General features: G+C 38.0%; 3 protein-coding genes across 3 annotated transcripts in view; 1 reads left to right on the top strand and 2 right to left on the bottom strand.

Annotated features, from left to right (window-relative positions):
- Positions 1–39,129: 39,129 nt before the first annotated feature.
- Positions 39,130–44,373, bottom strand: LOC310868341 (large ribosomal subunit protein uL30-like). The gene is made up of 7 exons (XM_083778740.1): positions 44,336–44,373; positions 43,720–43,819; positions 43,053–43,219; positions 41,892–42,029; positions 40,726–40,835; positions 40,001–40,219; positions 39,130–39,187 (listed from the first exon to the last, which is right to left on the bottom strand). The coding sequence occupies exons 1-6, from the start codon at positions 44,347–44,349 to the stop codon at positions 40,011–40,013; spliced, it is 738 nt and encodes a 245-aa protein (XP_083634866.1). The 5' UTR covers positions 44,350–44,373; the 3' UTR covers positions 39,130–39,187; positions 40,001–40,010.
- A 2,030-nt stretch (positions 44,374–46,403) lies between these two features.
- On the top strand, positions 46,404–59,130 carry rdh10a (retinol dehydrogenase 10a). The gene is made up of 6 exons (XM_083777999.1): positions 46,404–47,117; positions 47,637–47,872; positions 54,508–54,606; positions 55,737–55,882; positions 56,874–57,005; positions 57,521–59,130. The coding sequence occupies exons 1-6, from the start codon at positions 46,799–46,801 to the stop codon at positions 57,642–57,644; spliced, it is 1,056 nt and encodes a 351-aa protein (XP_083634125.1). The 5' UTR covers positions 46,404–46,798; the 3' UTR covers positions 57,645–59,130.
- Positions 59,131–67,292: 8,162 nt separating this feature from the next.
- stau2 (staufen double-stranded RNA binding protein 2) overlaps positions 67,293–72,089 on the bottom strand; it is a 109,998-nt gene continuing 105,201 nt past the window's right edge. The window contains 1 exon segment of the mRNA XM_083778567.1: positions 67,293–69,061. Within this exon segment, the coding sequence (XP_083634693.1) occupies positions 68,977–69,061 (85 nt within the window). The 3' untranslated portion in view covers positions 67,293–68,976.

The following is a 72,089-nucleotide window of genomic DNA, read 5'->3' on the forward strand; positions in this document are numbered from 1 at the left end:
GGGCTATAGCCCCTACCGTACGGCATACTATAACACACCGTTTTTCATCATTTTTGAGGATTTAAAAAAAAATCTAAATTTCAAAAACATGGGTTATAGCCCATCGTTTTTTTTAAATTTTGATTTTTTTGTTAAACCTCGTTTTTCATCATTTTTAAACATGGGCTATAGCCCCTACCGTACGGCATACTATAACACGCAGTTTTTCATCATTTTTGAGGATTTGAAAAAAATTCAAAATTTCAAAAAACATGGGTTATAGCCCATCGTTTTTTTGAAATTTTGAAAAAAAAATTAACCTCGTTTTTCATCATTTTTAAACATGGGCTATAGCCCCTACTGTACGGCATACTATAACACGCAGTTTTTCATCATTTTTGAGGATTTGAAAAAAATTCAAAATTTCAAAAAACATGGGTTATAGCCCATCGTTTTTTTTGAAATTTTGACATTTTTTTAAACCTCGTTTTTCATCATTTTTAAACATGGGCTATAGCCCCTACCGTACGGCATACTATAACACGCAGTTTTTCATCATTTTTGAGGATTTGAAAAAAATTCAAAATTTCAAAAAACATAGCCCATCGTTTTTTTTTTTTAAACCTCGTTTTTCATTATTTTTAAACATGGGATATAGCCCCTACCGTACGGCATACTATAACACGCAGTTTTTCATCATTTTTGAGGATTTGAAAAAAATTCAAAATTTCAAAAAACATGGGTTATAGCCCATCGTTTTTTTGAAATTTTGATAAAAAATTAAACCTCGTTTTTCATCATTTTTAAACATGGGCTATAGCCCCTACTGTACGGCATACTATAACACGCAGTTTTTCATAATTTTTGAGGATTTGAAAAAAAATCAAAATTTCAAAAAACATGGGTTATAGCCCATCGTTTTTTTGAAGTTTTGAAAAAAAATTAAACCTCGTTTTTCATCATTTTTAAACATGGGCTATAGCCCCTACCGTACGGCATACTATAACACACAGTTTTTCATCATTTTTGAGGATTTGAAAAAAATTCAAAATTTCAAAAAACATGGGTTATAGCCCATCGTTTTTTTGAAATTTTGAAAAAAAATTAAACCTCGTTTTTCATCATTTTTAAACATGGGCTATAGCCCCTACTGTACGGCATACTATAACACGCAGTTTTTCATCATTTTTGAGGATTTGAAAAAAATTCAAAATTTCAAAAAACATGGGTTATAGCCCATCGGTTTTTTGAAATTTTGATAAAAAATTAAACCTCGTTTTTCATCATTTTTAAACATGGGCTATAGCCCCTACTGTACGGCATACTATAACACGCAGTTTTTCATCATTTTTGAGGATTTGAAAAAATTTCAAAATTTCAAAAAACATGGGTTATAGCCCATCGTTTTTTTGAATTTTTGAATTTTTTTGAAACCTCGTTTTTCATCATTTTAAACATGGGCTATAGCCCCTACCGTACGGCATACTATAACACGCAGTTTTTCATAATTTTTGAGGATTTGAAAAAAATTCAAAATTAAAAAAAACATGGGTTATAGCCCATCGTTTTTTTGAAATTTTGAATTTTTTTTAAACCTCGTTTTTCATTATTTTTTAAACATGGGCTATAGCCCCTACCGTACGGCATACTATAACACGCAGTTTTTCATCATTTTTGAGGATTTGAAAAAAATTCAAAATTTCAAAAAACATGGGTTATAGCCCATCGTTTTTTTTTTATTTTTAATTTTTTTTTAACCTCGTTTTTCATTATTTTTAAACATGGGCTATAGCCCCTACCGTACGGCATACTATAACACGCAGTTTTTCATCATTTTTGAGGATTTGAAAAAAATTCAAATTTTCAAAAAACATGGGTTATAGCCCATCGTTTTTTTGAAATTTTGAAAAAAAATTTAACCTTGTTTTTCATCATTTTTAAACATGGGCTATAGCCCCTACCGTACGGCATACTATAACACGCCGTTTTTCATAATTTTTGAGGATTTGAAAAAAAATCAAAATTTCAAAAAACATGGGTTATAGCCCATCGTTTTTTTGAAGTTTTGAAAAAAATTTAAACCTCGTTTTTCATCATTTTTAAACATGGGCTATAGCCCCTACCGTACGGCATACTATAACACACCGTTTTTCATCATTTTTGAGGATTTAAAAAAAAATCTAAATTTCAAAAACATGGGTTATAGCCCATCGTTTTTTTTAAATTTTGATTTTTTTGTTAAACCTCGTTTTTCATCATTTTTAAACATGGGCTATAGCCCCTACCGTACGGCATACTATAACACGCAGTTTTTCATCATTTTTGAGGATTTGAAAAAAATTCAAAATTTCAAAAAACATGGGTTATAGCCCATCGTTTTTTTGAAATTTTGAAAAAAAATTAAACCTCGTTTTTCATCATTTTTAAACATGGGCTATAGCCCCTACCGTACGGCATACTATAACACGCAGTTTTTCATCATTTTTGAGGATTTGAAAAAAATTCAAAATTTCAAAAAACATAGCCCATCGTTTTTTTTTTTTTTTTTTTTTTTTTTAAACCTCGTTTTTCATTATTTTTAAACATGGGCTATAGCCCCTACCGTACGGCATACTATAACACGCAGTTTTTCATCATTTTTGAGGATTTGAAAAAAATTCAAAATTTCAAAAAACATGGGTTATAGCCCATCGTTTTTTTGAAATTTTGATAAAAAATTAAACCTCGTTTTTCATCATTTTTAAACATGGGCTATAGCCCCTACTGTACGGCATACTATAACACGCAGTTTTTCATCATTTTTGAGGATTTGAAAAAAAATCAAAAATTCAAAAAACATGGGTTATAGCCCATCGTTTTTTTTAATTTTTTAATTTTTTTGAAACCTCGTTTTTCATCATTTTAAACATGGGCTATAGCCCCTACCGTACGGCATACTATAACACGCAGTTTTTCATAATTTTTGAGGATTTGAAAAAAATTAAAAATTAAAAAAACATGGGTTATAGCCCATCGTTTTTTTGAAATTTTGAATTTTTCTTAAACCTCGTTTTTCATTATTTTTAAACATGGGCTATAGCCCCTACCGTACGGCATACTATAACACGCAGTTTTTCATCATTTTTGAGGATTTGAAAAAAATTCAAAATTTCAAAAAACATGGGTTATAGCCCATCGTTTTTTTGAAATTTTGATAAAAAATTAAACCTCGTTTTTCATCATTTTTAAACATGGGCTATAGCCCCTACTGTACGGCATACTATAACACGCAGTTTTTCATCATTTTTGAGGATTTGAAAAAAAATCAAAAATTCAAAAAACATGGGTTATAGCCCATCGTTTTTTTGAAATTTTGAATTTTTTTTAAACCTCGTTTTTCATTATTTTTAAACATGGGCTATAGCCCCTACCGTACGGCATACTATAACACGCAGTTTTTCATCATTTTTGAGGATTTGAAAAAAATTCAAAATTTCAAAAAACATGGGTTATAGCCCATCGTTTTTTTTTCATTTTGAATTTTTTTTTAACCTCGTTTTTCATTATTTTTAAACATGGGCTATAGCCCCTACCGTACGGCATACTATAACACGCAGTTTTTCATCATTTTTGAGGATTTGAAAAAAATTCAAATTTTCAAAAAACATGGGTTATAGCCCATCGTTTTTTTGAAATTTTGATAAAAAATTAAACCTCGTTTTTCATCATTTTTAAACATGGGCTATAGCCCCTACTGTACGGCATACTATAACACGCAGTTTTTCATCATTTTTGAGGATTTGAAAAAAAATCAAAAATTCAAAAAACATGGGTTATAGCCCATCGTTTTTTTTTATTTTTTAATTTTTTTGAAACCTCGTTTTTCATCATTTTAAACATGGGCTATAGCCCCTACCGTACGGCATACTATAACACGCAGTTTTTCATAATTTTTGAGGATTTGAAAAAAATTAAAAATTAAAAAAACATGGGTTATAGCCCATCGTTTTTTTGAAATTTTGAATTTTTTTTAAACCTCGTTTTTCATTATTTTTAAACATGGGCTATAGCCCCTACCGTACGGCATACTATAACACGCAGTTTTTCATCATTTTTGAGGATTTGAAAAAAATTCAAAATTTCAAAAAACATGGGTTATAGCCCATCTTTTTTTTTTTCATTTTGAATTTTTTTTTAACCTCGTTTTTCATTATTTTTAAACATGGGCTATAGCCCCTACCGTACGGCATACTATAACACGCAGTTTTTCATCATTTTTGAGGATTTGGAAAAAATTCAAATTTTCAAAAAACATGGGTTATAGCCCATCGTTTTTTTGAAATTTTGAAAGAAAATTAAACCTTGTTTTTCATCATTTTTAAACATGGGCTATAGCCCCTACCGTACGGCATACTATAACACGCCGTTTTTCATAATTTTTGAGGATTTGAAAAAAAATCAAAATTTCAAAAAACATGGGTTATAGCCCATCGTTTTTTTGAAGTTTTGAAAAAAATTTAAACCTCGTTTTTCATCATTTTTAAACATGGGCTATAGCCCCTACCGTACGGCATACTATAACACACCGTTTTTCATCATTTTTGAGGATTTAAAAAAAAATCTAAATTTCAAAAACATGGGTTATAGCCCATCGTTTTTTTGAATTTTTGAATTTTTTTGAAACCTCGTTTTTCATCATTTTAAACATGGGCTATAGCCCCTACCGTACGGCATACTATAACACGCAGTTTTTCATAATTTTTGAGGATTTGAAAAAAATTCAAAATTTAAAAAAACATGGGTTATAGCCCATCGTTTTTTTGAAATTTTGAATTTTTTTTAAACCTCGTTTTTCATTATTTTTAAACATGGGCTATAGCCCCTACCGTACGGCATACTATAACACGCAGTTTTTCATCATTTTTGAGGATTTGAAAAAATTTCAAAATTTCAAAAAACATGGGTTATAGCCCATCGTTTTTTTGAAATTTTGAAAAAAAATTAAACCTTGTTTTTCATCATTTTTAAACATGGGCTATAGCCCCTACCGTACGGCATACTATAACACGCCGTTTTTCATATTTTTTGAGGATTTGAAAAAAAATCAAAATTTCAAAAAACATGGGTTATAGCCCATCGTTTTTTTGAAGTTTTGAAAAAAAATTAAACCTCGTTTTTCATCATTTTTAAATATGGGCTATAGCCCCTACCGTACGGCATACTATAACACACCGTTTTTCATCATTTTTGAGGATTTAAAAAAAAATCTAAATTTCAAAAACATGGGTTGTAGCCCATCGTTTTTTTTAAATTTTGATTTTTTTGTTAAACCTCGTTTTTCATCATTTTTAAACATGGGCTATAGCCCCTACCGTACGGCATACTATAACACGCAGTTTTTCATCATTTTTGAGGATTTGAAAAAAATTCAAAATTTCAAAAAACATGGGTTATAGCCCATCGTTTTTTTGAAGTTTTGAAAAAAAATTAAACCTCGTTTTTCATCATTTTTAAACATGGGCTATAGCCCCTACCGTACGGCATACTATAACACACCGTTTTTCATCATTTTTGAGGATTTAAAAAAAAATCTAAATTTCAAAAACATGGGTTGTAGCCCATCGTTTTTTTTAAATTTTGATTTTTTTGTTAAACCTCGTTTTTCATCATTTTTAAACATGGGCTATAGCCCCTACCGTACGGCATACTATAACACGCAGTTTTTCATCATTTTTGAGGATTTGAAAAAAATTCAAAATTTAAAAAAACATGGGTTATAGCCCATCGTTTTTTTGAAATTTTGAAAAAAAAATTAACCTCGTTTTTCATCATTTTTAAACATGGGCTATAGCCCCTACTGTACGGCATACTATAACACGCAGTTTTTCATCATTTTTGAGGATTTGAAAAAAATTTCAAAAAACATGGGTTATAGCCCATCGTTTTTTTTGAAATTTTGACATTTTTTTAAACCTCGTTTTTCATCATTTTTAAACATGGGCTATAGCCCCTACCGTACGGCATACTATAACACGCAGTTTTTCATCATTTTTGAGGATTTGAAAAAAATTCAAAATTTCAAAAAACATAGCCCATCTTTTTTTTTTTTTTAACCTCGTTTTTCATTATTTTTAAACATGGGCTATAGCCCCTACCGTACGGCATACTATAACACGCAGTTTTTCATCATTTTTGAGGATTTGAAAAAAATTCAAAATTTCAAAAAACATGGGTTAGGCCTATAGCCCATCGTTTTTTTGAAATTTTGATAAAAAATTAAACCTCGTTTTTCATCATTTTTAAACATGGGCTATAGCCCCTACTGTACGGCATACTATAACACGCAGTTTTTCATAATTTTTGAGGATTTGAAAAAAAATCAAAATTTCAAAAAACATGGGTTATAGCCCATCGTTTTTTTGAAGTTTTGAAAAAAATTTAAACCTCGTTTTTCATCATTTTTAAACATGGGCTATAGCCCCTACCGTACGGCATACTATAACACACCGTTTTTCATCATTTTTGAGGATTTAAAAAAAAATCTAAATTTCAAAAACATGGGTTATAGCCCATCGTTTTTTTTAAATTTAGATTTTTTTGTTAAACCTCGTTTTTCATCATTTTTAAACATGGGCTATAGCCCCTACCGTACGGCATACTATAACACGCAGTTTTTCATCATTTTTGAGGATTTGAAAAAAATTCAAAATTTCAAAAAACATGGGTTATAGCCCATCGTTTTTTTGAAATTTTGAAAAAAAATTAAACCTCGTTTTTCATCATTTTTAAACATGGGCTATAGCCCCTACTGTACGGCATACTATAACACGCAGTTTTTCATCATTTTTGAGGATTTGAAAAAAAATCAAAATTTCAAAAAACATGGGTTATAGCCCATCGTTTTTTTGAAATTTTGATAAAAAATTTAACCTCGTTTTTCATCATTTTTAAACATGGGCTATAGCCCCTACTGTACGGCATACTATAACACGCAGTTTTTCATCATTTTTGAGGATTTGAAAAAAATTCAAAATTTCAAAAAACATGGGTTATAGCCCATCGTTTTTTTGAATTTTTGAATTTTTTTGAAACCTCGTTTTTCATCATTTTAAACATGGGCTATAGCCCCTACCGTACGGCATACTATAACACGCAGTTTTTCATAATTTTTGAGGATTTGAAAAAATTTCAAAAAAAAAAAAAAACATGGGTTATAGCCCATCGTTTTTTTTTAAATTTTGAATTTTTTTTAAACCTCGTTTTTCATTATTTTTAAACATGGGCTATAGCCCCTACCGTACGGCATACTATAACACGCAGTTTTTCATCATTTTTGAGGATTTGAAAAAAATTCAAATTTTCAAAAAACATGGGTTATAGCCCATCGTTTTTTTTTAATTTTTAATTTTTTTTTAACCTCGTTTTTCATTATTTTTAAACATGGGCTATAGCCCCTACCGTACGGCATACTATAACACGCAGTTTTTCATCATTTTTGAGGATTTGAAAAAAATTCAAAATTTCAAAAAACATGGGTTATAGCCCATCGTTTTTTTTTAATTTTAATTTTTTTTTAACCTCGTTTTTCATTATTTTTAAACATGGGCTATAGCCCCTACCGTACGGCATACTATAACACGCAGTTTTTCATCATTTTTGAGGATTTGAAAAAAATTCAAATTTTCAAAAAACATGGGTTATAGCCCATCGTTTTTTTGAAATTTTGAAAAAAAATTAAACCTTGTTTTTCATCATTTTTAAACATGGGCTATAGCCCCTACCGTACGGCATACTATAACACGCCGTTTTTCATAATTTTTGAGGATTTGAAAAAAAATCAAAATTTCAAAAAACATGGGTTATAGCCCATCGTTTTTTTGAAGTTTTGAAAAAAAATTTAACCTCGTTTTTCATCATTTTTAAACATGGGCTATAGCCCCTACCGTACGGCATACTATAACACACCGTTTTTCATCATTTTTGAGGATTTAAAAAAAAATCTAAATTTCAAAAACATGGGTTATAGCCCATCGTTTTTTTTTAATTTTGATTTTTTTGTTAAACCTCGTTTTTCATCATTTTTAAACATGGGCTATAGCCCCTACCGTACGGCATACTATAACACGCAGTTTTTCATCATTTTTGAGGATTTGAAAAAAATTCAAAATTTCAAAAAACATGGGTTATAGCCCATCGTTTTTTTTAAATTTTGAAAAAAAAATTTACCTCGTTTTTCATCATTTTTAAACATGGGCTATAGCCCCTACTGTACGGCATACTATAACACGCAGTTTTTCATCATTTTTGAGGATTTGAAAAAAATTCAAAATTTCAAAAAACATGGGTTATAGCCCATCGTTTTTTTTTTAATTTTGAAAAAATTTTAAACCTCGTTTTTCATCATTTTTAAACATGGGCTATAGTCCCTACCGTACGGCATACTATAACACGCAGTTTTTCATCATTTTTGAGGATTTGAAAAAAATTCAAAATTTCAAAAAACATAGCCCATCGTCTTTTTTTTTTAAACCTCGTTTTTCATTATTTTTAAACATGGGCTATAGCCCCTACCGTACGGCATACTATAACACGCAGTTTTTCATCATTTTTGAGGATTTGAAAAAAATTCAAAATTTCAAAAAACATGGGTTATAGCCCATCGTTTTTTTGAAATTTTGATAAAAAATTAAACCTCGTTTTTCATCATTTTTAAACATGGGCTATAGCCCCTACTGTACGGCATACTATAACACGCAGTTTTTCATAATTTTTGAGGATTTGAAAAAAAATCAAAATTTCAAAAAACATGGGTTATAGCCCATCGTTTTTTTTAAGTTTTGAAAAAAAATTAAACCTCGTTTTTCATCATTTTTAAACATGGGCTATAGCCCCTACCGTACGGCATACTATAACACACAGTTTTTCATCATTTTTGAGGATTTAAAAAAAAATCTAAATTTCAAAAACATGGGTTATAGCCCATCGTTTTTTTTTAATTTTGATTTTTTTGTTAAACCTCGTTTTTCATCATTTTTAAACATGGGCTATAGCCCCTACCGTACGGCATACTATAACACGCAGTTTTTCATCATTTTTGAGGATTTGAAAAAAATTCAAAATTTCAAAAAACATGGGTTATAGCCCATCGTTTTTTTGAAATTTTGAAAAAAAATTAAACCTCGTTTTTCATCATTTTTAAACATGGGCTATAGCCCCTACTGTACGGCATACTATAACACGCAGTTTTTCATCATTTTTGAGGATTTGAAAAAAATTCAAAATTTCAAAAAACATGGGTTATAGCCCATCGTTTTTTTGAAATTTTGATAAAAAATTAAACCTCGTTTTTCATCATTTTTAAACATGGGCTATAGCCCCTACTGTACGGCATACTATAACACGCAGTTTTTCATCATTTTTGAGGATTTGAAAAAAAATCAAAATTTCAAAAAACATGGGTTATAGCCCATCGTTTTTTTTAATTTTTGAATTTTTTTGAAACCTCGTTTTTCATCATTTTAAACATGGGCTATAGCCCCTACCGTACGGCATACTATAACACGCAGTTTTTCATAATTTTTGAGGATTTGAAAAAAATTCAAAATTAAAAAAAACATGGGTTATAGCCCATCGTTTTTTTGAAATTTTGAATTTTTTTTAAACCTCGTTTTTCATTATTTTTAAACATGGGCTATAGCCCCTACCGTACGGCATACTATAACACGCAGTTTTTCATCATTTTTGAGGATTTGAAAAAAATTCAAATTTTCAAAAAACATGGGTTATAGCCCATCGTTTTTTTGAAATTTTGAAAAAAAATTAAACCTTGTTTTTCATCATTTTTAAACATGGGCTATAGCCCCTACCGTACGGCATACTATAACACGCCGTTTTTCATAATTTATGAGGATTTGAAAAAAAATCAAAATTTCAAAAAACATGGGTTATAGCCCATCGTTTTTTTGAAGTTTTGAAAAAAATTTAAACCTCGTTTTTCATCATTTTTAAACATGGGCTATAGCCCCTACCGTACGGCATACTATAACACACCGTTTTTCATCATTTTTGAGGATTTAAAAAAAAATCTAAATTTCAAAAACATGGGTTATAGCCCATCGTTTTTTTTAAATTTAGATTTTTTTGTTAAACCTCGTTTTTCATCATTTTTAAACATGGGCTATAGCCCCTACCGTACGGCATACTATAACACGCAGTTTTTCATCATTTTTGAGGATTTGAAAAAAATTCAAAATTTCAAAAAACATGGGTTATAGCCCATCGTTTTTTTGAAATTTTGAAAAAAAATTAAACCTCGTTTTTCATCATTTTTAAACATGGGCTATAGCCCCTACCGTACGGCATACTATAACACGCAGTTTTTCATCATTTTTGAGGATTTGAAAAAAATTCAAAATTTCAAAAAACATAGCCCATCGTTTTTTTTTTTTCTTTTTTTTTTTTTTAAACCTCGTTTTTCATTATTTTTAAACATGGGCTATAGCCCCTACCGTACGGCATACTATAACACGCAGTTTTTCATCATTTTTGAGGATTTGAAAAAAATTCAAAATTTCAAAAAACATGGGTTATAGCCCATCGTTTTTTTGAAATTTTGATAAAAAATTAAACCTCGTTTTTCATCATTTTTAAACATGGGCTATAGCCCCTACTGTACGGCATACTATAACACGCAGTTTTTCATCATTTTTGAGGATTTGAAAAAAAATCAAAAATTCAAAAAACATGGGTTATAGCCCATCGTTTTTTTTAATTTTTTAATTTTTTTGAAACCTCGTTTTTCATTATTTTTAAACATGGGCTATAGCCCCTACCGTACGGCATACTATAACACGCAGTTTTTCATCATTTTTGAGGATTTGAAAAAAATTCAAAATTTCAAAAAACATGGGTTATAGCCCATCGTTTTTTTTTCATTTTGAATTTTTTTTTAACCTCGTTTTTCATTATTTTTAAACATGGGCTATAGCCCCTACCGTACGGCATACTATAACACGCAGTTTTTCATCATTTTTGAGGATTTGAAAAAAATTCAAATTTTCAAAAAACATGGGTTATAGCCCATCGTTTTTTTGAAATTTTGAAAAAAATTTAAACCTCGTTTTTCATCATTTTTAAACATGGGCTATAGCCCCTACTGTACGGCATACTATAACACGCAGTTTTTCATCATTTTTGAGGATTTGAAAAAAATTCAAAATTTCAAAAAACATGGGTTATAGCCCATCGTTTTTTTTTTAATTTTGACATTTTTTTAAACCTCGTTTTTCATCATTTTTAAACATGGGCTATAGCCCCTACCGTACGGCATACTATAACACGCAGTTTTTCATCATTTTTGAGGATTTGAAAAAAATTCAAAATTTCAAAAAACATAGCCCATCGTTTTTTTTTTTTAAACCTCGTTTTTCATTATTTTTAAACATGGGCTATAGCCCCTACTGTACGGCATACTATAACACGCAGTTTTTCATAATTTTTGAGGATTTGAAAAAAAATCAAAATTTCAAAAAACATGGGTTATAGCCCATCGTTTTTTTGAAGTTTTGAAAAAAATTTAAACCTCGTTTTTCATCATTTTTAAACATGGGCTATAGCCCCTACTGTACGGCATACTATAACACGCAGTTTTTCATAATTTTTGAGGATTTGAAAAAAAATCAAAATTTCAAAAAACATGGGTTATAGCCCATCGTTTTTTTGAAGTTTTGAAAAAAATTTAAACCTCGTTTTTCATCATTTTTAAACATGGGCTATAGCCCCTACCGTACGGCATACTATAACACACCGTTTTTCATCATTTTTGAGGATTTAAAAAAAAATCTAAATTTCAAAAACATGGGTTATAGCCCATCGTTTTTTTTAAATTTTGATTTTTTTGTTAAACCTCGTTTTTCATCATTTTTAAACATGGGCTATAGCCCCTACCGTACGGCATACTATAACACGCAGTTTTTCATCATTTTTGAGGATTTGAAAAAAATTCAAAATTTCAAAAAACATGGGTTATAGCCCATCGTTTTTTTGAAATTTTGAAAAAAAATTAAACCTCGTTTTTCATCATTTTTAAACATGGGCTATAGCCCCTACTGTACGGCATACTATAACACGCAGTTTTTCATCATTTTTGAGGATTTGAAAAAAAATCAAAATTTCAAAAAACATGGGTTATAGCCCATCGTTTTTTTGAAATTTTGATAAAAAATTAAACCTCGTTTTTCATCATTTTTAAACATGGGCTATAGCCCCTACTGTACGGCATACTATAACACGCAGTTTTTCATCATTTTTGAGGATTCGAAAAAAATTCAAAATTTCAAAAAACATGGGTTATAGCCCATCGTTTTTTTTAATTTTTGAATTTTTTTGAAACCTCGTTTTTCATCATTTTAAACATGGGCTATAGCCCCTACCGTACGGCATACTATAACACGCAGTTTTTCATAATTTTTGAGGATTTGAAAAAAATTCAAAATAAAAAAAAACATGGGTTATAGCCCATAGTTTTTTTGAAATTTTGAAATTTTTTTAAACCTCGTTTTTCATTATTTTTAAACATGGGCTATAGCCCCTACCGTACGGCATACTATAACACGCAGTTTTTCATCATTTTTGAGGATTTGAAAAAAATTCAAAATTTCAAAAAACATGGGTTATAGCCCATCGTTTTTTTTTAATTTTTAATTTTTTTTTAACCTCGTTTTTCATTATTTTTAAACATGGGCTATAGCCCCTACCGTACGGCATACTATAACACGCAGTTTTTCATCATTTTTGAGGATTTGAAAAAAATTCAAAATTTCAAAAAACATGGGTTATAGCCCATCGTTTTGTTTTAATTTTTAATTTTTTTTTAACCTCGTTTTTCATTATTTTTAAACATGGGCTATAGCCCCTACCGTACGGCATACTATAACACGCAGTTTTTCATCATTTTTGAGGATTTGAAAAAAATTCAAATTTTCAAAAAACATGGGTTATAGCCCATCGTTTTTTTGAAATTTTGAAAAAAAATTAAACCTTGTTTTTCATCATTTTTAAACATGGGCTATAGCCCCTACCGTACGGCATACTATAACACGCCGTTTTTCATAATTTTTGAGGATTTGAAAAAAAATCAAAATTTCAAAAAACATGGGTTATAGCCCATCGTTTTTTTGAAGTTTTGAAAAAAATTTAAACCTCGTTTTTCATCATTTTTAAACATGGGCTATAGCCCCTACCGTACGGCATACTATAACACACCGTTTTTCATCATTTTTGAGGATTTAAAAAAAAATCTAAATTTCAAAAACATGGGTTATAGCCCATCGTTTTTTTGAAATTTTGATAAAAAATTAAACCTCGTTTTTCATCATTTTTAAACATGGGCTATAGCCCCTACTGTACGGCATACTATAACACGCAGTTTTTCATCATTTTTGAGGATTTGAAAAAAAATCAAAAATTCAAAAAACATGGGTTATAGCCCATCGTTTTTTTTAATTTTTTAATTTTTTTGAAACCTCGTTTTTCATTATTTTTAAACATGGGCTATAGCCCCTACCGTACGGCATACTATAACACGCAGTTTTTCATCATTTTTGAGGATTTGAAAAAAATTCAAAATTTCAAAAAACATGGGTTATAGCCCATCGTTTTTTTTTCATTTTGAATTTTTTTTTAACCTCGTTTTTCATTATTTTTAAACATGGGCTATAGCCCCTACCGTACGGCATACTATAACACGCAGTTTTTCATCATTTTTGAGGATTTGAAAAAAATTCAAATTTTCAAAAAACATGGGTTATAGCCCATCGTTTTTTTGAAATTTTGAAAAAAATTTAAACCTCGTTTTTCATCATTTTTAAACATGGGCTATAGCCCCTACCGTACGGCATACTATAACACACCGTTTTTCATCATTTTTGAGGATTTAAAAAAAAATCTAAATTTCAAAAACATGGGTTATAGCCCATCGTTTTTTTTTAATTTTGATTTTTTTGTTAAACCTCGTTTTTCATCATTTTTAAACATGGGCTATAGCCCCTACCGTACGGCATACTATAACACGCAGTTTTTCATCATTTTTGAGGATTTGAAAAAAATTCAAAATTTCAAAAAACATGGGTTATAGCCCATCGTTTTTTTGAAATTTTGAAAAAAAATTAAACCTCGTTTTTCATCATTTTTAAACATGGGCTATAGCCCCTACTGTACGGCATACTATAACACGCAGTTTTTCATCATTTTTGAGGATTTGAAAAAATTTCAAAATTTCAAAAAACATGGGTTATAGCCCATCGTTTTTTTTTTAATTTTGACATTTTTTTAAACCTCGTTTTTCATCATTTTTAAACATGGGCTATAGCCCCTACCGTACGGCATACTATAACACGCAGTTTTTCATCATTTTTGAGGATTTGAAAAAAATTCAAAATTTCAAAAAACATAGCCCATCGTTTTTTTTTTTTAAACCTCGTTTTTCATTATTTTTAAACATGGGCTATAGCCCCTACTGTACGGCATACTATAACACGCAGTTTTTCATAATTTTTGAGGATTTGAAAAAAAATCAAAATTTCAAAAAACATGGGTTATAGCCCATCGTTTTTTTGAAGTTTTGAAAAAAATTTAAACCTCGTTTTTCATCATTTTTAAACATGGGCTATAGCCCCTACTGTACGGCATACTATAACACGCAGTTTTTCATAATTTTTGAGGATTTGAAAAAAAATCAAAATTTCAAAAAACATGGGTTATAGCCCATCGTTTTTTTGAAGTTTTGAAAAAAATTTAAACCTCGTTTTTCATCATTTTTAAACATGGGCTATAGCCCCTACCGTACGGCATACTATAACACACCGTTTTTCATCATTTTTGAGGATTTAAAAAAAAATCTAAATTTCAAAAACATGGGTTATAGCCCATCGTTTTTTTTAAATTTTGATTTTTTTGTTAAACCTCGTTTTTCATCATTTTTAAACATGGGCTATAGCCCCTACCGTACGGCATACTATAACACGCAGTTTTTCATCATTTTTGAGGATTTGAAAAAAATTCAAAATTTCAAAAAACATGGGTTATAGCCCATCGTTTTTTTGAAATTTTGAAAAAAAATTAAACCTCGTTTTTCATCATTTTTAAACATGGGCTATAGCCCCTACTGTACGGCATACTATAACACGCAGTTTTTCATCATTTTTGAGGATTTGAAAAAAATTCAAAATTTCAAAAAACATGGGTTATAGCCCATCGTTTTTTTGAAATTTTGATAAAAAATTAAACCTCGTTTTTCATCATTTTTAAACATGGGCTATAGCCCCTACTGTACGGCATACTATAACACGCAGTTTTTCATCATTTTTGAGGATTCGAAAAAAATTCAAAATTTCAAAAAACATGGGTTATAGCCCATCGTTTTTTTTAATTTTTGAATTTTTTTGAAACCTCGTTTTTCATCATTTTAAACATGGGCTATAGCCCCTACCGTACGGCATACTATAACACGCAGTTTTTCATAATTTTTGAGGATTTGAAAAAAATTCAAAATAAAAAAAAACATGGGTTATAGCCCATAGTTTTTTTGAAATTTTGAAATTTTTTTAAACCTCGTTTTTCATTATTTTTAAACATGGGCTATAGCCCCTACCGTACGGCATACTATAACACGCAGTTTTTCATCATTTTTGAGGATTTGAAAAAAATTCAAAATTTCAAAAAACATGGGTTATAGCCCATCGTTTTTTTTTAATTTTTAATTTTTTTTTAACCTCGTTTTTCATTATTTTTAAACATGGGCTATAGCCCCTACCGTACGGCATACTATAACACGCAGTTTTTCATCATTTTTGAGGATTTGAAAAAAATTCAAAATTTCAAAAAACATGGGTTATAGCCCATCGTTTTGTTTTAATTTTTAATTTTTTTTTAACCTCGTTTTTCATTATTTTTAAACATGGGCTATAGCCCCTACCGTACGGCATACTATAACACGCAGTTTTTCATCATTTTTGAGGATTTGAAAAAAATTCAAATTTTCAAAAAACATGGGTTATAGCCCATCGTTTTTTTGAAATTTTGAAAAAAAATTAAACCTTGTTTTTCATCATTTTTAAACATGGGCTATAGCCCCTACCGTACGGCATACTATAACACGCCGTTTTTCATAATTTTTGAGGATTTGAAAAAAAATCAAAATTTCAAAAAACATGGGTTATAGCCCATCGTTTTTTTGAAGTTTTGAAAAAAATTTAAACCTCGTTTTTCATCATTTTTAAACATGGGCTATAGCCCCTACCGTACGGCATACTATAACACACCGTTTTTCATCATTTTTGAGGATTTAAAAAAAAATCTAAATTTCAAAAACATGGGTTATAGCCCATCGTTTTTTTTTAATTTTGATTTTTTTTGTTAAACCTCGTTTTTCATCATTTTTAAACATGGGCTATAGCCCATACCGTACGGCATACTATAACACGCAGTTTTTCATCATTTTTGAGGATTTGAAAAAAATTCAAAATTTCAAAAAACATGGGTTATAGCCCATCGTTTTTTTGAAATTTTGAAAAAAAAATTAACCTCGTTTTTCATCATTTTTAAACATGGGCTATAGCCCCTACTGTACGGCATACTATAACACGCAGTTTTTCATCATTTTTGAGGATTTGAAAAAAAATCAAAATTTCAAAAAACATAGCCCATCGTTTTTTTTTTTTAAACCTCGTTTTTCATTATTTTTAAACATGGGCTATAGCCCCTACCGTACGGCATACTATAACACGCAGTTTTTCATCATTTTTGAGGATTTGAAAAAAATTCAAAATTTCAAAAAACATGGGTTATAGCCCATCGTTTTTTTGAAATTTTGATAAAAAATTAAACCTCGTTTTTCATCATTTTTAAACATGGGCTATAGCCCCTACTGTACGGCATACTATAACACGCAGTTTTTCATAATTTTTGAGGATTTGAAAAAAAATCAAAATTTCAAAAAACATGGGTTATAGCCCATCGTTTTTTTGAAGTTTTGAAAAAAATTTAAACCTCGTTTTTCATCATTTTTAAACATGGGCTATAGCCCCTACCGTACGGCATACTATAACACACAGTTTTTCATCATTTTTGAGGATTTAAAAAAAAATCTAAATTTCAAAAACATGGGTTATAGCCCATCGTTTTTTTTAAATTTTGATTTTTTTGTTAAACCTCGTTTTTCATCATTTTTAAACATGGGCTATAGCCCCTACCGTACGGCATACTATAACACGCAGTTTTTCATCATTTTTGAGGATTTGAAAAAAATTCAAAATTTAAAAAAACATGGGTTATAGCCCATCGTTTTTTTGAAATTTTGAAAAAAAATTAAACCTCGTTTTTCATCATTTTTAAACATGGGCTATAGCCCCTACTGTACGGCATACTATAACACGCAGTTTTTCATCATTTTTGAGGATTTGAAAAAAATTCAAAATTTCAAAAAACATGGGTTATAGCCCATCGTTTTTTTGAAATTTTGATAAAAAATTAAACCTCGTTTTTCATCATTTTTAAACATGGGCTATAGCCCCTACTGTACGGCATACTATAACACGCAGTTTTTCATCATTTTTGAGGATTTGAAAAAAATTCAAAAATTCAAAAAACATGGGTTATAGCCCATCGTTTTTTTTAATTTTTTTGAAACCTCGTTTTTCATCATTTTAAACATGGGCTATAGCCCCTACCGTACGGCATACTATAACACGCAGTTTTTCATCATTTTTGAGGATTTGAAAAAAATTCAAAATTTCAAAAAACATGGGTTATAGCCCATCGTTTTTTTGAAATTTTGATAAAAAATTAAACCTCGTTTTTCATCATTTTTAAACATGGGCTATAGCCCCTACTGTACGGCATACTATAACACGCAGTTTTTCATAATTTTTGAGGATTTGAAAAAAAATCAAAATTAAAAAAACATGGGTTATAGCCCATCGTTTTTTTGAAATTTTGAATTTTTTTTAAACCTCGTTTTTCATTATTTTTAAACATGGGCTATAGCCCCTACCGTACGGCATACTATAACACGCAGTTTTTCATCATTTTTGAGGATTTGAAAAAAATTCAAAATTTCAAAAAACATGGGTTATAGCCCATCGTTTTTTTTTCATTTTGAATTTTTTTTTAACCTCGTTTTTCATTATTTTTAAACATGGGCTATAGCCCCTACCGTACGGCATACTATAACACGCAGTTTTTCATCATTTTTGAGGATTTGAAAAAAATTCAAAATTTCAAAAAACATGGGTTATAGCCCATCGTTTTTTTTAAATTTTGAAAAAAAAATAAACCTTGTTTTTCATCATTTTTAAACATGGGCTATAGCCCCTACCGTACGGCATACTATAACACGCCGTTTTTCATAATTTTTGAGGATTTGAAAAAAAATCAAAATTTCAAAAAACATGGGTTATAGCCCATCGTTTTTTTGAAGTTTTGAAAAAAATTTAAACCTCGTTTTTCATCATTTTTAAACATGGGCTATAGCCCCTACCGTACGGCATACTATAACACACCGTTTTTCATCATTTTTGAGGATTTAAAAAAAAATCTAAATTTCAAAAACATGGGTTATAGCCCATCGTTTTTTTTTTATTTTGATTTTTTTGTTAAACCTCGTTTTTCATCATTTTTAAACATGGGCTATAGCCCCTACCGTACGGCATACTATAACACGCAGTTTTTCATCATTTTTGAGGATTTGAAAAAAATTCAAAATTTCAAAAAACATGGGTTATAGCCCATCGTTTTTTTTTTTTTTTTTTTTTTTTAACCTCGTTTTTCATTATTTTTAAACATGGGCTATAGCCCCTACCGTACGGCATACTATAACACGCAGTTTTTCATCATTTTTGAGGATTTGAAAAAAATTCAAAATTTCAAAAAACATGGGTTATAGCCCATCGTTTTTTTGAAATTTTGATTTTTTTTAAACCTCGTTTTTCATCATTTTTGACCATGGGCTATAGCCCATATCGTATGGCATAATATAGCACGCCGTTTTTCATCGTTTTTGAGGAATTGAAAAAAAATCTAAATTTCTAAAATTTGGGTTATAGCCCATCGTTTTTTGCATTTTTGAAAAAAAAGAAAATCCTCGTTTTTCATCATTTTTGACCATGGGCTATAGCCCATATCGTATGGCATACTATAGCACGCCGTTTTTCATCATTTTTGAGGATTTGAAAAAAAATCAAAATTTCAAAAAGTTGGGTTATAGCCCATCGTTTTTTGAAAAAAAAAAAAAAAAAGTATCCTCGTTTTTCATCATTTTTGACCATGGGCTATAGCCCATATCGTATGGCATACTATAGCACGCCGTTTTTCATCGTTTTTGAGGAATTGAAAAAAATTCAAAATTTCAAAAAGTTGGGTTATAGCTCATCGTTTTTTGAATTTTTGAAAAAAATAATTATCCTCGTTTTTCATAATTTTTGACCATGGGCTATAGCCCATATCGTATGGCATACTATAGCACGCCGTTTTTCATCGTTTTTGAGGAATTGAAAAAAAATCAAAATTTCAAAAAGTTGGGTTATAGCCCATCGTTTTTTGCATTTTTGAAAAAAAAAATTATCCTCGTTTTTCATCATTTTTGACCATGGGCTATAGCCCATATCGTATGGCATACTATAGCACGCCGTTTTTCATCATTTTTGAGGAATTGAAAAAAAATCAAAATTTCAAAAAGTTGGGTTATAGCCCATCGTTTTTTGAATTTTAAGAAAAAAAATTATCCTCGTTTTTCATCATTTTTGACCATGGGCTATAGCCCATATCGTATGGCATACTATAGCACGCCGTCTTTCATCGTTTTTGAGGAATTGAAAAAAATTCAAATTTTCAAAAAGTTGGGTTATAGTCCATCGTTTTTTGAATTTTTGAAAAAAAAAATTATCCTCGTTTTTCATCATTTTTGACCATGGGCTATAGCCCATATCGTATGGCATACTATAGCACGCCGTTTCTCATCGTTTTTGAGGAATTGAAAAAAATTCAAAATTTCAAAAAGTTGGGTTATAGCCCATCGTTTTTTTTATTTTTGAAAAAAAAATTATCCTCGTTTTTCATAATTTTTGAGCATGGGCTATAGCCCATATCGTATGGCATACTATAGCATGCAGTTTTTCATCGTTTTTGAGGAATTGAAAAAAATTCAAAATTTCAAAAAGTTGGGTTATAGTCCATCGTTTTTTGAATTAAAAAAAAAAAAAATTATCCTCGTTTTTCATCATTTTTGACCATGGGCTATAGCCCATATCGTATGGCATACTATAGCACGCCGTTTCTCATCGTTTTTGAGGAATTGAAAAAAATTCAAAATTTCAAAAAGTTGGGTTATAGCCCATCGTTTTTTTTATTTTTGAAAAAAAAATTATCCTCGTTTTTCATAATTTTTGAGCATGGGCTATAGCCCATATCGTATGGCATACTATAGCATGCCGTTTTTCATCGTTTTTGAGGAATTGAAAAAAATTCAAAATTTCAAAAAGTTGGGTTATAGTCCATCGTTTTTTGAATTTTTGAAAAAAAAAATTATCCTCGTTTTTCATCATTTTTGACCATGGGCTATAGCCCATATCGTATGGCATACTATAGCACGCCGTTTCTCATCGTTTTTGAGGAATTGAAAAAAATTCAAAATTTCAAAAAGTTGGGTTATAGCCCATCGTTTTTTTAATTTTTGAAAAAAGAATTATCCTCGTTTTTCATCATTTTTGACCATGGGCTATAGCCCATATCGTATGGCATACTATAGCACGCCGTTTCTCATCGTTTTTGAGGAATTGAAAAAAATTCAAAATTTCAAAAAGTTGGGTTATAGCCCATTGTTTTTTTTTAATTTTGAATCCTCAAAAATGATGAAAAACGGCGTGCTACAGTATGCCGTACGATATGGGCTATTAGACGAGCGTCTAAAATGGGATAAAAAACGTCTAAAAATAGACGTCTAAAATACGTCTAAAAATAGACGTGTTTTAGACGTCTATTTTTAGACGTTTTTTAGACGTCTATTTTTAGACGTTTTTTATCCCATTTGTAGACGCACGTCTAATAGCCGGCTATTGCTCAGTGGGATGGTCAAAAATTATGAAAAACGAGGATTAAAAAAAAAAATCAAAAAATCAAAAAACGATGGGCTATAACCCATGTTTTTTTTTGTTTTTTTTTTTCAAATCCTCAAAAATGATGAAAAACGGCGTGCTACAGTATGCCGTACGATATGGGCTATTAGACGAGCGTCTAAAATGGGATAAAAAACGTCTAAAAATAGACGTCTAAAATACGTCTAAAAATAGACGTGTTTTAGACGTTTTTTAGACGTCTATTTTTAGACGTTTTTTATCCCATTTGTAGACGCACGTCTAATAGCCGGCTATTGCTCAGTGGGATTTGTCAAAAATTATGAAAAACGAGGATTAAAAAAGAAAATCAAAAAATCAAAAAACGATGGGCTATAACCCATGATTATTTTTTTTCTTCATTTTTTTCAAATCCTCAAAAATGATGAAAAACGGCGTGCTACAGTATGCCGTACGATATGGGCTATTAGACGAGCGTCTAAAATGGGATAAAAAACGTCTAAAAATAGACGTCTAAAATACGTCTAAAAATAGACGTGTTTTAGACGTCTATTTTTAGACGTCTATTTTTAGACGTTTTTTATCCCATTTGTAGACGCACGTCTAATAGCCGGCTATTGCTCAGTGGGATGGTCAAAAATTATGAAAAACGAGGATTAAAAAAAAAAAAAAATAAAAAAAAAAAACGATGGGCTATAACCCATGGTTTTTTTTTTTTTTTTTTTTCAAATCCTCAAAAATGATGAAAAACGGCGTGCTACAGTATGCCGTACGATATGGGCTATTAGACGAGCGTCTAAAATGGGATAAAAAACGTCTAAAAATAGACGTCTAAAATACGTCTAAAAATAGACGTGTTTTAGAAGTTTTTTAGACGTCTATTTTTAGACGTCTATTTTTAGACGTTTTTTTATCCCATTTGTAGACGCACGTCTAATAGCCGGCTATTGCTCAGTGGGATGGTCAAATTTTTTGAAAAACGAGGATTAAAAAAGAAAATCAAAAAATCAAAAAACGATGGGCTATAACCCATGTTTTTTTTTTCCATTTTTTTCATATCCTCAAAAATTATGAAAAACGGCGTGCTATAGTATGCCATACGATATGGGCTATAGCCCATGTTCAAAAATGATGAAAAACGAGGTTAATTATTATTTTTTTTAAATCAAAAAACGATGGGCTATAACCCATGATTTTTTTTTTCTTCATTTTTTTCAAATCCTCAAAAATGATGAAAAACGGCGTGCTACAGTATGCCGTACGATATGGGCTATTAGACGAGCGTCTAAAATGGGATAAAAAACGTCTAAAAATAGATGTCTAAAATACGTCTAAAAATAGACGTGTTTTAGACGTCTATTTTTAGACGTTTTTTAGACGTCTATTTTTAGACGTTTTTTATCCCATTTGTAGACGCACGTCTAATAGCCGGCTATTGCTTAGTGGGATGGTAAAAAATTATGAAAAACGAGGATTCAAAAAAAAATCTAAAAATCAAAAAACGATGGGCTATAACCCATGTTTTTTTGTTTTGTTTTTTTCATATCCTCAAAAATTATGAAAAACGGCGTGCTATAGTATGCCATACGATATGGGCTATAGCCCATGTTCAAAAATGATGAAAAACGAGGTTAATTATTTTTTTCATATCCTCAAAAATGATGAAAAATGGCGTGCTATAGTATGCCGTACGGTATGGAATATTAGACGAGCGTCATATTAGACCATGGGCTATAGCCCATAGCATACGGCATACTATATAGCACGCCGTTTTTCATCATTTTTGAGGATTTGAAGAAAAAAAATAAAAAAATCTAATAACGATGGGCTATAACCCATCGTTTTTTTTTTTTTTTTTTTTTTTTTCAAATCCTCAAAAATTATTAAAAACAGCGTGCCATAGTATGCCGTACGGTATGGGCTATTGTAGACGAGCGTCTAAAAATGGGATAAAAACGTCTATTATTAGACGTTTTTTATCCCATTTTTGACCATGGGCTCCAGCCCATACCATACGGCATACTATAGCACGCCGTTTTTCATCATTTTTGAGGATTTGAGAAAAATTCAAAAAATCTAAAAACGATGGGCTATAACCCATGTTTTGTTTTTTAAATGTTTTCAAATCCTCAAAAATGATGAAAAACGGCGTGCTACAGTATGCCGTACGATATGGGCTATTAGACGAGCGTCTAAAATGGGATAAAAAAACGTCTAAAAACAGACGTCTAAAATACGTCTATTTTTAGACGTTTTTTAGACGTCTATTTTTAGACGTTTTTTATCCCATTTGTAGACGCACGTCTAATAGCCGGCTATTGCTCAGTGGGATGGTCAAAAATTATGAAAAACGAGGATTCAAAAAAAAATCTAAAAATCTAAAAACGATGGGCTATAACCCATGTTTTTTTTTTGTTTTTTTTTCATATCCTCAAAAATTATGAAAAACGGCGTGCTATAGTATGCCATGCGATATGGGCTATAGCCCATGTTCAAAAATGATGAAAAACGAGGTTAATTATTTTTTTCAAAAAATCAAAAAACGATGGGCTATAACCCATGATTTTTTTTCTCCATTTTTTTCCAATCCTCAAAAATGATGAAAAACAGCGTGCTATAGTATGCCGTACGGTATGGGCTATTAGACGAGCGTCTAAAAATGGGATAAAAACGTCAAAAAATAGACGTCTAAAACACGTCTATTTTTAGACGTGTTTTAGACGTCTATTTTTAGACGTGTTTTATCCCATTTTTGACCATGGGCTGTAGCCCATACCGTACGGCATACTATAGCACGCCGTTTTTCGTCATTTCTGAGGATTTGAAAAAAAATCTAAAAATCAAAAAACGATGGGCTATAACCCATGGTGGTTTTTTTCATTTTTTTCAAATCCTCAAAAATGATGAAAAACGGCGTGCTATAGTATGCCGTACGGTATGGGCTATTAGACGAGCGTCTAAAAATGGGATAAAAACGTCAAAAAATAGACGTCTAAAACACGTCTAAAAATAGACGTGTTTTAGACGTCTATTTTTAGATGTTTGTTATCCCATTTTTGACCATGGGCTATAGCCCATACCATACGGCATACTATAGCACGCCGTTTTTCATCATTTTTGAGGATTTGAAAAAAATGAAAAGAAAAAAAAAACATGGGTTATAGCCCATCGTTTTTTGAATTTTTGAAAAAGAAATATCCTCGTTTTTCATCATTTTTGACCATCCCACTAGCAATAGCCGGCTATTAGACGTGCGTCCAAAAATGGGTTAAAAAACGTCTAAAAATAGACGTCTAAAACACGTCTATTTTTAGACGTGTTTTAGACGTCTATTTTTAGACGTTTTTTTATCCCATTTTTAGACGCTCGTCTAATAGCCCATATCGTACGGCATACTATAGCACGCCGTTTTTCATCATTTTTGAGGATTTGAAAAAAAAGGGGGAAAAAAAGAAAAACATCGTTTTTAGAATTTTAGAAAAAATAAAAATCCTTGTTTTTCATCATTTTTGACCATGGGCTATAGCCCATACCGTATGGCATACTATAGCACGCCGTTTTTCATCATTATTGATGATTTGAAAAAAATGAAAAAAAAAAAAAAACATGGGTTATAGCCCATCGTTTTTTGAATTTTTGAAAAAAAAATATCCTCGTTTTTCATCATTTTTGACCATCCCACTAGCAATAGCCGGCTATTAGACGTGCGTCCAAAAATTGGTTAAAAAACGTCTAAAAATAGACGTCTAAAACACGTCTATTTTTAGACGTGTTTTAGACGTCTATTTTTAGACGTTTTTTTATCCCATTTTTAGACGCTCATCTAATAGCCCATATCGTACGGCATACTATAGCACGCCGTTTTTCATCATTTTTGAGGATTTGAAAAAAAAGAAAAAAAAAGAAAATGGGATAAAAAACGTCTAAAAATATACGTCTAAAACACGTCAACATGTATGCCCTCCGAGACCATGGACTAATGACCTTGACAAGTATAAATGACCTTGACCAGTATAAATGACCTTCACCAGTATAAATGACCTTCACCAGTATAAATAACCTGACCAGTATGCGGTCCATGACCATGCGGACTATAGCCTTTCGCTTTCGATTTTTCAAATCCTCCGAAATCGTAAAAAACGACATACTATTGTATGCCCTCCGAAACCATGGACTATAGCCTTTCGCTTTTCCTTGATTTTCACCTTTTTAATCCTCAACAATGATGAATAATCGCGCACTATAGCGCGCCGCTCAATGACCTCTGAGACCATGGACCAATGAACCATGTAAATACAACACATTGAGCAGGGCACTGCAGGGAGTTGAACCCCGTTCCGGTAAACCAGAAGTACGACACCAGTGCCTTAGGTTTTGTGTATTTACAGGTCCTTTCGTTGAAATGTAAATTTTACATTTCAACAGTAAAGTAATATATAAAGAAGAGAAACATAAACATACATTCATGAATCCACTTGCTGACCGGCTGTTAGTATTGGGCAATCTTTTTTATAGGGGTTTCTTGTGACCCTACCATTAACATCCTATGGCTAGTAAAAATGTCACACTTTCCTTTTGCTTTAAGTAGCATGTGACAAACTAGGGAGTTTTCATGATTCTGAATCCATTCCAAGCATTAGTTTTGCACAAAATACACTCCTTCCTTGGGCTAAAAACGGCCATAGACATCATGACAAATGTGATGAGGTCAGCACATTTTGGGCACATTTGGGCAAGTGGCGTATAGTGGAGTGTATTCTATGCAAAAATAATGCTTGGAATGGATTCAGAATCATGAAAAACCCCTAGTTTGACATGTGACATGCTACTTAAAGCAAAAGGAAAATTTGAATTTTTTGCCAGCCATAGGATGTTAATGGTAGGGTCACAAGAAACCCCTATAAAAAGGATTGCCCAATACTAACAGCCGGTCAGCAAGTGGATTCATGAATGTATGTATATAGACAATATTTATATACCAAATTTCCCGCTTTAAAAAAAAGAAGCCTGTCGGCTGCCGGACTACTTCCTATTGCCGCCGCAACACAACCTAGAATTGAGCCGCGGCGAAATTCAAGTAATTCATAAATCAAGTTCTGAAATAGCAAACCTGTTAGGACAAGGGTGTGTGTGTGTGTGTGTGTGTGTGTGTGTGTGCGTGCGTGCGTGCGTGCGTGTGTGTTCTGCAAAGGGCACAGAAAAAGAATGCCACTGAGTGATAGGGCTGTCACGATGATGAACCTTTAATTGACGATTACAAATAATTGTCATTAAGAGTTTAATTAGGTCTATGGTTTTGGCATTAAACATCAGAACATATAGAAATTAAATAAGAATGACATTCTGTTTAGGCTTTGTAAACAAAGATCGATCATCGTGTTTTGACTTGTTTGCTTGTTTGTTTGTTGAAGCTGTCAAATCCTAGTCATACCTTACCTTGCAATAAGACATAATTATAAGACAAGCCAAGTCTGTGGTTTTTCTCTGAATGTGTGTACAGTCAAAATACAGTATCATGTAGCAAGTATGTGTAGAACCATAGCCCTGCCTGAACCAGCTCACACAATTAAATCCTGTGTGTGTGCATTTAACTCTGAGAGTGTATAAAATGGACCCTTGTACACTCTCAGAGCTAAATTAACTCTCAGGACTTTAAAGTGTAATATCTCGCTTCACAAGGGGAGTTTCCCTTTGGGTAAATGGTAGTTGCTGGTTTTCCCATGTGGCAGACAATCAGGTGTTACCACTGGGGGCTCGTCCAGAATCATGTTTTCTTCAGGGTCAATGGTGTGTGTATGTACCAGAATTGCCCTGCTTGAAGACCAGAAGCCTAATTCTACATTGGATGACTGGTAGATATTTGGTTTCCCATTTGGGAGGCTTTGGTTTGAATCGAGATGGTTACACAAACATTACTGGTGTTGTCAAAAATACAGAAAATCTTGATGGGCTGGCGTAGCCGTCTGGACACCTAATGAAGCCTGACAGCGTCTTGCGGCGGGTTTGACTCCAGATCCTGGCGATCTTTGCTGCATGTCACTCCCCATCTCTCTCTTTCTCTCCCCATTTCCTGTCAATCTACTGTCTGTCTCTATCAATAAAGGCAGAAAAAGCCCCCCAAATATCTTAAATAAAAGTAAAAAAGAAAATCTTGATGTTTGATGTTCCAGAGGGTGACGAAACCTCAGAATTGTTGTGTGCTCAATGAGCCCCATTACCATAGCTTTGACATTGCTGTGACATAGCTTTGGGATCAAGTGTGTTTATAAGACAATGATTTAACCTCTGAATGCCCTGCTTGAATACACACAGACCATATAGTTTAAACAGTACACCAATCACATGCTCAGTGGTGGACAAAGTATATACTCAAGTAAATAATGTTATCAGTACAAATTACATTTTCTTTTTCATATCAATTCAATGCTGCATTGTATACGGTGTATGTTTCACTCTATTTGAAATAGTGCAGTAATTCACAATATAGGTTTGGGTCCCAAGAGTCCTGTTACGGACCACTCTTGGTCTATGGGCGAACTTGGCCCATAACAGTTGGAAGGACGAGACTGATGTCACTTATGTAGAAGTATTAAATACTATAAGCACTTAAATAGTTATAATAGTTATTATTATTATTATTATTATTATTCAAGTATTTTTATTGAAGTTTGCACATTCAAGGACAGACAACAGATAGCCTATACATGACAACAAATACAGAACAAAACAACAACAACAACAACACCAGTACACCACATTCATGTATAGAGTATAAAATGCTGAGATGCAACCAAAAAACTGTATATTAATTAAATCAACTATAACTGAAATAAAAATAAAATAAAAATGAAAAAGGGGGGGAGAGGGGGGATGGCCAATGGCTAAGTAGAAAATACTACCACAAAGTAGGTTAGAAACGGTTGCCAAACTCTGGTATATTTCTGAGTGGAGCCTCTGATTGTATATTTAAGTTCTTCGAGTTTGAGATGTGACATAACATCCTCCACCCAGCGTTTGTGAGATGGCTTTTTCCAATTAAATAGTATCAGGCGTCTGGCAAGTAAAGAGGAAAACGCTATAGCTTCAGCCTGATGAGTTGGTATTTGTATTCCCTCTGGAGGGGCACCAAACAGCGCCGTTATTGGATTGGGATCTATAGTTGAGTTACAAATATACGAGAAGGTATTAAATTAATATCCCTGTCCAAAATGCATGTGGCTAAGCGTAGCAGACTCCTGACCACACCTGGAACAGGCTGGATCTGAGTCTGGATAAATTGTGGCTAGTCTGCTAGGGGATAAATGTAGTCTATGTAAAACCTTAAATTGTAAAAATCCATGTCTAATGCATATTGAGGATGAGTGTACCAGTGAGACTGACAACTGCCAGGTTAAATTTGGTAAGTCCATACCTAACTCCTCCCATGCCCTTTTCACACGTTCAAGTGATGGGGAAGCCACCCTCTGAATGCAGTCATATAGCCTAGAAATTATGCCAACCGGATCCCAACTTAAACACTCGTCTACCCAAGTACTTGGTGGAGTTGTCAAAGAGAAATATCTTCTAACAAAGCTACGTACTTGCAAATACCTAAAGAAGTTTGACTGTGGAATATAAAAAACCCGCTTCATTTGCTCGAAAGAAAGGAAGTGCCCATCTTTGAATAGGTCTTTCACACATTTAATTCCCTTTCCATGCCACCGCTGAAATGATGGGTCTGTAAGAGATGGAACAAAATTGCAGTTCGCTCAAACGGGGAAGGTGGAAGTGGGTTCTGAACTGAGACCAAATCTTCAGGGAACCTTGAACAACTGGGTTATTTGTCTTTGACGTTTACTTAGAGGTAATTAGGCACATATCAAAGAGCCAAGTGATGCCGGGCTAATTGCATGTTGTTCCATGCTCAACCACGTTGGGGAATCATTCTCAGGTAGATCGAAGACCCAAAACATTAACATATGGATATTAGCTGCACAGTAATAATACATATAATTAGGTAATGCTAGGCCACCCTCCTCCTTTCGTCGCTCTAGAAACTCTCTCCTGCTATCCCAAATAAACGTGGATGTGTATTTATTAAGTTCCCTGAAAAAGGCCTTTGGGAAAAATATTGGGATTGCCTGAAATAGAAACCTAGGCATTATAGTCATTTTTATCCAATTTATCCTACCAGCGACAATGGAAGTGCTGCCCATCTTTCCATGTCCTGTCATTATATTTATGAGTAACACAGACTCCTAAGTAAATAAAACTGTCCGTGCTGACCGAGAAGGGTACAACAATTGACGCGCTTTATCATTAATGGGAAATAAGACGCTATTGTTAAGATTTAACTTATAGCCTGACACGGTGACACCTGACTTAAATAGTTATTTACAAGCGTTGCTCATGGCAGAATGACAGAATAAATATATACAATGGCTCAGAATGAATGAAATATATATATCTACAAAGGGTCAGAATGAATATCAGAATATTTACAAAGGCTCTGCAGAATGGCTACTTGCAATGAATGACAAGAGTTAGGACAACGGACTAACAAAATAAAGGATGATGAACCTAATCCTAACTCAAAGCCCTGACAAGCATACAGGAACAAAACTACAACTTAAACCTACCAAAGGACGTCCTCTCTCACAGGCACAAACAAAGCAGAACTTTCCACTCAGTCTGTGTCTCATAGGATGATAGGAGGGCTGTGGGCAGTTCTGCAGTTCAGAAACCCGTCCACCAGTGACATCATCGATGGAAAATCCAAGCAAATGCGAAGTTGCAATGCGAAAATGGAAATCTAAACATTATTGTAAAAAACATCTGCCTAATGATGATGTCACTGGTGGACGCCTGGACGTGTGTCTGAACTGCCCACAGCCCTCCTATGAGACACAGACTGAGTAGAAAATAATGGTGCCATTTTATCATGATTATTACTGAGGACCTATTACAGTATATGAAGATATAGGTTGAAAAGTGGCGAAATGGTCCTTTAAGTTAATGTACTTAACGTACATATTATACTACTCGTTATTTTTGACGATGAAAAAAGAATGAAAATCATAGTACTATGATGGTATAGTACTATTGTGTGTGTGTGTGTGTGTGTGTGTGTGTGTGTGTGTGTGTGTGTGTGTGTGTGTGTGTGTGTGTGTGTGTGTGTGTGTGTGTGTGTGTGTGTGTGTGTGTGTGTGTGTGTGTGTGTGTGTGAGAGAGAGAGAGAGAGAGAGAGAGAGAGAGAGAGAGAGAGAGAGAGACTCGGTGCCTTTTGATTTGGGTGCTGGCAAAGTTATGATTTGGCAGACAGGCTACATTCTCTGATCCCTGCTGATAAAGTGAGTTGGAGCAACATCAAATCAGGTGAAACAGTAACACAGCCAGGCTTTCTGTGGTCAGGCTGAGAACCTGCCAAGCCCTCTGCTCAGCATTGTTGCTTCTGACATACTCCTATGACAATGCAGAGGCTTATGAAAAGGTTTCGTGAATTAATTTTAATAAAAGCATTTACCCAATTAGAAATGCTCAACGTTTCACTTGTATGGAAATTAATGTTTGTATTGTGTAACTATCAACCAGCATAGATAATTTGACATGACAAATCTAAATGTCTTGATCAAGATGTATTGTAACTATAAATGCTAATTGTCGTTCTTTGCTGATCATTCAAAATGCATATTTAACATTGTGGTTGCCATTGTAAGTCACCAAAATAAAAATCAGCTAGCTAACAGATTACACAGAGCTGTACAGAGCAGTGGCTGAAATGATAAACCACTTGTGGGTAGGCCCCAGCACCGCTCTTATTAAAGACCTCATTGTTGACTGTTTGTTCTAGGTCATTTTGTTTGATTACACTTGAAAATGATAAACCCTGCAAGAAGAGGGAGACCCGGCCTCTGTTTGAGTGTGAATGGGCCTGCATCCCCTTCACTTTGCCTGAATAAGGGGATGGCTCTCTGTTTCTAGGTCACTGTGTGTTCCTGAAATGCACACCTAACTCTACAAGGGAGGGACACAGATGGAGCCCAGCCACGGTTGTGTTCTGAAAACAATATACTAAAGTATACTAGATAATACACAGTATGCTATTTTCAACATACTATTTAGTAACTCCTACACAGTAGTGTTTCACTATACGGACATACAAGAAAAGCATAGTAAAGTGTATGTTCGTATACAATTTGGAAGGGGCTGTATCATTAATCATTCTATTTAGTAAGCCAATTTACTTTTAGTACATCTGAAGTGAAACCCTATTGCTTATTAGAAACTAAGTAGCAGACTATGCAGTACTACTGTTGTTTCGGACGCAACCCAAGTCTTTGGCCATATCAAATCTGTATTTAGCACGCAGTTCTTCCTCCTGTATCTTTATAGGGATCTCAAAAGTACTATTATAGTCATTATGGTAAAACAAAAAAACAAACAAAAAACTTGTTGGTTCAAATCTGTCTCACTATGTTTTTCGGGGGGAGGTGTCTGTCTCACTACCACATCTCTCTCCTGTCTCTCCCTGTCTGGTGTCCAATGCTAGCCTCGCCCTGGTTAACCACTCCTCCTTGAAATCACATTGCATTTCTTTCTGCGAGAAATGAATGAAATGTGATTTCAAAGGGATGGTGGTTAACCAGGCTGGTCCAATGCATACTGTCCACCACCACCAGTTAGGTAGAAATCAGCCTCTTCAGATCATTTCAGTAAGTAAATACTTGAGACACACATGTATACAGGTATTTCGGGTGTGGCCGAATCCGCCATTCCTTCATGGGATGAAAACCATAGACATATAAATTCCGGCATTCCGGCTCTGGGGCATGTGTTCTCGAGAGGGGGCAAAGCTTTCCCGAGATTCCTTGCAAAGCATAGCAGAAGCATGAGCTTGCCAAGCTTACACGTGCTTTGCACGTGCGTCACAGAGCGGATGTTCGGGTCTGACAAGTCCCGGAAAAGATGCGCTGTGATTGGCCAGTAGTTACTTGAGTAGCATGCCTTCCACGTACACACCTGGCACACTTCCGCCCCAGAGTGTAAATTGTTCTGCCCTCCCGTCGACACACATGGCTCCAACGCAGCGCAACACAGCGCACTATGTTCAAAAGTTTTCTAGGCACTGTTGATTCCGATGCGCTATTGCGACTATTTAACAGCAACATTGGGCTAATATAGCTTGCATGTACGACACAGGACAGGGATTTACCCAAGGAATAAAGGTTATATATATTATCATCTGATCATCTATCGAATCGATACAGTCGACACGACAGACAGACAGGATTTCAGCGAGCAAAACCTCTGCAATCAAAGCCCGATCTTGTGTCAGATCGGGAGTTTTGTCGACGAGCGCCAAAAATGGTCGCCGACAGCATAATCGGAGCAAATATCGTGCAGTGTGTGCGAGCCACAGTTAGTCATCTGTAATTCCTCTACAGCCCCAGGCTATGTCTATGGCTCCACTGTAGCTGTGGTATCTGGCTTCATGTGCCAATTATCCTTTCCAAAGGACTAAGGCACATGACAAAATGTTTGCTCTCTTGAAGTCTGTTTGATATCTTTGTACGGCCACATGAAGCACAGTTTAATATATATCATAAACTAAATAGGACTCTGCATGTATACGCAATTACAGACACCGTGTTAGGATGCTTAGCCTACAGTATACAGCAATCCATGAAAAATAGAACCTTCCCACGTTACCACATAGCTTTATGAAAGATACAAAGTACTAAGGTTAATCATTGTTATTTGACCTCATCAATTTAATATGGAAAATGGGTAATTGCCGCTCTAGATGCTGCATCCTTCAGTTTTAGAGACAGTTATTTGCTCTCTAAAAACATAAAGATACAATTGTCTGTGTGGCCTCATTGTCGAATACAATGAACAAAACTTTTCAGTGACATCAGCTTTTCTCTACATTGTGACAAAACAATGTACTATGTGGGAAAGTGGCACATTCTGAGACATGTGGGGGCATAGTTTTGTGTCTTTATTTCAGATATGGAATGTAGATTGAGAATCAATGGAATCATTCAAACAGGCTGATTATTTCTGTGCTTTTTTTTATGTATGTCCCATTGTCTGAATGAATGCCCATATACTATGCTACCTATTTTGTATCTCTATGGTTAAAACAAATTGCTAACAGAACACACATTGCTTTGAGGAAATAAAATAAAAATACGTTTTAACAAAAATATATATTTATTTCATTTCAGGAAGACTTGCTAAATAGTTTAAACTGTAATACATGTCCAACACCGTATTTACTCAGCCAACAAAAAAAACACCTACAGTATATGGGGATTATTAAACATTAGAAAAGTAGAAAAAGTATTCTACAAAGAAAATACTGCCAATGTTGTTAGCTGAAGTATATACAGTAACGTTGAATTTAATTAAAGTTATCAGTATTCCATCCATTCTTGTAAAGCCCAACACACACCGGGTGCGCAGCGACGCGGCACAGGCGTTGGAAAATAGATCAGTGGCGTATCGGAGCATCAGGCGAGGCGTGAACGTGCGTCGGACGGAGCCTGTGTGGGATAGGTTCATTGAAAATAACGGAGGCGGCTGTTTTGACGCGCTGCGTTCGCAGACGGTGTGTGTTGGGCTTAAATAACAGAGCAAAGCAAAGTTCTTTGTTTACCCAGGGAAGTGGACTAAACCAAGGACTTGTTTACAGCCACACCCTGCTCATAGAACATTTCATGGTAGGGGTTCAATGCCTTGCTCAAGGGCACTTCAACGGTGGTAATTTTAACGTGCCGGTCCGGGGATGCGAACTGGCGACCTTCCGGTATCAAGACCGCTCCGCTAACCGTTCGGCCACCGCTGCTACATACCAGACCACCATTTGTCACAAAAGACCATTTTGTTCCAACATGCTGATATTACTTTGTGCATTTGAGGTATTTTCAAGAGCACCTAACGCCTTCAATGAACACAAGTCAGGAATTCCAAATTGTGAATACAAGCCATGCTGAACAATACACTAATGTCACAGAGGAAATACAAGCTGTTAGAACGAGCCACTGAAACGAACATGGTGCCACAAATGTTTTGTTTTGTTCAAATGGCTTTGGCACCGTACGTGCAGTTGTGGTTCTTGACTCGTGTGACTCACAAATCTGTTGTCAGGAATCGTGTTTTCTAGTTCTTCTCATCTTTTTGACCTTCTCTTGCCTGATGGTTTCTCCTTCCTGGGAGGAGAGCTCAGATATCCTCTGGATAAACGAATGAGAGGCTCCAGCCATAGGATCAAGATAAGACTGGCCTGAAGTGTGGTATGGAGAGAGAGATGAGGTCATATCATTAAATAAAACAGTAATACAATGCTCACAGTAAATCTCAGCATTAAGCACACTCCACTGAGTTAGACATGTATGACAACAGATACAGTATATTTTGCATAATAATAATAATAATTTTATTTATAACACACTTTACATTTGAAACAAATCTCAAAGTGCTACAAAGCAGAAATATTTAAAAGGACAAAATAAGAATTTAGTTTTTTCCAGAACGGAGGGAATCATACATCCAACTATGATCAAATAATATCAGCAAATGTTTTAGTGTTTGTTTGAACAGGCATAAACTAAAGTTGAGAGGGATTTGCCATTGGCGGGCAACACATTGCTGCTATACAAAGCCTAGCCACAACCCATTTGATATGCATGTGCATAAAACCAATATTATTTTCAAATATGCTACTGTTTGACATTTCATTAAGAATAACTGCATGCAGTAGGTTTCAGCTGGCCTAGGAAGCATATCTGGGCCAGTTTAAAGATGGAGCAAGAAGATATGAGACACAAATCATGATAGATTGTCAGGAGATGTCCTGACTCTGCTTGACAACTTTGAATACTCCTTACCATCATGTGATGGAATATAAAGTCAGATAAAGACCTCTTGTTCCATTTTGTTACTGACCACAAAACATCAAGGCATTTAACTGACAATAATTCAGCATAGGACTCAAATGTTTTGTGTGAAGGCAGAGCAGCATATAAAAAACTGAAGTTTGCTACTATATATCATTGCTGTAAACACCTGTACAGGTTGAAGGTTGGATGACCTTTGTACCACAACAAATACCTGAGGATGGGAGAGCATGTACTTATCCACTTTCAACCTGGTGTCCCTATTTTGGCTATGTCATTATAGGTGAAACTTTCACCTATAATAACATAGCCCAAATAAACCAAGGGAAACAAATAATAACAATAATTAGAACTGCACTCTGGCGAGTGCCTACTTGCTTGTTGCACACAAGTAGTAAATGGCCTACTAGTGCACAAGCAGAGCGCGCAAGTACTGGTGACGTATATGTCGAGCAGTATCGGGTGGACCGTGGATTAAAGGAAATGCCTATGTATATGTAATTTGTAAGTTGATTAGCGGTATACTGTGGTTACTTTGCTCCCCGTTTGTTGCTTATGTATCGTAGCAGCATATGATGCCAGGGTATAACTGGTATAACTAGCTCTCAATGATGACGTAATAAACATGTGGATTAAAGGACCCAATGCTAGGGTGTAATTGGTTTTCGAAGGTGACGTAATGACGATATGTTTTAGTGTCGGGAGGATTAAAGGTAATGCCCCTATGTATACATGTATGTAATCTGACACCACTGCCATATCAAGCACAAGTAGTCATTACGTCATACGCTGGCACGGCGCATACGCATCAAACATCGCCCTGGACGAAAACTATTACTTGCGCGCTCTGCTTGCGCAAGTAATTAAATGTAAATAGCTGATGTAGCAGCTCACTTGTAAACTTGTAGATCAGCTACTTTCATTATTTTGAAAGTCTTACGAGAACCGTTGGTTCAGAATCAAAACAAATTTTAAAACATAATTATGGAAACATACTTTTATGATTGTCTCCCAGAGTGAATAGGCTGCAGGCTCGATAATTCACCTTGGGCCTGCAGAACAGAAGGCCAGCGGAAGAAACACATGTTGAGCAAGAACTGAGGAACTCAAAGTCCTGATTTGATTTTGTCCGGTTTGTAATGAATAATACCTGTTAAACTTGTAACTATCCATTGAGAAAACACTTCTTCCATTGAGGACTAAGGCTGAAGGAAAGAGAATAGCCGGACTTGCATTGAGGTCATAGTCCTCATAGGAGCTGGAAGACCAAGTTGAAGAGGGTGTAAGTAAGTGATAATTTAAAAAGAAAAAGAAAAGTGTGTGTGTATGTGTGTGTGCGCGTGCGTGTGTGTTTGTTTTAAATAGCTCTACATGCCCTAGTAAACATTGCTATAGACTATGTTCAGGAGTGTGAACTCATACAGGACACTATATTTAAATTTTTACATTTTTAAGAGCAGTCAAAATTGGAACTGAAACATGAAATTGAAATTGATTTCTCCTCGAAAGGATGAAATTGGTGTCTCCACCTGAAAATGTATTTCCTCTTTGGAAATGAGCTGGAGAGACCACTGTTACTGAACAAACACTATAATGATCAATAAATCACTATAACCAAAAAAATAACAATTGAGCTGGATAACTTTGAGGAATTGTGCATACTCAGTCAACCTGGTTGGCAAAAGGAAAAACAACAGGCCTATACAACACATAAAACATTGCTTTCGTATTCTTATTTTGTGCCATCCGTTGGAACACTGATTTAATTGAATCACTATAATTCTCCAACAGTGCTCCTGTCTCTAGAGAGGTTTATCAACAGTGCTTTTGGAAACCACTGGACCAATAACTGTGATATTAATAAATAATAATAATCTGCTTTATACCCGAGGGTGAAGGGTCGGACTACAGGGCCGTGGGAAAGCTCCTTGGGGAAGCTCAAATGAAGCAGGTTACCAGACCTGGGCATATGGTACTCTCTTGGCAAAGGGGTAATCAGCGTCTTCTCCAATATCTCATCTGAAAACAAAGGCAATTACGGTAACCCCTCAGAAGAAAACAAAGACACTCACTCAAAGTCACCTACTGGGGTGGGTGAACAAAAGGGTGCTTCTTGTGGTCAGATACATTTTTCACACTACTTGTGAAATGTCCGAGAAGAAGTTACAATTTTAAATGTCATAGGTAATGTGAAACAAAAGCACAATGTTTTAAAATAAACGATGATGGCTCCCCCTAGCGGTTATGATACACAAACTTGGCATTAATAAGTATAAAATCAGACATGATACTGACAGTGACAAATGTGGTCATGTTACCGACATGATACTGACCATGATAGTTGATACTCATACTCAAATGATACCGACATGATGAATCGGATACTGACATATTTATTACTCACCATAATATTGAAACTGACATGGTACTTACTATGACACGTGATACTATATTATACTGACCATGATACAGACAATGTTAGCCTAGGCTACTGACCACCATCATGGTCAGTATCTTCGGTTTATTTTTTCCTAGTAGCTTCATTACCAACAGGGGGAAGCATAGTGCCGCAATAGAAGTCTCTTTACTAGTCAGTGATGAACGGTACGAGCCTGGCTCAATACAAATTTGAATGAATTGTTTCAATCTTACATTTGTTATCAAATAGAAAGTGCTTCCCACTGATGTCCTTTTCTGGCACAGCTTCCACTCTGTCATCTTTGACAGAATAAGGTGACCTAAGGGAGAGAATGGTGTTTTGCAAATCAGTTTAGCACATTTATTTTTTCAACAAATTCCCCTTGTTGTAGTAGTACAACACCCCCTCCTAAATTCCTTGCATCTTACCCTTCAATCGTATAGCTGCCCAACGACTTGACATCCCTCGACTCTACATGAAGAGATGCTGTTTACTCAAAACGAATTGAATTAATGTGTCTATAAATTGTTAAATGCAAGCCTACTCACTGCCCCAGGAGCGAATCCCTGTGCACTGCCTCCTTGGAAGGTGGATATTTGGTTTGACAGGTACTTGTCTTCCTCCGACTGACCTTAATCCGTCATTCCTGTTTAAGGGGCATCCAGCTGCATCATGGCCGAGCAGGGTGCAACTTGAGCTGCCCTCAGACAAAGCCTTCGCGCTAGACAGTGATATTGGAACAGGGAATGTCATCATTCTCGGGCTGCCCCGCGAATGCATAACTAACCGTCGATATGTCGCGTTTACCAAAATCCTGAACGTACCCGTACGTAGTAGCATAACAGTTACTGTTAAGCTGTCACCTGCAAGACTAACGGGAAATGCTAGAGTCGCTGTCACCATGGCAACAGATGTACACTACACTGGTCAAACAAAAATACTTATCACTTATGCCAGCTGCAAATAAAGGAAAATACAAAAAGTAGTGGCATCACTGCATGGTGTATTATGAGGGTGGTTTAAAAATGCCAAACTACAATCAAATGAAAATGCTAAAGTGCACCGGAATCCAGGGTTAGGCTCAAAGCCTAGCCTCCATCCCCATCAATTACATCAGTAGTTTTCAACCCGTGTGTGGGGAGGGGGTGGCGGTGCCCTGGTTATACTATAAAAACTCAGTAGTCAAACATTGGCCAAAATGCCAAATATAAAATTAGAGGCAAACCCTTTTTAAATAATCTACAAGAGGCGTTGTGACTTGTAGTCGAGCCATTTTCATCTGTTGTTGAACACTACTAACCTAATATACAAAGTGCTTGTGGGTCAGGGTGGCGGACCTGACACCGCCAGATGGGGGCGGTATTGATTCAGTGAAACAAAACGTGAAGCTAGTCTTGTCAAGTTGGGGGATACCAAAGGCATAGGGGGCGGGTGTCACAGTACAGGTTGAGAACCAGAGTTCAGGGAATCAATACTTAACAATACTTGTTCAATGTCTGAAAGACATAAAAAAAAAAGGCCCTCTGCTGATCAAGGAGATATTCACCTGTAGGTTTAGCTTTATATGTATTTTAGATTGACATTTGTATACAAAAAAAATGTCAGTCTCAATCTAAGGTGGTTCATATTAGTCTGTCCCTTCCTGCACAGGACGACAAGGTTGAAAACCCGGCATTAAATACCAAGTAAAATACAAATAAATTCATTGCATCAATCACTTTTACATAAAATACACCAGACCAGAGGAAAGTGCTCTCCTTTTTATATATTTTTTTATTGTACAGACGCCAAGTCCCATAGAAAACCTGCAAGAGAAAAACAAATGTTACATGTCAAAATGTCACATTGAATGCCAACATTGAGACCAAAATGTGGTTCAAAATAAAATGTTACAACTAAAATAGGCTTCAAAAGCACTGCTGTCAAAGTGTGTGTAAAACATCAAAAAAATAAGTGTTTGTCAAGCTTTGGACACTAAAGTGAACGTTCATTCCAAGCATAGTATATTATATTGTTGTGCTTTAGAAAAGCAAGTGCTATTCCTAAAACATGACAGGTATATAGTATACCTACAGACTTGTCAACATTAGTCTTTACAAAAACTCTATTAAGAACAAAACACCATCAGCCAGTGGCCATAAACAGCAATTATAAAAGCCGGGTAACCTGGATTCTAACATTTTGAGGGGAAATAACATTAATAATGGGCGTTTCATTTAGGCGTTGTGTACAAGCATGGACAGACAAATGAAATCACACACAATTAAGATTATAACTTTTCTGTACCTGCAATTGCATTTACCAAATCATAATGTTGGCTGTGAAAAGGTCTATTAAGCCTACCCTTAAAGCAGATTTGAGACAGAATGGCAAAGATGTGGTTTCAGACAAAATTGGCTTATTTTTCAGTTACTCAGCATAGTCGATAAGACGGGGAAAGAAATGGATCATCATTAACCACATCCAAGAACCCACTGCCAACCCTATACTACTTGTTTGGGCAAACGTCAACAATTCTAGAAAATATTCGCTGCTCACTTGTATGATAGTCCTAGATCAGTGGCCTTGTGATACATGTATTCAAGTTTTGTGTTCCTGCATTATACGCCTCTTCTCACCATTGACATTTCAGTTCATCCTCCTGATCATTCTGTTGACCTGGTCCTCCCTGTTGCCAGCATCTCCGCCCTCCACAAAGTGTGTGGTCTTCTTGTTCATGCCACCACGGGGAGACGACAGCTTGAAAGGCCACAGGAAGTTGTTGGCGTACTTGAAGTTCTTTCCGACTGTGTAGATCTGATGGATGAGATCCTCAATGCAGATCATGCCGTATTTACCTGCAGAGGTCACAAAAATAGAAATGTAATCAATCAAGTGCTAGAATGACAGTTTGTGCAAAAAAGTATTGAATTACTTGTAAAGGAATATGCCCAAACGTTGCAAATATTTTGCCATTAACTAAAGTAGGTCTCTCATGGAGCTCTAAAATAAGTTTCACCTTCCTCTTCAAAGGAAGATCTACTGAGATTTACTGAGATGTGGTTTTAGACAAAATTGGCTTTTCGTTTTAGTTTTTTCACCATAGTCGATATGACGGGGAAAGAAATGTATCATCATTAACCACACTCAGCAGTCAATGATCACAATGAATGGCATGTCAGCACTGCATGGTTTTCTAGCATCATGCTGTTGAATTCTAACAGCAGAGCTGAATGTAGGCTACTTTAGTCATGTGCGAAGTCATACACATAAAAGAGCCGAAATGTAATATTTTGGAGGGGTTTTCTAACTGGCATGCAACCATCATGTTGTTGGTAATGAAATTTGCAGCAAAAATCCTTACCGAGGGACTTGTCGATCAGGGCGTTGTCTGAGAGGGGAAGACGCTGCTTCTTCACCTTGCCAAATCCACGCTTGTAGATCAGCTCACGCACTGACTTCAGGTTGGGGTATCTGAGAGAAGCATCATGGATACATAGTTATGTAGGAAAAAGTAATTTTACATTTACAATCCAATGGATCTGCCATGTCAATTTACCTATGGTCTTTTCAGTGCATCAAACGTTAATATGAAACCTCTAACGCCAGGGCTCCACCGGGCGCGTCCGCATCTCCGTCAGTGTCGGGAATGTTCCCTTTTAATCAATGGAGGGTGGCTACACAGCCCGCGTTGCGCTGCGTTCGGTGACAAAAAAAATCCCCCGGTTCGTTTTTTGACGCACGCACGTACCTACAATACATTATCCATAATGTTGCTGACGCCCAGTTTTCAAAAGCCCGCGGTGGAGCACCTCTAGCGTGACGTTGACGTCGTCATGACGCAAGCAGGACGCGACTGAGACGCAACGCTGGTGGAGCCCTGGCGTAACAAACATTTAACAATCAGTTTTACATCACTGCATAGAAATATCTACTAATGCATGTAGAATTGAGTGCAGCATGTTGCATTTTTAACTTTTCTTATTTTGGTGGAATGTAGTTTCAGACAAAATTGGCTTTAATTCAGATGGTGTTCACCATGGTCGATAAGATGGGGAAAAAAGTAAGCATCATTAACCACATTCCAGCCTCAGGCACATGACTGTTTTAAAGTCATGTTGACATGCTTTAAAATTAGCATTTGACAGCATGCCCAACATTTGCAACAGCTTCCAGTCAACCCCACAGTTTCAAACACAACTGGCCGATAAATAGTTGAACTTGAATGATTTCATCTTGCATGATTAAGCTTATAGAAGAATCTCCAGCTTGAGACTACATGCCTTCATTTCCAGTTAATACATTTCAGAATCATAAGCCTTTATTGCCATGACATGTAAACATGTTTGGTTTGGTGGACAGCAGAGTGCAGTTACAACATTTGGACAAGTGCAAAACAGGACAAGACAGTGCAAAAACAACAGTGCAATGAATAGTGAATAAATATAAAGTGCAGAGAGTTCAAGTGTTCAGGTCAGTCCATTCCACTCTGAGTGGGGTGTGTATAGCTGATACACAGCAAATGCTTACCCCCAAGCAATGTAGGGCTCTGCAATCCTCAGCATGTTGATGGAAGCCTTGTTCAGCTTGACAAACACACCGTTGAAGATCTGGCGCAGTCGGAGCAGCTGCAGAACTTTGCGGACCTTGGGACTGACACCGTTGATACTAAGAAAAGAAGAAAAAAAAAAAAGGTTTTCATCAGCATACAGTTCATTAAATACAGTAGCTGTAATAAAATGTTTTTTGTGGCTTCAGACAAAATTGGCTTTTATTAAAAGTTCGATTTCACCATAGTCGATCAGTCGGGGAAAGAAATGATCATCATTAACCACTTTCTTTTAGCAATGCATAGCATCAACACCTTTTCAAGGACATTTGACACATTGATAGGGGTGATGCCGACTTAAAGGAGAATTCCATACTAAAAGGCTTTCTTACCTTTCTTTGTAGTTGTTACGTCCCCATCAAAGAGGTCCAGGTGTCATTTTGTGCAAAAGCTCCTTATTGGCTATTTCCCCTACGATAAGCCCTAAATGAATTGCATTGAATTGAATGGGATGTATGGGGTGTTGTGCTAATTCGTTTATTTCCATCGAAATAAGTAGTAAAGTGTGCCGCTTGGGTTATTATTTACATTATGAAGAGAGGATATATACAAAAAAAATCTAATTTTGAGCGATGGAAATAAGCGAATTAGCACAACACCCCATTCAATTCAATGCAATTAATTTAGGGCTTATGGTAGGGGAAATAGCCAATAAGGAGATTTTGCACAAAATAACACCTGGACCTCTTTGATGGGGACGTAACAACTACAAAGAAAGCTAAGAAAGCCTTTTAGTATGGAATTCTCCTTTAAGGATACAGGAAGAGTGGGCAAATAACTTAAGTATACATGATTTGAACATGCAGTGCATCATTAGACCTATATTTACCATGAAACTTCTTTGTTATGCCGATAATGACTGGCTAGCCAATGGCCATAGTTCGGTAGCATAGGTTGTTTCAATTTGTGGCAATATTAGACTTTAATGTCAAAATGTTAAAGCATGTTCAGGTTCCAAAATTTTTTAAAACAAACATGGGGGATAGCCAATTTAACATTGAAGTTTCCACAAAGTTACAGTGCCCACTCAGTGCCCAACTTATAATGCTACTCTAGTCTGTCCTTCAGGAGACAAGACTCACCCTCTGATCCTGATGACAAAGGCCAGTTTAGGCTCAGCAGGTACATAGTAGTTCCCAACTTTGCGGGCTGTACGCGCCTTGCGGACCTCACGCCTGTACATCTCTTTGTACTCCTTGTGATACTTCTCAGCCCTCTTGTAGATCAGTTTCCTGGTCACTTTGCGAGCCTGATGACCCAAGACATGACAGACTATTTAATTCCTCACCATCTCAACAAGCTTTTAAGATTCCAGTAGTTTATAGAATGATGTGCACATCTTTAAATTGGGCAACACAGGTTGGGGTCATCAGAAGATCACGTAGGATAATTAAACTCAAAAACATTTTGCATTACAATCCGATGGATCTGACATGCAACTAACCTACGAGCACCAAAACAATATGAAACCTCTTGACCATATAAACAAGGTAACATTTAGGTTTACATCACTGCATACAATACTGCATAGAAATATCTACCAATTAACGTTGCATTTAAACTTTTGTGGAATGAAGTTTCAGACTAAATTGGCTTTGATTCAGATATTGTTCACCACAGTCGATAAGATGGGGGAAAAAGTAAGCATCATTAACTACATTCCAACAAGTCATGTTGACACACTTAAAAATGCGCATTTGACAGCATGGCCAATCAATGTAAATCATCAGCAGGCGAATGTTTCCTTACCTTTTTTTCAGCCAGAAGCTTCTTGATGCGCACGGCCTTCATGGTGGCAAAGGCCTTTCGCCTTTTTAAAAGGCTCTCAGGGACCGCCGGAACCTTTTTTCTGTAAATGAATAAGTCCATTATAATAATTTTCATACATCGCACATGTGGTGTATTTATCGCTTGAGCCTTTCGGTGTACAACTCGCCACGTTGGATTAAAATGCTGGGCAGCATCGCCTCTACGCTACGGTTGTCCAACTAGCTAGTCCAACTAGCTAGCAGTTTGTATCAGACAGCCTTCTCGTTCTCTTTACTCGCATAGCGGTTAAATAACATGATTAAAGACAGACATGTTTTATTCATTAGTGTTGGTTTGTTTCACTACTATCAAGTGAAGCCACTTATCAGACTACTATCAAGTGTGGGAAAGTAGGAAGACATGTTCTGGTCGGCAATTTGGCTACACGTAGTGAGTAAAGTGGTCATAATAACAACATTGGAGATCAAATTCCTCGGCGATATCGTTAATCCTGTAGCGTATACAACCTAACCAAACTCTCCGACATAGAAAATAAACAGAGATGTTCGTTTTAATAGTAGATGGACTTAGATTTAGCATGGCAATAATCACTCACTCTGCGTCCGCCATTGTGTCCACCGAGAAAGAGGGAAATCGATCTGCGCATGTGCGCATTAAAACGTTTAGGACCCGCACATGCTGCCCGTCGAGTTGCCTGCCCGAATGTTCAGTGAATTATAATTGAATTGCTAAATTGTTTTACAATGAATTAATTGCCTACATTCTCATGGGTTATCTTGTTTCATATTGTAAGCACGCTATCTTGTGTGTGTGTGTGTGTGTGTGTGCGTGTGCGTGTGCGTGTGCGTGTGCGTGTGCGTGTGCGTGCGTGCGCGCGTGTTTGTGTGAGAGAGATGAATGATGTAACCTATGTATGTATGATGTATGATGAATTCCTGTTCTGTTCTTTTACTATATAGAAGTGTCTATTTGTACGTCTCTAAATGTTTTGATGAATTGAACATGGTGGACCCTCTTGTAAACAAGTGTAGGCCTAATGCTTAATTGGGTCGTCCACTCACAGTTAACAGTCTTTGTATTGAGTTTGTGCTTGAAATGTACTGTAATTCTGCAAACTGTTAATAAATATATCAATCAATCAAAGAGAGAGCACATCATTTGAATTAGGCTATACCGGTAATTATAGATAACAATTCACCCGTTATCAATAGACATATTGCTGTTATACGCCCATCTCCATCCATTGTCTAAATCTTCCTCCTGGTTTAAATGCTCCATCATATGCAATTAATTTCAACAGAGCTATTTTCCCAGGCCAACTTCAATTGTTTTACAATGAGTCATGACCATGCATGTACTCAAATAAGAGTAGGCTATAAGTTTCATTGGATCTATCATCTAGGTCCAGGTCTACTCTATTCCTATTTTAGCTGCATTTGCTGGAATCTCTCTCATCGGCCTATGCTGCAACAGGTGAGATTTATGCACTTGCTGACAGCCAGAGGGCGTTCACGCTTCATTTCCAGCCCAGGTTATCCCCAAATGGAAAGAAGTTTCCCTTCCTGAACCTGGACCATTCCATTACACAGGCAGGCTCGCTGGAAATTAAAATAAATTCAGGCTATTTCAGGCTGCACTAGCATCCAAATGCAGTATTGCATTATGAAAATAATACATCTGTGTCTGTGATCTGTCTCATGTGGAGCACATTTACACATTTACACATTTACACACACACACACACACACACACACACACACACACACACACACACACACACACTCACACGCACGCGCGCACACACACACACACACAGTATATCATGTGGGTCCATTCATTTTTAGTAGTCAAGTTTATTTAAACTTCAAAGGCAACAGCATAATTTGGAAATTAATATCTAAGTGGTTAACGGCCTTCCATGCAGGACATAGATCATTCCCCAAGTGAATGATTTACAAAACTCTAATTTATACCTACAATTAATTAATTTATACCTACAATTAGTTTTGAATTAGTTGAGATGAACAAGATACAAACGTCTGAGAAGCAGGCTACAGTGTAGGTCTCTATATTTTTACTTAAACCATGAGAATCTGCACGAAAAGGTCTGTAGCCTATGGCCGTATATCTATCCATGGGGTTTTATTTCCATCTGGACGTTTTTCTATTGTTTTTAACAGAAAGGTCTGTAGCCTATGGCCGTATATCTATCTATGGGGTTTTATTTTCATCTTGATGTTTTTCTATTGTTTTTAACACATCAAATAGCGCGTAAAACTCAAAATTGCGCACAAATAGGCCTGTGTTATTTCAATTTCACAAATAATGTGACTAATTCTGTGTCTTTAGGCTAAACGATCTAATCTATGCATCTAGGCTTTTAGTAGCCTATACCAGTCTTGTGTAAAGTGTCCTTTCTCACCCGAATTAGTAGCACATCAAGTAGCCTAAGTAGCCTAACCCCCAACTAAACATATAACACCTCGAAGTGTATTCTAGCCTCGTGTTTTCCGTAACCTATTGCTTTAGGAAATGGAAATCAAAATGGTAATTGTTGTGTAAAGATCCTCCTCACTCCCTCCCTTTCTCTGCATCACGTCTGAGTCTCGCATGTGTAGACTGTGAACCTGCCGCTTCATTGTGACAGACGCTCAAGCCTCAGCCCCATTGGGTCCACTGAGTGCATAAAAAGCGCTTGAGATGAGTGGCAGAGCACAGAAGAGCAGACAGGCACATCCGAGAGTTGAAAGAAGCTTATGCTTCTAACTCAAACAGCAGTACTAGTAACAGCTGGACTTGACTGAGAATAAGCTTACCTTAAACTGATCTTTATTTCTTTATTCACCTAATATATATATTTTTTTCTACGGCTGTGAAGGTCGTGCGCGCGCCTTTTCGTTTACTTCAGTGTGATCCTCTATAGATTTATAACGTTTTACGACAGTGTTGTCAGTAAGTAGATTTATTGCACGCACCGTAGCCCTGTCGCTCCATCTCCAAGCTGAGCGCACAAACGCTCCGTGCGCAATTTTCTTTTCTTTTTTCTTTACATTTTTTTATGCATCGTCCTTGGCTCAACACCTTGTCCAATATGATGATCATTCTTGCGGAGTTCTGTGTGGTCCTGTTGAAGGTGTTCTGGGCTTTTTTAGCTGCCGGGGCTAAATGGGTTATTCGACCAAAGGAGAAGAGTGTCGCGGGACAGGTGTGTGTGATCACCGGGGCTGGAAGTGGTCTTGGACGGCTCTTCGCTTTGGAGTTCGCACGGAGACGAGCTGTATTGGTGTTATGGGACATTAACAGCCAAAGCAACGAGGAAACTGCAGAAATGGTCAGGCAGATATACCGTGAACTGGACAACCCCATGCCTAAAGATGGTAAGTCAGCCTATTGTGAATCAATTAAGCTTATGAAACCATGCATGTTTGTTCGATGTTTTTATTCAGGATGTCATAATTAGGCAATTGAGAAATCAAATCTTTAATAAGACAGGATTGCTCCCCATGTCATTTCTATACAAAAAAAGAAAACCTTCCCTCTTAACTCAATAACTTGTTTTCTGTGTTCTGCCTCATTAATTTCATAAGTGGTGCAAATTGTTGACCGAATAGCTAGTACACCAGCTGGCAGCTGCACAATTATGCCACAGCTCTTTAATACTCTTAATAATAGAGCAATATATCATTATAAGGGGCTGTAACACCTGTGTAAGCAAGATCACCCATGAGCTATTCAATTATCCAATTCATATTATTGCAAAACAAACTTTTAAAATGAGTCTACAGTTTATTTCCATGTATTATCATAATATGTATAATGCTGGCCTGCAGTGGTATTTTATCTGTATGACGTTTCCACTGACATTTTGCCTCCCTCTCTTTTGCTTCTCTCTATAGGACCAGTTGGCGGGGTAGAGGAGGTCCCTCCTTTCCAACCCCAGGTGTACACCTATGTGTGCGATGTGGGCAAGCGTGAGAGCGTATACGCCATCGCTCTAAAGGTGCGCCGCGAGGTGGGAGAAGTGGACATATTGATAAACAACGCCGGTGTTGTCTCGGGCCACCACCTGCTAGAGTGCCCCGACGAGCTGATTGAACGCACCATGGTGGTCAACTGCCACGCACACTTCTGGGTGAGTTGCATCTTCAGCATCTACAATTGTGTATCTTTTAGTGCCGTGGTTCTCAAAAAGTGGGGTATGGGGACCCCCAGGGGCCCTTGTCGATAGTCAGGAACCAAGTGGACACTTGCTGGTCTGTAACTCAGAAATGGAACCAAATGGACCCGTTCCATTTGTATGCTCACAGAGTTACGGGGGTCGGTGGCCTTATGCATGCCAAACTGGGGATTGTTGAAATTAACAAGTTTGAGAACCACTGACGTAGTGGAATAGCTGGAAACAGTAGGCTATTGGAATAGGTGAGAAAAGCATCCAGTTGTGCTGTTGTTTGCAGCTACTTAACCTTAATCCCTTCCTGTGAGTAGTATATGTGGATATTGTTATTATTCCCATTATGATAACATCAGTCCCATAAGACATCTGCTTTGGTTTCCATGAGCACAATGTTATCAAGTGTGTTCAAGTGGTGCCAGGTTCACAGGAATGTTTCCACTGTGTCTTGCATGCCTATTCATAATCCTATCCCCCTGTGTGCCAAACACAGAGTCAGGGCCAATTCACTTTGCGTTTGTGTGTAATCTCTGTACATGTACGAGTGCACACCACACACGCGTGTATTTGTCCGTGTTTGTGTGCTTTTACCAGGAGTGAGAGACCGAAAACAGCAGCCCTTGCATCTTTAAGACTTTAGATGGAGTTAGTTCTGTTCTGTCAAAGCAGTCACTGGGTTGGGTTTGAAGTCGGCAGAGGCAGCTGTTTGGCAGCGTGCATCAGCAGTGATCCCCCCGGTATGTCAGCCCTCCTCTGCTGTGCAGAGCTGCACTTGTACAAATCTCCCTGTCCGTAATGCGGACAGAGAGGTCTGTTCTGTCTGACACACTGACTTGCATACGACAGCTACGCTTTCTTGCTGGCAGGCAATGTCCGGCTTTTACTGAGTGATATAGCTCCATTTGGCTTCATCTTCCTGGCCTGCTATAGTATAAAGTGACTAGACTACCGGTAGGTGTGCTTGATGGAGAAAATATGTAGATATGGAGATATTTAGATAAGTACAAGCTGTAGTGTTGAATTGTGTGTGTGTGTGTGTGTGTGTGTGTGTGTGTGTGTGTGTGTGTGTGTGTGTGTGTGCACGTGCGTGTGTGCGTGCATGTTGAGAGAGGACAGGCAGACAAAGTACCCAGCCAGGCCAATTAGAAGCCCATTGAGAAGCACATCCTTGTTGATAGGGGTGTGTGTATGACATATGTGTGTGTGTGTGTGTGTGTGTGTGTGTGTGTGTGTGTGTGTGTGTGTGTGTGTGTGTGTGTGTGTGTATGTGTATTGGGGGCGTGTATTCCTCCCTCTCCAATCATTAAGCAAATCAGTATTGAGAGGTGATTGCATTGCTTGGCTCCAAGGACCACCCCTGTGGAGTGACTGTGTGTTGATGGTGCACTAATTTGTTTAGAGACCTGCTGTGGAGTCGTTCGTAAAGCCTGAGAATCTGTGATTAGCTTGTTTGCAGGCCCTGCACTGACTACCGTATTTAATCTGTGACCGTATTTAAATTATTTATCATTATAGAGTGAAGTGGATGGTGTTCAGTGTTCACAGTTTTGGTTTAGCAGTTTATGCGCTCTGTGCATAACCATATCCCCAGGTTTCCAGATGGTGGCGTACCTCTTTCCTGGTCCAGTTAATTTTCTCATAGCTTTGTGTGATTGGTTTACAGCAGAATTGAACTGGAACCACACGTGAAGGTGTCATATGTGTTTCCAGTTCAAACCTGCTGCCGAGCCAATCAAACAAAGTTATGGAAAAATGGGCACAGGAAACGGAAATGCCATCTTCAGAGAATCTTGGACTACGGTTATGCACAGAGACTATTCTTAGCATCACTGCGAATAGCCTCAGTGATTTACAGCTCAGATTAATCAAGCACAAATGTGTTGTGTTGTCAAACAAGGTTGTTATTAACACCCTTCAACCAGTCATGCGCTTCTCTGCTGGCCCACCACTTCATCCATTTAGATCCAACATGTGAAGTCAGGATCCAGTGGTTGGATGAGTTGGGATTCTCATTAGGGGTCCACGGCTGTGTTCTCTGTTGTTCTACGGAGAGCGTGGTTTCTTTAAGGGGTGGGCCTGATGAAAGCATGGCCTAATGAATGGCGACAGTCAGAATGGAGGATGTGGTTCATTAAAGACACAAGCTGGATGAATGGAGCTTAACTAAGACGGACCTGTTCGCTTTCCTCCCTTAGACAAACACATGATACAGTTGCTCTCTACTATGCAGGTGGCACATTGCACAAAGCTTTTGTTTTGGTTGTGTAGCAGCTTTTTAAACGCACTATTTGTGGCTCATCATGACTCACCCAACAAATGCCCCCATTAGATAGAGCATACAATGTCTGTAGTGGATTTTAAACCCAGTTTATAGAGGCACAATTCTTTGTTATTGCATGCTGGCACTGAAAGTATATTACAGAGAGTTTGTCTGTCTGTCTGTCTGTCTGTCTGTCTATATTTGTTTGTTTGTTTATTTCTTTAACTTCCTATGGACCTTTTTCCCAATTAAGGGATTACGTTTGAAAGTGGACCAATTATTATCCATCACTTTCATTTACAGAGGCATTGATGAGTATTGCTTTATACCTTGTTTCAACTTTCAATGTGTTAATGATGGATGTAAACAGGCTGTGGCGCATCATCCTTGTGTGATCCACTTTCAGAGGAAGGGAAAAGTGAAATGTAACATGCTTACGTTATTAAGCATGCCTAGCATCACAAAAATTGGTCCACAATATCATTCTAGGGCTTCTTATTACTATAATATTATTAGATATTATGGTATGTCTGTTGCTTAGCTTGACATGCTTCCAGCTAAGCAACATACATACCATAATATCTAATAATAATAATAATAATAATAATAATGATAATTATAATTATAATTATAATTATACACCAGATTTATAGCACTTTTCAAAGTACTTTACATGTCTACACCTCCAAAATAACCCACCACCTCTAACCACCCAGTTTCTCCAAAGCAACATGACAGCAGGTTCACTGCTCTCTCCTCTATCGACACTGTGCTGCTGCTGTGTGTGGCAACAGGGCAGGGTATAGCCAGGGTGCCAGATGGGATAGAGAAAGTGCTTTCTCTTTTCATTTTGTGTGCAAGTTTTTTAATTTTGTTGGATAGTACGGTGGGAATGGGGCCGGGTTGGAGGCATGAGCAGGAAGTGGGTGGTTATCTTAGAGAGAGAGAGAGTGCGAGTGTGTGTGTGTGTGTGTGTGTGTGTGTGTGTGTGTGTGTGTGTGTGTGTGCCAGGCCAGCCAGGCTCAGACCGCACACCGTTCCTCGCCTCCTTCCACGGGCCCCTCTGACTCGCCCTCAAACTGATTTGGAGTCAGTGAGTGCAGCTGCATGAGAGTCACGGAGGCCAACACTGTTCATCCGGCTCTGCCACATGCGCACACACACACACACACACACACACACACACACACACACACACACACACACACACACACACACACACACACACACACACACACACACACACACAGCACTGACTCAGCGCCTGACTTCCTTCAGGTTTTATGAGGCAGGGGGTCATCACTTGTAATTGGCTTGATGCCGCTTTGATAAGTCCAGCTGCAGAGTGGTGGTATTGGAAGGGCCTGACGTTTACTCATACAAGGGACGTGGAGTTATGCTGGGAATGCTGGGTTTGCATTGTTTTTCCAACGATTGACTCAACAGGTGTCTGTGAGCAACAAGCAGTGTTCGCACCATCTTGCAGAATCTTTATACTCTCTTGGCATTGACGTAGCGTCGCAGAGTCCTGCGGCGAATGATGCGGCGGCAAAAGAGGGAGAGGAAGGAAAAGAGAAAGGAAGGCAGTTCTGTCCCATCCACAGGCAAGGAAGGCGAGGAGGGTAATGGCGAGCTGCTGCCTGACCCACTTATCTGACAATTGGTTTCTTGTCTGTGGATCAGCTTGACGAGATGCCAGGCGACAGGAGCCAAGTTCCGCGGGCAGCATTCCTGCTGTAGCCAAAGAAAGGAACCAGCCAGGCAGAAGGGTCCTACTTGACTGGTTTTATATGGCCCCTCCTCAAGCTCAGTGCACCTGTACCCCTCACTGGAGCCAGCCAGCGCTATTCCCATGTAGGCCTCTCCCTTTCCATGTACCTGCTTAATGTGTCTGGGGAACACACTGGGTTCTGGGAAAAGAGACCAGCCTGGCTGGTTGATGCGGTTGATTTCCAGGCAAATTGGGCCCTGCCCGCCACCCCCATCGCTAAGTGCGGGTCGGTGGGACTGCCGTAGTAGCACAGGTTTCCTTTTTACAGGCTGACGGGCGACTGTAATCAGTGGTCACCGTAGCATTAACCATTCTAACACTCATCAGGGGAGAGGTCAGCCCAATTAAATGGCCATCTGGTCCTAAGCAAAGGCCAATATTTTGCTCATATTCCTTTTGGTCAGACGCTAGCACTAATGCAGCCTGACACCCCAGCTGCAAGAAGCTTTGTATGGCTCTACTGATCCTGGGGACAACAAACCAATTAGGGGGCACCGCGGGCAGAGTACCCCCACATGGGCGAAGGAGGCCCGGCTGTGTCGACGGGTAATTTAGCGGAACAGGGAGCGTTGAGACCCAATTACGGCGGCTCTGATGTAAGACATGAGCTCCTGTTTGCTTTCACACATTTCGTGTCTAAGAGGTCAGTGGAGGTCACAGCCACATGCCATGAGAGGCAGGACATCATGGGGCAAGAGAGGGAATGGTCAGACAGTCACGTTCAGCCCATTGTCTACCCCTCTTTGCTTCCTAGTTCGTTATTTTCATACGGTTCAGCAAAAATGTCCCCATTTACTGTATCTCCCATTCAGGCTTGGTCTTGGTGTATTGAGCCAGACCAAGTCATTCCCCCCTCTCAGATGGGTGCAGTGGGAGTAGGGCTGGGAAGCTTTGGCTCCAGCCAGGTACGGGCATATCTTGAGCTAATGCTTCATTTGCACGCAACCCTCCCTCACCCACTGTCATCCTGGCACACAGAGCCCTTTCTCAGCGATTGTTCGGGCCTCATATTCCTTCTCCCCCTCTATTAGGGCCCCCATCACTCGAAGAGTTGTATATTGTAGCAATTTCAGATTTAATGTCCTGGAAAAGTGCACATGTTTGGAGTAGAGTCAGATCAGTTATACCTGGCTACAGAATTAACTCTAAAGCTGCAAAGGTCTCTCATGCCAGCTTCTTAAAACCAGCCCTTCCTGCTTCATAAAGGATTTTGGCCTGGATTTGATTTAATGCTTACAGTTGCATTTGCCTAGCATAACAATGGGGAGTACGAGATCTCGGAACTGCCGGCGGTTGTCAAATTCGATCAGTGCTATCAGTTCAAACACTGTACAGATGACACTGGAAGTTAATATGTCTGACAGAGTTTCACTCTACTGCCGTTTTAATGAGGCATTCCTCCTCTGCCAGTGGTTACATAGCTGTACTAGCTGGTACCATGCTCTGTACTTCCCTCCAGGAAAAGTTTAGAAAGGAGATTAAATCATCCTCGTCTCAGACCCACTCTGACCATGCTAACATACCAGCCACCACAATCTGTAACTGTTCATTTGTATCATCAAATATAGACTCAAATCAAATCTCTCTCTCTCGCTCTCTCTCTCTCCCTCTCTTTCTCTCTTTATACACATAAGCATATGTATTTTACTGTGGTACTATGCCACATAACACTCCATAACACATCTGAATATAGTAATAGAATTAGCAGTGCTACAACAAAAGGCCTGCTGGTTGTTTGTAGACCTCCTATGGGGAGAGTGATTGGTCAGTTCCTATATGATTGCTGTCACACGGCACACCTGCTGATTGGCCCATGCTGTGCACAGGGTAATCTCCAAAGTCGTCAGGCAAGGCCAAATGAGAAATGGATCTCCAAGTTAAAAAACTGTAACCCCTCCGTCTCCTCCCCAGTGTTGCTCTTCTCACTACCTCACTAAACCTCTCATTGGATCAGCCAGTGGAACCACTTAGGCTCTCACGTGGCAAACGACAAAACACTTTCATCTCCTTTCTTGTCATATTCTGTGAATGGATTGTTCTATTGACTGCTTCCTGGGCCGTGTGGGTAGACATGGGGCTGAATTGCATTGTGGGAAAGTGTTGAGTGAACGGAAGCCTACGATCGGTGCTGTCAACAAGTCTTTAGACTCAGGCCCATCGGGTACCAGATCTGTGTGGGAATCAAAAGCCAGCACTCTCCACAGCGGAGAACACATACACACAAATGTGCGCATGCACACATTTAATATAATAGAATAATAGAATGGAATAGAATAATCACTACAATTCCCACCTACTATAAAGATCATGAAATATGACTACTATAAGTGACTTTCATCCCCACTTTCAAACTATAGCTCCAGTGGCTACAGATTCCCAAAGACTGTTATGAATTCTCATTCAAGGGCCCCTCTCTCTCTGCGTCACCATGGAGAAAGAGACAGAAATGGCGAAAGGGACGGAGAGAGAGAGGATCAAAGGGCTTTGGCACAAGACGAGCTGTACCAGTCAACTAACCTTCCTCCCCCCCCCTCTCTCTCTCTGTTTCTTCTGTCCTTCTCCCAGACCACCAAGGCTTTTCTCCCCAAGATGCTGGAGCACAACCATGGTCACATTGTGACGGTTGCCAGCTCTCTGGGCTTATTCAGCACAGCTGGAGTGGAGGTTAGTACCATGCACAACCACACATACATACATACACATCCATCCTCCGTCTGTCCCAACCAGTGGCTTTCTAAAAAAAAGAAAGAAAAAAAAGACCTCAGAATGCCAGCTAGCACACTGCGCCGGGGAGGTTAGACCCACTCTCTTGCTGTCCCTCCACCCATTAAATTAAGGGCCAGAGATGAGCGTATAGAGTCCTCTATCTGCAGCAGTGGGGGTGTGAGGCCCCTATTGGGTTCTGGCCCCGGGGCCAAAATGAGCTGACAGCTCCCAGAGGGGCAGAGACATCTTCATCAGCGCTTTGTGAACAATTCAGACTCACTCAGTATTCAGGTCACCGCAACATCCAATAGACTAGGTTTTGGTTTCCTTCCCTATAGTTTTTTAAGTCTTTTAATTATATTACTTCCTAGAGTTCACTTTCTTTTTGTTATTTAAGTGTAGTCATTTATCCCCGTAACTATTGAAAGAACTAAATGGGCGGACCGCCTTGAAGGCCCTATTTTGATCATTTAGAATTCTGCTCATTTATCCGCGGCGGATGGTGTCATTTTCAGATGGGCTATAGGGACTACTGGGCCATTTGCCTGTGTTTTTATAGCTGCACGTTTGCTTTTGTTGTACAAGCATTCATCCATAACGATAGGTCTCCCTTCAAAGGGACTGAAGCGTAGTCAATTTATATTGACCTATTATGCTTCCTGGAAATGCCTTGTATGTGATTTCAGGGCTGCACATTAATTTCAGGGGTGGGGTGGGGTGGGCGGGGAAGCTGGCATCAGGGCTGTTATGTGGGCGCAGTCAAATCTCTTTATCCGTCCCATGTTTAGCAATGTGCATCTGTGTTTGCCCAAGCTGTTTCCAGAAGATTATTTCCACGGTAAACCACATCAAAACATGACCGCCAGCCTGAGCGGTCTCCTGATGCACGGGAGAAGAATGCTAATGAAACCGTAGAACGGAGGACGGGCTTGCTGGGGGTTTTGTGGCCGTGTCATTAACAGGAAGGAGAAACCTCCGTGCCTCCAGGGCACTGTTTGATAATGTTCACCTTGGTCCCAGGCGTGCAGGCAATGCAGCCACGGCAGAGTTTTACAGGGCTAACCTGTTCTCTCATTATTCCTCCCCAGGATTATTGCGCCAGTAAGTTTGGTGCCATCGGCTTCCACGAGTCGTTGAGCCACGAGCTGAAGGCCTCAGAAAAGGACGGGATCAACATGACTCTAGTGTGCCCCTACCTGGTTGACACGGGCATGTTCAAGGGCTGCAGAATAAGGTATGTGTATCTCCAAATTTCTTTCTTTCTAATCACTCAGGCGTCCCTAATTTGGGCATCTCATTGTAGTCGAAAATTGTCAAAATGTTTCACAAATTTTCTTAAATAGAGACAAATAAATTGGCTATTTTTCGCTATTCGTGAAAGTTTTAAAGCTATAAAATAGCACATAAGCGGTTAAAGTTGCCCTTGCACCTGAGAAGGGCATGCTATCATCTCCATTCCAATTTTCATTCATGTGAAATTGCCACACACACACACACACACACACACACACACACACACACACACACACACACACACACACACACACACACACACACACACACACACACACACACACACACACACACACACACACACACACACACACACACACACACACACACACACACACACACACACCATTTGAACTTCAAAACAGCAATCAAGGTAATGATTGTGTTATAGGATATTAAAAAAGTCCCCTGACTGCCTTGGTGAGTGTTTCATCCAAACAATGAGGACTAGTTTCCCAGCAGAGAACCTCTGAAACAGGTGCACCTGGGCTTAACTCCCCTCCCCTCTGTCACTGTAATAGCCCTTTGTGGCATGGTTAAAATCAACAGTTGGCAGACCCTTTTGTTTTTAGAATCCCTCTATGAAATACTCTCCCTGTCCATGTACCAGAAAAGCAGTTCCCAATTTTCAGCTCTACAGTCTAATCTCTCATTTAATGTATCTTTTAAATAACCCCAGCATGTCCCTCATTTGTGTGCAGACTGCCAATATAGTACACTGCCCTAAGTACCCCCCCCCCTGCATTGTTATGGCTTCCACGTAGAAATGCGCTTTGAATTAAACATAATCATGAAAGCCACGTGACTATACTGCCGAAGGGCCCTGACTATACTGCCGGAGGGCCTTTACGTTATACAGGATAAATAATGTTGGTTCCACTAGCTACGTGTGTATCCTCAGTAAGTAACCTATCAAAACATGCTCTCTGCAGGAAGGAGATCGAGCCGTTCCTTCCTCCCCTGAAGCCAGAGTTCTGTGTGAAACAGGCCATGAGGGCCATCCTCACTGACCAGCCTATGATCTGCACACCGCGCATCGTCTATATGGTCAACTTCATGAAAAGGTGAGCTGGGACCAGTCAAATCTCCATATTGTAGGCTATAGTTTAAAGGTGCCGTAAGTTATATTTTCGGTTAAAAAAAAGTAAAAGCTAGTAATTATTGTTATGGAATGTTAGTCAGCTCTTTAGTAAACAGAGAATACATTTTCAGGTTGGGTTGTCAATTTTATCCAATCAGGAAAAACTAATACAAAAGTATTATTGAAGGAATGTCACAGGAAAGGCAAGCAGTTTTCGGAAAAACAAACAAAATTACAAGACAAACGCAAACGCTCCCACCCAACCCCCAAACCCCCTAAAAAAACATAGACAGTAAATGAGAAGGGCCAGAGATTAATTCATTTCATTGTTTTAACTCTGTAGAATCAGTAGTGTAATTGAGTGTGAAGTATGGTGTTGGGTGATCGATCAAACAAACAAACAAACAAACAAACAAACAAACGTGTGCCAAGGGGACAAAGGTGAGATTCAGTAAGCAATTCTGTGGTCCTAATTGGTTTCTCTCCTTGTCTTCGCAGCATTCTGCCCTTCGAGGCCATTGTGTGCATGTACCGGTTCCTGGGCGCTGATAAGTGTATGTACCCCTTCCTCGCTCAGCGGAAGGAGGCCATGAATAACAATGAAGCCAAGAACGGGATCTAGCCTATAGGGAGTGCTGCTTTCAACACACAAGCATGACTGCAAGCATGAGGATACGACCACTGAGGGTGTATTGGGGAAAGGCGGAAGGGAAAAACGAGACTGTATCTAGACTGGTGCACTTGCATTGAGCAAGTGCAATGGTTTACCATATTGTTCCTCTGGAACAAGGAAAGCTGTGTACTACACATTTGACTTTGTTTTGTCTGTTTATTTTCTAAGGTTTGTTTAAATAAACCAACATCTATATACTGTGTCACTAGTTTTGAAAATCATATGAAAAAAAGGTATTCAGTAATTAACTATTTACATAATGTAGTCACCAGCCTTATCTAGTGTCTTTGTGGAAATATACAGTATGTTACTGTATGAACAGTAAGAAAAGAAATCTGTGTCACTTTTGTTGTTTTTATTTGTAGACATGCACTGTAATTACTGACTCTCTCTACACTGCCAACCCTGACATTTCACAACAACCCCAGTATCTCCAGAGGCTTGACCTTAATCAAAAAGGAACCACACAGTTTGCAAATTACACGGCTATTATTGTAGCTTGTACTCACTGATTGCAAAGGTCATCAAATTGCGATGAAGAAACACAATTTTGTAATTTACAACATTACGTTAATGTAATTTTATGTACTTTTTGTGTGTGTTTTTTGTTTTGTTTTAGTTTTTTTGATACAAACATGTAGACTAGATGTTGCTGATGAAATGGTTAACGGCGCCCCAGTTGGATTTAGCAGTCTATATTTGGCTGACTGGGAGTCTTCACAGGGCAGTCCATATAAAGATGTGTTGAATGCTACAGTGTCCTTTTAAATTACATTAGGTCTCTATGGACTAACCTCTTTCCAAGTCTGTGTGGGAGGGATCAATGGCCAGAGCTCAATTAGGGTTGTACTGATATTGAGAGAAACCTTTGTTCTCACAATGTTTGGATATAGCATTATTATTATTATTTTGTATTTCTTGTAAATTCAGAATTTAACAACAGTACATTATTATTGGCAGTAAACCAGTCATTAAGAGATGAAATGAAACTCCCATCCAACCGATGGTCCAGTCTGATGTATGGTTGAAGAAAATGTATTAAGACACTAGCTTACCATATTTGTTCCAAAGTGATGCTTTCACTTTGCTACCCATCGTCCACCGTGTCCAGTTACAGTGAAATGTAGACGTTAAACTGTTGTATCTGAGTAGCCCAAAATGACTGTCTCCATAATATTTGTTGTATTCATATTTTATATACCTTTGGGAAGACACGAGTCTTTTGAATTCCAGCTACATTCCAGTAGGCATCATTCCTTCAGTCACAGTGATGAGCCTAAATTCTCTACCTCTTAATTTTTGCCATTTGTGGACAGTATATGACATAAGCCTCTTTTTGTAATTTTCTGAAGACTGCTCCATTGCGGGGCAAATGTGGTTCCGATGTTTAGTGTCTCTACCTAACTTAAATTAATAAAGTGATTTAGATTATTAAGTGGTGTGTCTTCATTGATTCATAAACCTAAATGTCATTGCTGTCGGGTGGAAACCTCATATGTTCAAATCATTTACTTTTCAGGATTGAAACGGATTGATCGGCTCTTTTCAAATAACCAAAGTACAGTATATAGGGATGAAGTAGTTAATGTATGTTTTCTAATAATAATCCAAATCTACAAAGTAACTAAAATAATTCTCAAATAATTGTAGTGGAGTACAGTATTTGCCTCTGAGATGTAGTGGAGTAGAAGAAAAAGTATTGGAAATCGGAAATACTCAGGAAATACTTTCCTGACACCCAACTGCAGTTGGGTGTCAGTCAGGAAAGTGTAGCAATGTTGACGAACAGAAGACTCTCTCTCTCTCTCACTTGCTTTCCATTGTTAGGATGACGCCCACCCTGCCCTTTCTCCTCTCTAGACTAGTAGCCGATCAGCATTATTGTCGTTCCACATTGTGAGTCATCCAGCCTTTAGACAAAAATGGGCTGTTGGATAAACAGCCATGCAGTCACTTGTCACACTGTCACAGCATCAGTGGCTCTCAAACGTCTTCATGACAAGGACCCCCAAATTAATGAATTGGTTGTGGACCCCCATATAAAAATAATTTGTCTTTTAAAAATATTTGAAAAATATTCCAAATGTTTCAATTATTTTCACTGACAGGGGCGGCGGTGGCTCAGGCAGCGGAGGCGGATGGTAACCGGCGCCGCAAGGTTGCCAGTTCGAACCCGGGCTCCCCCAGAGTTAGTGTCGAAGTGTCCTTGAGCAAGTCACTGAACCCCTAATTGTTCCTGATGTGCTGGTTGGTGCCTTGCATGGTTTCCGCCGCCATCGTAATGCACAATCTATGTAAAGCGCCTTGGATAAAGGCGCTATATAAATGCACCATTTACCATTTATTTGATTTACCATTTTTCAAGATTCTTTTGAAAAGCAGATCTACAAGCTCACCAAGTGACGCGTTGTGAACTCGTAGATCCAAACAGATTGTGATGCTATCTTAACACATTTGGCTGGGGCGCCTCCTGAAGGACCCCTGGGGATCCCCAGACCCCAATTTGAGAACCACTATAAATCAGTATAGAACATTTGAGCCTGATTTATGCTGTCATATGACAGAGTATAAATTAAAGGACAACTTTTGTCTTTTTCAACCAAGGTCCATGTTTTAGGTTGTTATTAGATAAAGTAAAAGATGAGGGTTAAACTTAATTCTCTCATTTGCAAGCATTCTGTAGTTTTAACGATTTTAGCTATTTTTGACAGGGGGGCGGGGGCATCTGAACATGGGGCTAAATACGTATTTTTTTACAATTTATTTCACGGCGATTTTCTTTATTATTATTTACTATAGTCCTACTAGACCCCAGGAAATTACATCTGGCCACAAAAGATCACAGGATCTACTGAATGTGAAGGTGGGTACTATAGTCTATAATCTGTCAGTTTGTCACCTCCCCCTTCACGTTCAATAGATCCCGTGATCTTTTGTGGCCAGATGTAATTTATGGGGTCTAGTAGGACTATAGTAAATTATAAAAAAGAAATTACTATAACATTTTGTAAAAACAAATACATATTTAGCCCCATGTTCGAATGCCCCCGCCCCCTGTCTAAAATAGCTAATATCGCTAAAACGACAGAAAGTAGCAAATGAAAAAATAAATTAATAACCATCATCTTTTACTTTCTCTAATAACCTAAAACATGAACCTTGGTTGAGAAATACTAAAGTTGTCCTTTAAGCATTAGAGAAGGAATTAATAATTAAAATAATAATAAAATGCCATGAAAAAGGTAAATGGACAACTTGTCTGTATGGCTGATCTGAATGTGAATAAGTCCAGTTGGCAGCGGGTACGGTCAGATGTTCATGAATCGTACAATATTTTGAGCATGCATGTCTCAATAGAATAGTACAGGAAACTGAGAAACGAGGGAGTTGCTATGCAACGTATGTTGGGACATAGATTCTCCTGATGTGTGTTGCATATCAACCACCCTCTCACACTGGCACGGACAATGCCTCTGCTCCACGGTTTGAGATGTAGCACAAGAAGCCACAGTGTGCGATCTATAAATCTGGATCAGGGTTAGAGCATTGTCTTGTCATGTCTTTCAGATTATCCTTTGCCATTTGAGGCCTGTCGTCATCGGCGAGTATGTGCTCCACAGTCGGTTGCAGCAAATGAGACTGACATGGCCCGTGTTTGTAAAATGGATTGTGTTGGAGGGTAGAAACACACAGGTACACAGATCATGGGTTTGTTAGTGTCCGGCCAAGCTGGAGGCACCGCCGAAGGATTAAACCTGATGGATCTCCACGGTGATCCATGGTGGTGGGCAGGAGTAACGTTCCTGCCCACCAGCGTGGAGATGGGGTTTAATCCTTCGGCGGCATGCATGTCCAGAATTGTGTTAGTTAGGATAGTTAAGATAAGTGACAATGATTAAAGAAAGCCTCTAATAACTTGCATGACAATGGGTAAGTGATAAGTGACCGATAACACTCTCTGAAGTCCACTGAGAACTGTCTCCGCCAAATGTTACTAATTTCAAAGACTATAGTTCTTATGGGACAGAGTGTTTCTCTGAACATCATCAATCAATACAATCGCCACAGAGCTAATTGATTTCTCAGTAGACAGACAATCAGTGCTGCCTGTGTGTGTATGTGTAGTGTAGTGTGTTATGGAGAAGTGTTGAGATGTCAGCGCCTAAGCCTGCCGCGTGTACGGTAGTAGGCTTCCCTTGCTGTGACTAATCGTGGCTGGATAAAGTTGCTCAGCGGCAGATTATTTCTAATCTGACGTGAGAGCTGTACTGACAGATTCAATCCCTGAGTGTGCAGACACGCTCAGCACTGCAGCACCCACATTCCAGCTACCGTTCTGGCACTTGACACACACCAAATGAGGTCCCTGTGTGTGGGTCCAGACTGAGAGAGGCCTCTTCCTGATTGGACCAGTAAAACCAAGTCAAATAATGATGAAACAATATTGGGATGTTGGCTCGAGTCTTTGGTGGGTCATTCATCTAAGTCTATAGGATTTCCTTCACTCTTTCTTTCTCCTGTTAATACGGCTCCAATTTAGAGGACTTTAAGCCGGGTCGATAGCACATAATTCAGCCAGAAAATCAATGACTGGCATTTGTTCTCAACATGGCACCGACAGGCTGCGCAGCCACATTGATTTTGTTCTATTTTGGGCAGTAAGGTTCACTTCCCATATTAGCCAGACTAGAGCTGGGGCAATTCATCCCGGGTTCGGCCAATGGCCTCATGCCGGACTGTCACTACCTGAACAAGTGTCTGGAACAGAGAGCCAGTCGCTAATGTCTGTGAACAGCCTTGGCACTCTCCAATGGCTAGCAGATGTAGCTGCCAGCTGAGTCCATTAGTCACCGAAGTGGAATTAGACAGCTCCTGTCAGATACTCTCATTCATCTCACTAATGGGGGGAGCAGAGTGGGTTTGATGCTGCCGAGGGTCTCCGTGCCCTCTGGACGGTGCAGGAAGGGGACGAGGGCAGCGCAGGTGTGCAGCGATTTCAAGGTATAGGACCACAACGGTAAAGGTGACGTGATTATATGAGGGAAGAAAACATGTGTATATGCTCCCTGTACTGCCTCCCTTTCCCAAAAGGACCACAATAGAAACAAGCCTTTTGAGTGCTTTTATCCATTTGACTTCATTTGATCACTTTGTGTTCAATCAATCAATCTATCCACGAAATCTAGCCCTCTAATGCCAAGGTGATGTGAAACTTTATGCAAGTAAAGTAGGATATCGGTAAATCGCTTCTATGCACTGACTGCAATGAGTTAAAGCTTAAGTGTGTCTCGCGCATGGGAATGGGAACAGCAGATCTCTTTCACGTAGCCAGCCATGGCTAGTCTGAGCATGAGAACCGAGTGAGTTTGTCTCCGGTGTCAATTAACAGAATCTAATAAAGTCTGACAAAGTTACTCATTGACATAAGGTTTTTTTCACAAGCTGCTGGCTGCAGATCCTCAGCCTGCAGAGCGAAAGGCATCACTAAAACACCTGCTTCTTTCTCATACCAGTCAAGATGAGGTGATGTGTTATGGTGCGTTGCATGGCTACGCATCAGTGTATTCAACAATGAAACAGCCTTTATCAAATCAAGTTGTTCCAGAAAAGAGAGAGGGGGCATATTTATCTTTGGAGAAACAGATTTGTCTGAACGAATTAAACTTCATAGAAATATGACTGCACTTGTTAATTGGGCTTCACAAAACTTGCGGCATTTAAGATGATCACACAAAGATCTTTTAGAAGAACCATGCCATTGACCTACTTTCTCAAATTGTTGTTTGCCTTTTCTGTTGCTCTCACTACCCAGTGTTCACATGTTCTAATAGATGTAGTGTGGCAGAATGGTACTAAGATGCAAATTGCATTCCATTTTCATGTTATTATCAAACGAGGAATAACACACCCAGTTACAGTTTACATCGCTGTCTGTCCAGACTCATGGTATAGTGAAGACTTAGAAGGAGTGGTGTGAAGTAACTTAGTAGTAGTAGTACAGTACTCAAGTACTGTACTTGAGTACAATCTTGAGGTATTTTTACTTCACTGGAGTATTTCCAACCTTTAGTACTTTTACTTCTACTCCATTACATCTCAATGGCAAACATTGTACTTTTACTCCACTGCATTAACCACTTCTTGGCATAGAGGGGTGGATCAAACTACCGCTGGAAATGGACGCCGGTTCCCTATTGGTTCACCAACCTATGTGCCTGCCTCCCCTCTACCCGCACCCCTCCGCCTCCCCTGTACAACACAAAGGAGAACACTCATAGACATAGAAAGACGGCTCCTTTCGGCTCTGGGGCATGGGCATAATGTGCAAAAGTGAGGGCAAGTTTCTATGTTGGTATAGTCTCGCGTAGCCAGACAACTATTGCGAGGCAATAGTCTCGCAAAATGAGACTAGTGCTTTACAGAAGCTTCCGCGTGTGTCACGTTGATACACATGGCTCAAACGAACTGCAGTGGCCGATGAGGCATCTATGTTTTTAAATATCTATGACACCACTGATGTCAACACATTTGGAGCGACGCCTCTCTGCATTGATATTGGTTAGGGAAATACAACCAATACAACTTTTGTCTTTTGAAACAAAATTGCCTCGTCTCCGAGGCTAGTAGATCTGCTATTTTCAAAAGAGTTATATACATTTGAAAACTTGTGAAATGGGACATCATCATGACGCGTTGTGAACTTTTACATATTCTATTTTCACTATTCAAAAATAAACATCATTCATCGTAATCGAGACAAAGGTTTGAAATACCGGTAATCATATATATATGATTATGATATTATATATAATATTGATTTGAAGTCATATTGCCCAGAACGACTGCACAAACTTCTTCGACCAATTCAGAATACAAGCAAATGTGAAAAATGTGGTGACAATCTCCCCTTCGGTTTTGGTGTTAAAAAAAGGTGTTTTGAAGGACATGTCACAGTGTAGTATATCTAATGAACCTGAAGTGCAGAAGTCTTCACTTACAAAAAATTATTGTTACATATTTCCACAAATAGTAATGCATGCCATAGGAAATACGACGCACTACATTGCATAAGTGAAGACAGTGTGCGGGACTCCCCTCTTTTCTGACCTTTTGGATATAAAATGTCATCACAATGGAATCAGGTCTGAAAGTTTGTCATAATTAGCATTAATTAATTATTGTATGGTGGCCATTTTTTGTGACCACAAACTTAATTATTATTATTATTAATTATTTCTTTGTCGCTGTCAGGCAGAAAACTTCTATTAAAATATTTTATAATTCAGCATATGATAGCGTCATGACACCAGCATACTAAAAATAAATAGTTTTTGGACACCATAGCCACCCAAGACTCCCACAGTCATGTAACTAGGCTATTTATAGATTTAGAGATGTACTTACTTCTGCTGAAATACCAATTTAGTGCTGTCATTGTGACATCACAAGGGTTTGGCCCAAACGTCTCATTGGTATATCTGAGACATACATGCAAAAGGTAACTGTGTACAGAAACAGTGGCTAAATGCTCCTGCATAGTTCAAAATTAGTCACATAAATATTGGCATATACTGATTACATCAGGGATCTCCATATATGGGCATAAAAGGGACAAGGACTGACAGATACAGATCTCCGTATATGGGCATATCAGTAAATGGTAAATGGTGCATTTATATAGCGCCTTTATCCAAGGCGCTTTACAGATTGCGCATCAATTCACCCATTCACACACACATTCATACACTGATGGCGGAATAAACCATGCAGGGCACCAAACAGCACATCAGGAGCAATTAGGGGTTCAGTGTCTTGCTCAAGGATACTTTGACACCAACTCTGGGGGAGCCCGGGTTCGAACTGGCAACCTTGCAGTTACCATCCAGCCCCGTATCAGACAGTCAGACGGAGCCCAAACGTCTTCAAAATTCACTGGGGAAATATTTATGGGTGTTATGTCATAGAAAGAAAACCACATACAGTGCCATAATCTAAGCATAAATGGAAAACCTTATAGACTACAAACGATGTGTAGCAGCCAGCAGTGTTGCTTGTGTGGTGTCAGCAGGTCATTTGACTTATCATTGTATTTTTTTAATTAAATGAGGCAACAACATTGATTGTATAGTGCAAATATTGTGACTTTACTGTAACAGTATTCTTGTGTAGCCAGACAACTATTCCACAATCCCAGAATGCTATATAGTCTGGAACTACAGTAGCCTACACCTCCCGAAATGCGAGGAAGCTGGCAACCGTTCACCATTTCCGTTCATGTTAAAAAATATATATATATATATATTTCTGCTAAGCAGCAAGCTATATAGAATGAATTAACAGTAGAAGTACATTCTATAAGGTAGTTAACCTTTCTCATTTCCTCTTTAGAGGATATCAGGTGGTGGTGGAACTGGAAACACCCTGTCAGTGCTCGACCTTTCTTGTTTTTTCTTGTTTTTTTCTGTTTCTTTCCCTTTCACCTACCTGAAACCTGATCAATACTTAATTGTGTGCCACTGTTGCACACTGGAAATAGCAGATCTTTTAACCAGTTTCCAAGTGGCCGACACTGGTACTACAGTTTAATCAAGTTTGTCCTGTGACACGAAGCACCCCCCGCGCCTCCGCCTCCTTCTTCTGCGCCCTTTTCCATATGGTTGTCACGTTTTTTCCTTTTACTTGACTTAAATAGAGAAAATACATTATAAATAAATACTGAAACCAAATATAATCATTAAGGAAAGTTTATGCATGTACTATGTGTACTATGTAAACTATTTAAAGGATCTATAACATAAATTTCAACATTTTAAATTTCTTTTGTATTTTTAGGGCTCCCATATGTGTTTTCTATCCCCACAAATAACCAATTTTGAACAATCAGGCTTTCATATCATATCAGGTGCTTTAATAGAAATTGCTCTCAGGAACAGCTCAACTGATTTTGGTCTCATCGTGATGTCATCGATGACACCCTACTTTGTATAATTCCTCCTTCTTCAGTCTTCAGTTCCAAATGTGCATTTCCACTTTGTTTACAATGTCCGCCATTGTTGATTTCCCAAGCTGGCATGGAATGGAAACAAGCCTGGTTTTATCTAGCATCAGTATTATAATGACTGAAATATTAAATAATCTGCATATCAGCACCGCCACCACCTCAGGACATTGTGGTATTGCAGCTAAAACTGCTTTCAAAGGCCAGAAAGAAATGACAAGGCCTGGTTATATCAGAGTGGTGATTGAGGCTCAAACCATTAGAAATAACTTTGAGGGACATAGACAATATGATATGAAATATTAAAAGCCGTTTTAAAATGCATGTTATTTGCGCTTTAATTTCCATTTTCCAGCAATTCAGTTGCATTCTTTTTATATATATAATCTGGGGACCCCCCAAAATAATTTGGCAACCCCCCCAAGGGGTCGCGACCCCCAGGTTGAGAAGAGAACCCCTGACTTAGAGGAGGTCCTCCTGCCTGAAGAGACTTTAAGGATTACAGTTTTACGGTTACTGTGTCACTGCATCTTATTTCAGAGACACTTTCTCCACACCTGTACTGTACCTGCACAAACAAGAAAGACAAGAAAACACAGTTTTTCCCACATGAACTGAGGTGATTTTACTGCATTTCGGCAACAGAAACAGCCTTGCTTGTTATTATTACACATTGCACTCACAGCGAAGACGACAGCTCCTCCATGTCAGTGAACAAAGTGATTCAAAGCGACCTTTGGGGAGAGGGAGCGGTCTGCTAAAAGACACATTTATGCTTCCGTCACAAATAGACGAGCTACAAGCTCATAACGCGTCACATCCGTGACACGTTGTAAGCTTGTAGGTTCGGCCATTTCCGACGCACGAAAGCGCCGTGTGACGAAGCATAAATCGGGGCTTAATCAATGGCAGACTCTACCGCTCAAAGATTCACTCTAGAATGCAGACATAAAAAAAAAAAAAAAAAAAGCACCTAGTTGATGCCTCGGCAGGGTCAATACAACACACACAATGGGTGTAGATGTGATCGACAAAACTGTGTGTGTGTGTGGGGTGGGGAGGGGAGGGGGGACCCGGACCACTGATGTAGAGCCACCGATTGCTTGATTACATGAAAAAACATGCAAATCAATATGGTTTGCTCATACTGAAATTTCCCTCGGGTGCCCTCTGGAACTTTGGGCGGACATGAGAAGAGGTGACGAAGCACCTCGCGGGTGGCCACTCTCGAATGTGAGTGGCTCGTATTTACGGGATTACAAAAATGACAATAATACTGACCGTTTGTCTGCCGTGTTTGTCGGTGAGGTGAAACAACTCCGGTGGTTCTAAGCCAGTGGCTGGGTCTTGTTAAAATGGGGACAGGTAATAAGAGCACACGGGAATTGAAAGGTTGGCCCAACCTTCGTTCCTGTGAGCGCGCACGTCTAACTGTTTTTACTGCTAACACCAGTTTTGTCCGTTTTGTCCACATGAAAAACTTTTACTTTGTGTTATTTTTCGGAATATGATATTCTTGCAAGTCATACACATCCATATAGATAGATGAACTCTTTTTTTTTTTTTTTTTCCTTTTTTTTTTTTCCTCTTAAGTCAGCATACAAGGTAAGCTGGGTGACTATATATGAAGACAACAACTACAACTTTCACAGCACTGGCATTGGTTAATTTTAAATACAGTACTCAAGCATTGTTAGATTATTAAAACAAAAAGAAAAATGAAAGAAAAAAACAAAACAAAAACAGAAACATAATACCCCCGAAAGAAATAAGCTACGGTAAGTTGGTTTCTCCCCTAAAATGTTTCCTTTGTATTTCAATGGCATGATGTACATATTTGTCTTTAACCATAAAAAAAAAGAAAAAAAAAGACGTCTATCCATAGGGGAAATTCTCTACGAAGTGTGTGTTCACTTTGGATTTCCCTTGATTTGATACAGTACCATGCATTTATATCGCTCACGTTACGGATTCAATATTGATTATTTGTTGTATTATTATTTTTGTGTTATTATTCCTCTAAATTCCATTGAAATAATTGATAAATGTTGAACGTGTTAGGATAGTGTTGTCTTCACATAGACTCAGGTAATGGTGTTTTTCTAGGTCCACATCCACCCTATTGCATGTTGACAGGTTATGCAGGATACAGTGGCAATCGTGGGGTGTGGGGTTGGGGTAAGGGATTAAAGCGGGGGTTAGGGGTTGTGGGTACGGAGGTGGAGGTCGGGGGGTGTTAGGTTGGGGGTGGGGGGGGGGGGGGGGGGGGTGGGGGTTCAGCTCCTAGACGACAGCCTTTGAATCCTTGCAGACCTGAGTGGTGGTGCCTGAGTTAGTCTGTTCAGTGTCCATCCTCTCTTCCTTCACTCTGCAAAACAAACAAAAAAACACATAGGCTCACAACAAACTAATAATACTACTACTAGACCCCACAGTCGCTCCCAGGACTCACCCGACCTAATCCGAGCTCACTTTGCTATAGTCTCTGGGTTGGCTCAAGCTAGAAGACAGAGTGCAGCATCTATCTTTCAATGGATCTGGTCTTTAACACATAGTGTGCTGGGGTATTCTGTGAGTTCAGGCTTGGTGATGCTGAGCGATTAACATTGGACGAAGGAACTTTTTTGGGGCCCACAGCGAAATGTTCTCTTATAGCGAGAATCACACCGCAGACATCAAAAGAAAGCCTAACTTGTCCACTTCAATTTAAAAAGAAAATCATGATTTTACCATCTTCCATTCTGGAGATATTGACCTTTTTCTGCTTTTGCCTGCACTCTGCTCGCTTGAAAAAACAGCAGAGATATGGAAGGTTGAAGTTGACAGACATTGACAGACTGAATGTCTACTTTTAGGAGGAAAACAATACACATTGATCCCATGTACAGTTTGGCACTGCTCACTTCACAGGGGTGTGATTTTTATTATTATTACAGTATTAGTTTTTTTCTTATGTTTCTTATGTTGTTTCTTATGAGTCTTCTGTTTCATACGGTATATAGTATGTACATGTCGCTATAGGCCTTATTTTGTGAATAATAGTTGTTCAGGTCCATGCCTTCTGTAAAATTCTCTCTGGTGGGCGCAAGCTGCATTCAATAGCCAATTACTGACAAACTGTACATGGGATCAATGTGTATTGTTTTCCTCCTAAAAGTAGACATTCAGGGCTTTCATTCAGTGTGTAGTATGTATATGATAATAATTTATTTATGTTTATTTTTATATCTTCCTGTCAATGTCTGTGACTTTAAACCTTTATAACTCGCTATGATGATAACTTCATGATGATTATGATGATTATGCGCGCCTCGCCTACTCTATCTCACATATCTGCTCATTGTCTCAATCGCAGTAACAGGGGGGGCAACAAAAGTATTGATCTGTGTAGGCTACATTCCACCGATCGTTTCAGAACCATAGTATAACGGTGAGACGCGTTACTGGATCGGTGAGGTTAGTGGTTGACATGTCTGGACATGCCGGGCAATGAAGCACTGAAGCACGTAGGAGCAATCAGCGATGGAAAAGAGCTTCATCAACGGTATCGAGAGAGATGCTAAGCCCGGCTGTGATATCGACAAAATGACAACTCGATGGAACTCGATGGAACACAACGGTTTAGGATGAGGACATGTGTATTCGTTATACATACAACCGGGTCGATGACGTCCCAGACGCCTTCATTGCGGTATTATCACTGCAATTATAATGAATAAAAAGGTTACAATCACACAACCGATAGTGACGGCTGCATTGGCTGGTGAAACGCTATGGTGATCTCCAACGAAAGTCAAAGCGGCCCGCTTGATCATGGTGGTCCCTCGATAATGTGATTCGTTTCGTGCATCTGTCCATGACTCCATGTGTGTTGCAAACGTTATGCAATGCCGATCGTTGCCGATTATTCTTATTCGCAGTGGGGTTTTATGGCTTATATACGGGCTGCGGGCAAATCGATGCTTACGGCTGCGTTCTATCTTTTTCCGAGAATGAGAGAGGTGCAAGGCACTGGGCAGTGGGGCACTGCGAATGCGATCCGAGACGGAGAGACCCCCCCACCCACAATCCTCCCTCGGGAGAAACCATGTAGAAACAGGAGGGGAGGGGGAATCGAGTGTTACTATTCTATTCACACACACATTTTAGATCCCCTGACATAGGCGTTGGTCTATGCCGGGCAGGCCGCCTCCATTACGTCGTAATGGAGGCGGCCTGCTCGGCATAGACCAACGCCTCTTTTCAGGAGGGGGGGGTTTCCCCCCGGATCACAGACCGGATCTTGGGAGAGGCAATCGGTGTCACTTTATATGTTGTCCGGGCGCATAGAAAGATGAACTAAAGTATTCAATAAAAAAGCTATAAATGCGTATAGATACGTCTTCAGCACACCGTGATCGGTAAACAGATGACGTATAGATACTGGTTCAGCAATCGATGTTAACATACTCAGAGGATCAGTGCCCTGATGTCAAACTACCTGTCAAGCTACTTCAGAGTGAGTGATCCCCATGGGCATGACACCAGAGGGAGCTCATCTGACCTCGTACCCCCCAAAACGGCTCAAACATGAGGGGGGAAAAAAACAAAAACAGTTTCCGGGAGGTGTACATATGATGGAAGTCCCGGACAATAGTTTCTCTGTATTAGGTCGTTAACAGGAGATGAGAAAAGGCTGGGAACGAGGCTGTTCAGACCTGCTCTAACTTGGGTCAGGGCCCTTCAGGGGGACCAAAGATTACAGTGAGACAGGTTATAGAGAGCTAGAAGTTGGGGTCAATTCACTTAATTAAAGTGAAAGCTAGTGGATAGTATTGGCTCAACCGCTTCTTTCAAGATGGGATGTACCCCCTCCAATTATCCCCCCCCCCCCCCCCCCCCCCCCCACACACACACACACACACACACACACACACACACACACACACTTTGGCAGGCTATTTAACAGTAACTGTGATCAGCTGTGGTTCCTGTTGCATGGTCCATTTCATCCAGACAGGAATTTATTTTCAGTCCAACGGACTGACATGCGAGAGCGGCATGTTCCAGGGGCAGTGAAAGGCGAATGACAGGTTTATACACAAACACCATCTCGTAGGTCACAGGCCAGCAAAACGAGGAGTTGGGTAGGAGGCAAAACTATATTTATTTATTTATTCTGATAAGGGGCAAATATCAGACCTACGTGGCAAAACTATTGGGCCAAAACCTGCCGTGAGAGAATGCTGAAACACCAGACCATAAATGACTTTTGGAGCGAGAAAGACGGAGAGAGAGGGAGGAGGGGGGGGGGTAAAGACAGGGAGATAGAGGGAGACACAGAGAGAGAGGAAGGAAGGGAGACCAAGAAATAACTGTTGAGTGATTAACTACTCAGGTCAAAGTATATGGTCCAA

Source organism: Protomyctophum parallelum, assembly GCF_964188405.1.
Source record: "Protomyctophum parallelum genome assembly, chromosome: 12".
Classification (NCBI taxonomy): domain Eukaryota; kingdom Metazoa; phylum Chordata; class Actinopteri; order Myctophiformes; family Myctophidae; genus Protomyctophum; species Protomyctophum parallelum.

Excerpts from the sequence above, each read along its gene's own strand:
- rdh10a (XM_083777999.1), top strand. The coding sequence starts at position 46,799 with ATGCATCGTCCTTGGCTCAACACCTTGTCCAATATGATGATCATTCTT. Across the intron at positions 47,873-54,507 it reads ACTGCCACGCACACTTCTGG|ACCACCAAGGCTTTTCTCCC; the intron begins GTGAGTTGCATC and ends TCCTTCTCCCAG. Across the intron at positions 54,607-55,736 it reads TCAGCACAGCTGGAGTGGAG|GATTATTGCGCCAGTAAGTT; the intron begins GTTAGTACCATG and ends ATTCCTCCCCAG.
- LOC310868341 (XM_083778740.1), bottom strand. Across the intron at positions 42,030-43,052 it reads TTTGTCATCAGGATCAGAGG|TATCAACGGTGTCAGTCCCA; the intron begins GTGAGTCTTGTC and ends TTCTTTTCTTAG. Across the intron at positions 40,836-41,891 it reads GAGCCCTACATTGCTTGGGG|ATACCCCAACCTGAAGTCAG; the intron begins GTAAGCATTTGC and ends TGCTTCTCTCAG.